The sequence below is a fragment of the Moschus berezovskii genome, chromosome 6 (genome assembly GCF_049115385.1).
Source record: "Moschus berezovskii isolate FMDL1 chromosome 6, NW_MosBer_1.0, whole genome shotgun sequence".
Lineage (NCBI taxonomy): Eukaryota > Metazoa > Chordata > Mammalia > Artiodactyla > Moschidae > Moschus > Moschus berezovskii.
The window spans coordinates 60,634,416-60,695,363 of record NC_142465.1 but is presented as its reverse complement, the minus strand read 5'-3'; the positions used below and the strand labels follow the sequence as shown (position 1 = coordinate 60,695,363).

Sequence of the window (60,948 nt, the reverse complement as noted above, 5' to 3'; positions counted from 1 at the left end):
CTCTGTGGACATGAGTTTGAGTAAACTCCGGGAGTTGGTGATGGACAGGGAGGCCTGGTGTGCTGCAGTCCATGGGGCTGTAAAGAGTTGGACAGGATTGAGCGACTAAACTGAACTGAATATATCTTTGGGCTTCCCAGGTGGCACCAGTGGCAAAAAACCTGCCTGCCAATGCAGGAGTTCGATCCCTGGTTTGGGAAGATCCCCTGGAAGAGGGCATGGCAACCCACTCCAGTATTCTTGTCTGGGGAATCCCATGGACCAAGTTACTTGGCAGACTATGGTACATAGGGTTGCAAAGAGTCAGACACGACTGATGTGACTCAGCACACACATGTACACAGTACATCTTTTTGACAGATTTTTGTTATTTTGCCAATTTTCAATAGTTTTAAAATTACTATTATCCATTCCCACTTTGACATCCTCCTTCCTAGTTCTGTCTCCTATCTATGTACCTGATCTATGGATCTCCGTTCCGTTCCGTCGCTCAGTCGTGTCCGACTCTATGCGACCCCTTGGACTGTAGCCTACCAGGCTTCTCCGTCCATGGGATTCTCCAGGCAAGAATACTGGAGTGGGTTACCGTTTCCTTCTCCACGGGATCTTCCCGACCCAGAGATCGAACCCGGGTCTCCCGCATTGGAGGCAGACGCTTTAACCTCTGAGCCACCAGGGAAGCCCTCTATGGATCTCATTCCCTTCTATTTCTTTAGGGAATCATTCAATCAGTTATCCTCTTACTACTCTTTAATCTTATACTATTAACATCACCAAGTCTCTTTTCCTTACAGAGAAACTCTAATGTCTTTCTTTCACTTGCCATTCTGCTTTGACTACTGACCTTTCTTCTTTACCTTGCAGCCAAACTTCTTGGAAGAATTGTCTTCACATGCTTCGTCCACTTCATCTGTTTCAACTCACTACAAACAGATTTACATTTTCAGTGCTGTCTTTATTCTTAAGATTTTAATAACAGAAGTATTTTATATACATGTGAAAAAAGCAGGACATAAAATGGTTTCTCCAAATACACTCAACTATTCAAAAAATATTTATGTAGAGAAAAAAACTTACATGGAATACATGAAAATTTTAAGTTACTTATGACTGGTGAGTTTTATTCCTTTTTTAAAAAAAGTTAATTATTTATTTATTATTTCAGTGGCCACTCATTTATTTCATTTTAATTCACATTCCTTTAGACTCCAGTTAACATAGTTCACATTTATCCAGCAAATATCTGTTGAGAACCAAATGAGCCAGAGCATCAAAGCAATTGAGATGAATATAAAATATGCCCTGCCCACAGGAAGGTCTCTAAAGCTGGAAGACCAGATGTGTCTAAATGAATCACAATTACTATGATATTCAAAAAGTTCATAAAGAAGAGTATTTTCTATCTTGAATGAGAGCTGGACAAATGTCCCAGGGAAGGACATAATAACTAAATGATGATTGGAACAAAGAAAATCAAGGCAAGGAAGATCATTTTTACCATTTGCAAAGGGAGGAGACTTGAAAAAGCACAGTATTGCAGAAGTTTGCCTGGTGGGCTTCCGTCTATGGGGTCACCCAGAGTTGGACACGACTGAAGTGACTTAGCAGCAGCAGCAGAAGTTTAAAGTTAGCTGGAACATAAAGGGCGGAGTTGAGCATAGAAGAGGAGGAGGGTGGTAATTAATATCCCTTTGTGGCCAGGATTACACTCTGATCATTAACACAAGTGATTAATCCCACACTTTTCTATTTTCTGCACAATGCATGGGAAAAAATATTCATATTACTTTCCTAATGGAATTAAAAAATTCCATTTGAAAAAAGTAACATTTCTCTTGATCTAAAATCCTTATGTCCTTACCATATCTCAATGGGCAGTCTCCAGTTTGTGTGTGAATTTTAAGTTCTCAATTTGTGGTCCCCCCAAATGTCCTCAATTTTATAAACAAGATTTAATGTTGATATTAGAACACATTACAGTGTTAATTGCAAATTCTCAACTTACATTTTCTAAGAAGGGGCAGAAAAGTAAAGAAATGATAGTCAAGAGCCGCAGGCCCACTTCATCTGGCCGAAAGGCTCAAAGAACAAGCGGTCGTGACCCGGATTCCCAGAGCAGGCGCTCAGCCTGCCCGCACGACTAGATAACCTGGCAGGACAACTGCCTCTTCAAAGGGCCCTCCTTCCCTCTTTCCTAGTGATCATTGAGCGTCTCAGACTCTCCCACTAAAGGCGCCCAGCCATTGGTGACCGTCAGCGCATCCGGTTTCCCTGGTAACAGCTAGCCACACCAACCAGGCTCGCATAAGTCTTCCCAGAATGCCGCGCGCCTTCTCTAATTCACTTCCGGGTGCGGAGGCCTGACTCCTCCAGTCGGTCGGTTTGCGTGTCTTAGCGGTGTGTGGTTTCTGGGTACGGGTGTGTCATATTCCTGAAGTGGGTGGTGGAGACTGTTTTGTTCTTTCTCTGCCTTAAAACGGATCTCTAAGGAAAGGCGAATTTCATCGAATTTTTGGTGGCCCTCGATAAGTGAATTATTAGTTGCAAAAAAAGCTAGAAAGTGCTTTAAAGTTATGTGCAACTTCATTTGTTGCTGTGATATTTTAAGCAGCTTTACACAACTTCCTATAAAACAACTATTTTTGCTTTAGAAAATGAAGGCAAACAAAGGCGCAAACAAAACCAAACCGCCAAATTTCCTCTTCACAGTGAGCCCAAACCAAAATGTGGAAGTTTGAAGCAGAGAAAAGTGTCTTGGCGCGCCCAGCAAGGAGAAGGGAGCTGGGGCTCATATACCCCAAATTCCCTGAAGGATTTCAGCACAGGATTTCTTGCTTTAGATTTACTACTTTATTTTATTTTTTGGCTGTGGCGGGTCTTCGTTGCTGCTCAGGGGCTTTCTCTAGTGTCAGTGGGCCGGTGCTACTCTCCTTGTGGAGCATAGGCTCTAGGCGTAAAGGCTTCAGTAGTTGCAACTGGAGGGCTTAGTTGCTCCCCTGCGTGTGGGATCTTCCCGGGACTGAACCTGTGGCCCTTGCAGTGTAAGACAGATTCTTTAGCACTGGACCACCAGGGAAGCCTACAGTAAAGGCTTTTTAAAAGCTGGGTGAGGGAGGCTGTTTGCAGGGTACTGATTAGCTCATGCACAATTCTCTGGTTGATGTTGGGATAATAGGGCATTTAACAGTGTCAGTCCTAAGATGTCTGTAGGGTCTGGGGGCTCATGATCGTCAGATAGTTTCTCCCATTTGGTGGTGGTTTTAGTATCTGTAATTCAGGAAGTGTGTAACAGATACTATTATCTTGGTATTTCAGAGAGGAGCTACAGCAAAGGTTATGGGACAAAGGGGGTCTGTCCTGGAAAGGCCCTATAGAGTCCTGCTTGGTTAAACATTCACCGGTAAACAACCACAGAAAACACTTTGGAGCAATCTTCCAGATCCTCTCTATGCATATAATGTTTCAAGCTCTAATTACATTGTACATGCAATTTTGTAATCTAAAAAATTTTTATAAACATATTTCATTTAAAAACCAACATGGTCATATGTTTTCCATTGTATTTTTTGTTAAAACAGTTTCTATCCTTAAAAAAATTTTTTTTAAAATTTTGTTTGGCTGTGTTAGGTCTTAGTTGAGGCTGTGTTGGGTCTTAGTTGCAGCATGAAGGATCTCTAGTTGTGGCATGGGCTCCAGAGTATGCCAGCTTCAGTAGTTGCAGTGCGCAGGCTCAGTGGTTGCTCCAAGGCATGTAGGATCTTAGTTCCCTGACCAGGGATCAAACCCAGGTCCCTTGAGCCCATGCCCCCTGCACTTCAAGGTGGATTCTTTCCCTCTGGGCCACCAGAGAAATCCCTTCTTTCTGTTCTTAATTAGTACTGCAATGGAGAAATGAAAGTCCTTATAGCTAAATCTCTGCCTAAGTTCTCATTTCTCTGCGGTAATTATTTTTCTCTTTTTAACTTAGTAATTTGTATTTGTACTTCCCCATCTCTTTCAAATGCCTTCCCATTCCACTCATGTCTTTATAGTATAAATGGATGAAATTACACATATGACATCCAAAGCCTACTCAATTTTAAAAAGTTTGTCTTTCTGATTATAAAAGTAATACGTACTTACTGTAGAACATTAGGAAAATGTGGATGAATGTAATAAAAATATTCTGATATGTAGACAAGTACTGATCATATTTTGGTATACAGTTTTCTAGTTTTCTCTCTGTTGCCTTCAGCAATGAGCATCAAAAAAATGGTAATATAGTGGGGTGAATGACACCTTTTAATTTGTATTTCTTTCTTATTCATGTAGCTGAATATCATTTCAGAAGTTCACATTTTATAGTCCATTTCAGGCCCCATCTTCTCTATCTAGCCTTCCCTGAGAATTCCAGACTAATTACACTAACTTATAATGGTCTAGGTTCTCACGGCAAGCATACTGGGGTGGTTTGCCATTCCCTCCTCCAGAGTGAAAAAGCCATCTTAAAACTAAATATTAAAAAAACTAAGATCATGGCATCTGGCCCCATGACTTCAAGGCAAATGGAAGGGGAAAAGGTGGAAGCAGTGACAGATTTTCTCTTCTTGGGCTCTAAAATCACTGTGGATGGTGACTGCAGCCATGAAATCAGAAGACAATTGCTTCTTGGCAGGAAAGCTATGATAAAACTAGACAATGTGTTGAAAAGTAGAGACGTCACTCTGCTGACAAAGATCCATGTAGTCAAAGCTATGGTCTTCCCAGTGGTCACATACAGTTGTGAGAGCTGGACCGTAAAGAAGGCAGAATGCCAAGGAATTGATACCTTTGAACTGTGGTGCTAGAGAAGACTCCTGAGAGTCTCTTAGACAGCAAGGAGTTCAAACCAGTCAATCTTAAAGGAAATCAATCCTGAATACTTATTGGAAGGACTGATGCTGAAGCTGAAGCTACAGTATTTTGGTCACCTGATACGAACAGCTGACTCTCTGGAAAAGACCCTGATGCTGAGAAAGATTGAGGGAAGAAGGAAAAGAGGCATCAGAGGATGACGTGGCTGGATGGCATCACTGATGCAAAGTCCATGAACTTGCGCAAACTCTGGCAGGTGGTAAGGGACTGGGAGGCCTGGCCTGTTGCAATTCACGGGTTCGCAGAGTCTGACACAACTTGGTGACTGAACAACAACAACATAATGGTCTAGTTTTCCATATTTGTATATTTTAGTTCCCTAACTACATTAGAGTTAGTTGTGTGGTCCTGGATAAATTATTCAGTTTTGTTGAGCCCACTTTCTTTATCTGCAAAATATACTGATAATAATATTTATTTTGCAGGGTTGTGGTAGGGATTAGAAATAACATATCTCAGCTTAATAAAAAGTAGCTTTTTTCTGATAGCTTTAGCACTCTATGTACATAGGAGGTGTTCATAGTTTTATGTTTCAAATGAATGAGTAATCTGAGCATCTCAATCAATTTAGTTATTTATTGAGCACCTTCGACACATAGGTACTGTTCATATTCCTCAATATCTCTTGAATCTTTATGATTTAGATTCCTTTCTTACATAAATCATATGCTCCTCTTAACCTCAAAAGTTCTCTTATGTTTCTGCTGCCATGCCTGGCACATCATAGAAGGTGCTGAATAAACGTTAAGCTGAACTAGGTAAATTTAGTGGAAAAAGAGAAACACAAATTAGTTAAAACCTGTCAGGTATTGATGGAGCCATAATAGGTACAAAGCACTTTGTACATTGGGAGATCAGGAGAGATTAATTTTGATTAAGGTATCTGGGTATGCCCTGTGTATTAGGTAGATTCGTTCAGGACCTGGAATTTAAGGACTGAGGGTGTGTGTGTGTGTGTGTGTGTGTGTGTGTGTGTGTGTGTGTGTATTAGGTAGATTTGTTCAGGACCTGGAATTTAAGGACTGAGGGTGGGTGGGTGGGTGTGTGTGTGGCACGCGCGCGTGCGCGCGCATGCTCAGTTGTGTCCAACTCTTTGCGATCCATGGACTGTAGCCCACCAGACACTGTCCATAGGATTTCCCAGGCAGGAATACTGGAGTAGATTGCCATTTCCTTCTCCATAAGGACCGAGGATGAGGGCTTAAGGATGGAAGTATGAGTTAAGGCCTGGAGGTATAAAATTTGTGTTTTGTTATGTTGATGAAAAAATTAATAGTTGATCTAAGAAAGAAATGGAAAATTTAATTTGAGACAACCTGAGGTTTATAACCTGGGAGACAGTCTTTCAGAAAGCTCTCTGAGGACTGCCCCACCCCTTAAAGGTCACAGCACAGTTACAGAAGTCTTTGAGATAAAGGGTTATACATCAAATGAATTATTGACAGAAGGAAGGTTACCTCTCAAGGAGTTATGAAGTAGTGGGTCATCCTGACACTATACAAGATTGAGAAGGACTATAAGCTCTGGTTAATGCAGACGCACAATACACTCTAAGGGGGAGGGAAGAGGCCCGATCTGACAGAGAAAAAATTTATTTTTAAATTATTCTAGTCTTGCTTTAAAATATGAATTTATTTCATCAATTACAGTTATTTTTGGTAGCAAAAAAAATAGGGTGGGCGAATGGCCTAGATGAGGCATAAAAACGGAGTTTGGTCTCATATTCTGAGGACTTTAGCGAGACCAATCGTTATAATTGCAGTTTTCAAACGTTTCCAGGAAACAGTGCTTTCAGTATGACTTGGGGCGTCACGAGAGACGTGGACCTGAGACTGCAGTTAGCCTGCTGGTGAACAAAGCAGGAAGTTGGAAGATGGCAAAAACCTTCAGGGGGAGAAGGGTATTTAATGGCCAGCACTGGTCAGGAGGTAAGGAAGGAGTGTGCACGAGGAAGCGGGGCTGCGGAACAAGGCTTGTGGGGATCGTACAAACACGCCGAGGGGCAGCAGCGAAGCCCACAACAGACCGGCTGCATTCCCCGAGGGTACAGCCCTGCTCAGCCTGGGGCGCCTGGCCCCGCCCCTCTAGCCCCGCCCAGCAACCGTCGCCCCGCCCAGCACTCGGCGCCCCGCCCCGTTACCGTCGCCCCGCCCCGCGCTTCTTGCCCGGCACTCCGTCCGTGTCCCGGGTTGCAGACCCCAGCCACTGAACGTCCTTGGCCCCGCCCAGCGACGGCGGCCGGGCTGGCGCCGGTTCGGCCTGGCAGAGGGAGGGCCTGGGCGTTGGGAGGGAGGTTACCTTTCCCTCTCTTACCCTTCGCCACCCGAAGCGGGAGGAAGAAGCCGCGGCACAGTCCTTGGGCGGCATGGCAGAAGCTCCGGATGAGCGCGAGCCGGGCCCCGTGGCAGGGGAGCAGCTGCAGCAGCAACACGTCGGGTGCCAAGTCTTCTCAGAGCGGCTGGCTCAGGGGAAGCCACAGCAGGGGTTGCTCTCCAGTTTCTTCACCAATAACCAGAAGTGCCAGCTTATGCTCTTAAAGACATTGGCCACAAGTAGGAGCCTTGACCCGGGGGCTGGGCATCTGCAGGGTGGGGTCTGAGACCGGGCTGGCAGGGACGGGCCTCCGCACCTCTCCGCTAGGGGGCTCCGGGTTCGGCTCAGGTGTGGCGAGGGCCGGGTTCTGGCCCCAAGGGCAGAGTTAAGACAGGTTTGGCATCGTGGGGTGGGTGTGGGGGCTGAGCCTCAGTTTCGATGAGAGAAGGCGCTGAGGCCCCCTTCAGGACTACTTCTGCCTGTGGCGTGAATGAGGAGTCGGGTTAGGAGTTAGCCCTTTCCGTCACTCTGACAGATCCTCTCATTTCACAGGTAAATTGTGCAGTAATATGGGGACTGGAGAGTCCAGATGAAGCAGAGTTTTAAAGAGCTACGTTAATTAAAGCATACTTGCTGAAACCGCGCAACTCAGATGGGATTTGAACCCAGCTAAAACTCAGATTGGGACTTGAGTCTTGTAGCCTGGGAATAGAACCTGCTGTCTTTTAATTGAAATCGCACCCCTGGTCTCAGGAAGTTCAGGTTCTTTATGTCTCACTGCAGTAGGAATTGAGCGGGAGGCAAAATGATAGGTAAGAAGTAGATTTATTGAGAGAGATACAAACTGCATAGACAGTGTGGGCTGTCTCAGAAGGTGGGAGGCTCTGAGAAATCCACGTACCATAGACAGAAGGCGGTCTGTCTCAGGTGGTGAGGGTGGCCTGGATATTTGGGCTGGTTAGTTTTTATGGGCTGGATAATTTCATAGGCTAATGAGTGGGAGGATTATTCCAAGTCTTTTGGAGACCGGGTGGGGATTTCCAGGATTGGGGCCAGAGCCCACTGTTTGGCCTTTTATGGTTAGACTCGGAACTGCTGTGCGATGTATCATTTAGCATGCTGATAAATTAAAATGAGCATATAATAAGGCTCAAGATCTACTGAAAGTTGGATCTTCTGCTGTCTTGGGCCTAATTGGTTCTAACCATTTTGTGTCATGTCCAAAACAGCTCTGTCATTCTTTAAGTGTTGTGCCCTGCCCTGTTCATACTAGTTCACTGCTGCTGGCGGTGCAAAGACAGTTTTGCTGTCCTACTCTTTGTTGAAAAGGGTTCTTAACCGTCACACACTGATGGACTTCAGAGTGTGGAAACTTCTGACATGGACTGCGAAATCTCTGTTTGTATGCTCCTAAGGGCATTTTTCTGGGGAGAGAGTTCATAGCCCCATGACGTTCTGAGATGCCCATGACCCTGAAAAGGTTAAGAACCATTGCTATGGGTTACATAGGGACACTGTCTGCTGACCAGTTTCTGAATCCAGGGACATTGCACTAGAGGTTTCTTAACTTTTTTTACAAGGTCCTAGATTTCCCAAGTTTACTTTAGATACATTAAGAAAATCAAAGACAAACTTGTTTGTCCCAAAATAAGATTACCGTTTCATAGCTGGCCAGTGACAGTTCAAAAGTCAACCTCTCAGTGAGTTTTCCATCCTTCTTGAGATTACCTGCATCTTCAGGAATCAGGGGAGGAGAAAGGGGAGTAGAGGGGAATGATCACATTGTATTTACTTTACAAATATGTATCGAATGTCCCCTAGACTCTGCTTTGGGCAAATACAGAAATTAGTTGGGACCCTGCCTTTGTAATGTTCCAAAGTGGAATGCAGTGTAAAAGACATGGGCTGCAGATTTAGACGTGGGTTTAAATTTTGATCCCTTTCCTTGTTACATATGGAAGAGTGATTTAACTCTGATCCTGTGTGTCTTTATCAGGGAAAGGAAAGGGGAGTTGGGAAGGGGTGAAAGTACCTCTTTTAGGGTTGTTGTGAGGCATAGGTTTTATAAGTGTTAAGTGCCAGTGTATTCAGTTCAGTTCAGTCGCTCAGTCGTGTCCGACTCTTTGCGACCCCATGAATCGCAGCACGCCAGGCCTCCCTGTCCATCACCAACTCCCAGAGTTCACCCAAACTCATGTCCATCGACTCGGTGATGCCATCCAGCCATCTCATCTTCTGTCATCCTCTTCTCCTCCTGCCCCCAGTCCCTCCCAGCATCAGGGTCTTTTCCAGTGAGTCAACTCGTCGCATCAGGTGGCCAAAGTATTGGAGTTTCAGCTTCAGCATTGGTCCTTCCAGTGAACACCCAGGACTGATCTCCTTTAGGATGGACCAGTGTATTAGGAGCTGAATAAAGAAACTGTAGCTGTTCTTATAGTGGAAGAGCCAAAAAGTGGAGGAAGAGTTGAGATAGGAAGTGAGAAGGACCAGGTGCTGAACTTGAGTCCCAGCAGGAATTAACCTGCTTCAACCTTCCAAGGGGAAAGCTGCTGGAGAACCTGTTAGTGTATTAAAGCATCAACCTGCAGTTTTAAAATCCTATCCCTGGGATGGGTGTGATGAAAGAGATCAGGCCTCAAGGGAGACATTTGTTTTATTTTTCTCCAAAGCACATCCATTCTAAATACTGCAGGTCCTTCTTTGAAGAACCAAACCAACGTGCTCCCAACATTTTTTTTTTTAAAAGAGGACACTAGATTTTTGAACCCATTTCAGCTCTATAAAACTCTCAGTTGCTTCAGTAATAATGCACTTAGTATGGTGCCTGATACTTGATATACACTAAGTAGTATTTATTAATAATAATTGTTTTACCGTTAACACTCTTTAAGAGGGGTCAGGTTAGAAAAGCAGTAACCAGTACCTAATGCTCTTATCCAACAATATTTTTACTCACCTGTTTTTGCTTTCAGCATTTGAAAACCTTAATATCTTTTTTTTTTTTTGCTTATGTCATGTAATTTGCTGTGCATTTATATTCTCAGACAGGACATCTATGTGAAAAGTTGATGTTAGAGTCACTTGGGTTCCTTATATTTTCCTGTAATTTTAACAGGCTCATAGATTCTTAGAAGTGGTGGTGGGTGGCTCTGGAGTTGTTTAGGCCTTTTCACCCCCTTAACTGACCAGAAACCTCTGTGCCATCAATTGACCAGAGTGTTTTAGACCTCTGTTGGAACAGGTTATCTTTGAAGCCCTTTGAGGCTATCAGGCTCTTGTATAGACTGCTGTAATTGTTGGAAAAACCCTTTCTCATGCTGAGTTTAAATGTGCCCCATGTAACTTCTGCCCTTTGGTCCTTGTTCTGCTCTCGGAAGAAATGTTGGCAGAACCTATTCCCATACGACACCCCTTCAGATACTTGAAATTATTGTGGCCTTAGTTAAATCTTTTTTTTTTTTTTAACTTTAAACTTTTTATTTTGTATTGAGGTATAGCCAATTAACAATGTTGTGATAATTTCAGGTGGACAGCATAGGGACTCAGCCATACATATACATGTATCTATTCTCCTCCAAACTCCCCTCCCATATAAGCTGGCAAGTAACAGTGAGCAGAGTTCCATGTGCTATACAATAGGTTTTTGTTGGTTATCCATTTTAAATATAGCAGTGTGTACATGACCTTCTCAAAGTCCCTAACTATCCTTTACCACACCCCCACTCTGCCCCACAACCATAAGTTTGTTTTCTGTCTGTGAGTCTCTGTTTTTAAGTTCATTTGTATCGTTTCTTTTTAGATTCCATATATAAGGGATGTCATATGATATTTCTCCTTCTCTGATTGACATTACTCAGTATGACGCTCTCTAGGTCCATCCGTGTTGCTGCAGATGGCATTATTTCATTCTTTTTAGTGGCCAAGTAATGTTCCACTGTGTATATGTACCACATCTTCTTTATCCATTCCTCTGTCAATGGACGTTTAGGTTGCTTCCAGTCTTGGCTCTTGTAAACAGAGCTACAGTGAACATTGGGGTGCATGTGTCCTTTCAGAACATGGTTTTCTCCAGATGTATGCCCTGGAGTGGGATTGCAGGGTCATATGGTAGCTCTATTTTTAGTTTTTTAAGGAATGTCTGTTCTCCATAGCGGCGATAGCTATATTCATTCCCATCAACACTGCAGGAGGGTTCCCTTTTCTCCACACCCTCTCCACCATCTGTTGTTTGTGGATTTTTTGATGATAGCCATTCTGACCAGTGTGAGGTGATATCTCATTGTAGTTTTGGTTTGCATTTCTTTAATAATTAGAGGTGGCAAGAATACACAGAAGAACTGTACAAAAAAGATCTTCACGACCCAGATAATCATGACAGTGTGATCATTCACCTAGAGCCAGACATCCTGGAATGTCAAGTCAAGTGGGCCTTAGGAAGCATTACTGCGAACAAAGCTAGTGGAGGTGATGGAATTCCAGTTGAGCTACTTGAAATCCTAAAAGATGATGCTGTGAAAGTGCTGTATTCAATATGCCAGCGAATTTGGCAAACTCAGCAATGGCCACAGGACTGGAAAAGGTCAGTTTTCATTCCAATTCCTAAGAAAGGCCATGCCAAAGAATGCTCAAACTACTGCACAATTGCACTCATCTGTGGGGTCGCACAGAGTCGGACACGACTGAAGCGACTTAGCAGCAGCAGCAGCACATGCTAGTAAAGTAATGCTCAAAATTCTCCAAGCCAGGCTTCAGCAATACGTGAACCGTGAATTTCTAGATGTTCAAACTGGTTTTAGAAAAGGCAGAGATCAAATTGCCAACATCCGCTGGATCATCGAAAAAGCAAGAGAGTTCCAGAAAAACATCTTTTCTGCTTTATTGACTTTGCCAAAGCCTTTGACTGTGTGGATCACAATAAACTGTGGAAAATTTTGAAAGAGGTGGTAAAACCAGACCACCTGACCTGCCTCTTGAGAAATCTGTATGCAGGTCAGGAAGCAACAGTTAGAACTGGACATGGAACAACAGACTGGTTCTAAATAGGAAAATGAGTACGTCAAGGCTGTATATCATCACCCTGCTTATTTAACATATATGCAGAGTACATCATGAGAAACACTGGGCTGGAGGAAGCACAAGCTGTTATCAAGATTGCCGGGAGAAATATCAATAACCTCAGATATGCAGATGACACCACCTTTACGGCAAAAAGTGAAGAGGAACTAAAAAGCCTCTTGATGAAAGTGAAAGAGGAGAGTGAAAAGTTTGGCTTGAAGCTCAACAGTCAGAAAACTAAGATCATGGCATCTGGTCCCATCACTTCATGGCAAATAGATGGGGAAACAGTGGAAACAGTGTCAGACTATTTTTTTGGGCCCCAAAATCACTGTGGATGCTGATTGCAGCCATGAAATTAAAAGACGCTTACTCCTTGGAAGGAAAGTTATGACCAACCTAGATAACATATTAAAAAGCAGAGACATTACTTTGCCAACCAAGGTCCATCTAGTCAAGGCTATGGTTTTTCCAGTGGTCATGTATGGATGTGAGAGTTGGACGTGGAGAAAGCTGAGCGCCAAGGAATTGATGCTTTTGAACTATGGTGTTGGAGAAGACTCTTGAGAGTCCCTTGGACTGCAAGGAGATCCAACCAGTTCATCCTAAAGGAGATCAATCCTGGGTGTTCATTGGAAGGACTGATGCTGAAGCTGAAACTCCAATACTTTGGCCACCTCATGTGAAGAGTTGACTCATTGGAAAAGACCCTGATGCTGGGAGGGATTGGGGGCAGGAGGAGAAGGGGACGACAGATAATGAGATGGCTGGATGGCATCACCGACTCGATGGACATGAGTTTGGGTATACTCTGGGAGTTGGTGATGGACAGGGAGGCCTGGTGTGCTGCGATTCATAGGGTTGCAAAGAGTCGGACATGACTGAGCGACTGAACTGAACTGAATAACTAGAGATGTTGAACATCTTTGCATGTGCCTGTTGGCCATCTGTATATCTTCTTTCTCCTTTCCAAATCTACAAATCCCTTTCTTGCTTCCTGTGGAACATAGCCCTGAACTATTCTAGTCACCTCTTGTGGAACAGCTTTGGTTGGCAGGTCCTGTTTAGAGTGTGGTACTCAGAATGGGATGCTGTGTACAGATGAGGGCAGATCACAGTGGGGCCACTTACTGCCTTTCTCTAATCTGGATACTATTTCTGTGGCTCTGACCACAGTCATGTTGGTATATTTTCTACATATACATTCCTTCAGTCTTTTGGTATATATTTTAACACATTGTGTTTGATCATTTAACTGAGAAACATATTTGATATTATCTAAGATGTTTGGTGAAGGCAATGGCAACCCACTCCAGTACTCTTGCCTGGAAAATCCCATGGACGGAGGAGCCTGGTAGGCTGCAGTCCATGGGGTCGCGAAGAGTCGGACACGACTGAGCGACTACACTTTCACTTTTCACTTCATCCTTTGGAGAAGGAAATGGCAACCTACTCCAGTGTTCTTGCTTGGAGAATCCCAGGGACGGGGGAGCCTGGTGGGCTGCCGTCTATGGGGTCCCACCGAGCTGGACACGACTGAGCGACTGAACTGAACTGAACTGAAGATGTTTGGTGGTACACACTTTGGTATTTCTGTCAGTGTTTCATTTCATTAAAGACTTGCTTTTGTGTTAATTTAAGCTTATCTTTTTGTATTCATTTTTAAATCAATTTTAAGATAATAGTATTACTTAAATTATTACTAATTACTAATTAGTATTACTTAAAATTAGGTGTTAGTATTACTTCACTAAGATTTGAGAGATATTTTTTCTTTTATAATATTTGGATAATTTAATTGCTGCTCTTTTTTTTCCAATTACCATATGTAATTGAATCAATATCTTTCTAGATCCGTATGTCAAACTTCTACTTGATGCCATGAAGCATTCAGGTTGGTAAGTAAATCTTTTTAAAGTGCTACTGTATATTCTGACTGCTGAAAACAAACCACCCCTTTCTCCCCCATCCCCCACAAACTGGAACTACTTCAGATTTTCCACTTCAGGCCACAAAGCCCTTTCCATATGGCAGGTGGTGGTGGTGGTGGTGGTTGGCCGCATTCTCTCCAGGCAGGCCTTGTTCTCTCCGGACCTCTTCTGCCCTAACTCCACATCTCTGGCTTCACCATTCACTTCAGGTATTTAGTAAAGACAATACTTAAAATCTTTATCATAACTAATTACCAAACCTGGTTTTTCCACTATGCCAGTCTCAGCATTATCCTTAATGGAGAAGGTCTCAGTTTGTTAGGCATGCAGTAGCCTTCCAGGTGTTGTTCAACTTTGAGGGGATCAGAAAAAGTGACTTCTGAGCTCCCCTTCGTAACATTCTGGCCCAAGGGCAGAAACTCCAGCATAATTTCCTATGCGGTCTTCATTAGTTGAGCTAATGCTTTATGGACTCATGGCATAGCATTTGAACTGGGATCAATTTTGCAAAGACAGTTTCCTTATTTTACAGATGAGCGAACTAAGTGCTGAAGATGTTCAGTTGCTCTCCCAAGGTGTTCTGTGTGGCAGTGGTGGAGATATGGGTGATCCGGGTCTCCTGGCCCAGGGCTGTGCCCCATGGACACTGCTCCTGAACATTGTCTCTTTAATCCGTTCTTGCCTTCTAGTGCTGTTAACAAAGACAGACACTTCTCTTGTGAAGATTGTAATGGAAATGTCAGTGGAGGTTTTGACGCTTCAGTGTCTCAGGTAGGCATTTTACCAAGTTGTTTTCTTTCCTCCAGCTCTCCTCATGTTTGCTGAGTGCCTTCCACATGCCAGGCATTCTACTTGGTAGACTTTGTGTAGGATTAAAAAAAATGAGTTAGTTGTGATTCTGACCCTTAAGGTCCTTATATCTCACAGAGGAGACAAGATGTGAATGCAGACAATGATAGAATTTGAGTCAGGTTAAATTCTTGGAGGTGGGTTTGGTTACCATAGGGGATGCTGTGTAGTTCAACTGCTATGTGGTGGGAGGCTTTGAATGTCAGGATAGGGAGTTTCATCTTTACACAGTGGCAAGTGATGCATCTTTGAGAATTTCTGATGAGGAGAGTGAGTTTTCTCATCTGTAATATATGGGTAGTGATTGTATTTATTTCATAGAATGGTTCTAAGAATTAAATGAGATTTCTCTTGTAAAGTACACTGAAGTCAACACATGTTAGTTTTAAGTCAGTGGGGGGTTCTGACAGTCTTGAGGTGGTAGATGGATATGTCATGTGATGAGGATAGATATAAGTGTTCTATGTCACTGATTCCATCATGAGTATATAACACACATTTAACTACATTTAATTGTTTCCTCCTAGGGGACGTTATGTATATTTTGGTTATTTATAGCTGTTTCAGGGAAATCATGGGAAAGAGCAACATAGCAGAGGGGTGAGGTGTCTGAGTTTTGGAGTCAGATAGACTTTGAGTTCAAATCCTTATTCCCCTGCTTATTAGCTGTGGGGCTTGGGCAAGTTATTTATTTTATTCTCAGTTTCCTCATTTGTAAATTAAAAAAAATTAATTAATTTTAATTGGAGGCTAATTACTTTACAGTATTGTATTGGTTTTGCCATACGCTGACATGAATCTGCCCCGGCTGTACATGTGCTCCCCATCTTGAACCCCCCTCCCACTTCCCTCCCCATCCCATCCCTCAGGGTCATCCCAGTGCATCAGCCCCGAGCATCCTATATCATGTATCGAAGCTGGGCTGGCGATCTGTTTCACATATGATAATATACATGTTTCAATGCTATTATCTCAAATCATCCCACCCTCACCCTCTCCCACAGAGTCCAGAAGACTGTTCTTTACATCTGTGTCTCTTTTGCTGTCTCATATACAGGGTTATCGTTATCATCTTTCTAAATTCCATATATATGCGCCAGTATACTGTATTGGTGTTTTTCTTTCTGACTTACTCTGTATAATAGACTCCAGTTTCATCCACTTCTTTAGAACTGATTCAAATGCATTCTTTTTAATGGCTGAGTAATATTCCACTGTGTATGTGTACCACAGTTTTCTTATCCATTCCTCATTTGTAAATTGATAGCTGTAACACCTATAGCTCTCCAGGTGGGTCCTGGTGAGTTCATTCCCTTTTGGGGTTAAATAGAGTGCACATTTTGAATCTTCATCTTATTTCTCAGCAGTGTTATACACAGTTGGGAACTCTTTTCTTTTTAGTTAAAATTTTTGTTGTGAAGTATCTCATTCATACAGAAGAATAACAAACCTATATGTATGCTTTCAGTCATAATAGTAAAATGAACATCTATATAACTACCATGCAGATTTGAGAAAGAAAACCCTGCTGGGACTTTAGAAGCCTGTGTGCTCCTTCTTGGATCATAGCCCTCCTTCCTTATTTTTGACTTTCGTAATAATCATTCCCTGCTTGTCTGAATGGTTTTAACATCTATGTATACAGTCAAACAGTGTGTTATGTAGTTGCCTGCTTTTAAAAAAGTTTTTAAAAAATTTATTGATTTGGCTGCCCCAGGTCTTAGTTGTGGTAAGTGAGACCTTTCATCTTCATTGCAAAATGTGGGATCTTTAGTTATGGCATGTAAAACCTTTGGTTGCGGGATGTGGGATCTAGTTCCCTGACCAGGGATTGAACCCCGGACCCCTGCACTGGGAGCGTGGAGTCTTAGCCACTGAACCACCAGGAAAGTCCTTTGTTGCCTGCTTTTAAGTTTTATATATACTTGGGGTCATATGTAATGACCCCTGTCATTTTATGAAATTATGCAGGATATAGTCCTTTGTAACTTAATTCTTTTGTACGACATTGTGAGATTCTTCTGTCTTGTATGCATCCCTGGTTTATTTAGTGTCACTGTTGTATATATTATTCCATTGTATGTCTATAGTAGAGTTTACTCTCTCTAATGTCACTTCCAACGTTATTATTGTAAGCAATGCTGCTGTGAATTCTTTACCTTCTCTCCTGAAGCACACACAGGCAGGAGTTACTACTACAGGGTCTCTGCCTAGAGTGGATTGCTGGCTCATATCTCATGCATTCACTTGACTTGAACAGCTAATACCACTTTCTTGCCGTGGTTTCCAGTATGCAGCACTCCTGCAGTTGCTCCTTTGGTAGCTCAGCTTCCTGTACCAGCTTGTAAATGTTGAAGTCCCTTAATCCAGAGTGTTACAGCCCCTTCTTTGCTTTCTGGCACTCTGCCAAGGCGATCTAATTTGTTTTGCTAGGTCAGAACTCTGTCTTGAACTCCACATCCATAGAGCCAAGTGTTCACTGCACACCTACACTTGGAAGTTTTAAAGGCATCTCAGACCTGACATGTCCAAATCCAAATCGATGATTTTTACCATCCTCCATCTCCACCCAACCTGGTCTTTTAGTTTTGCATATCTCAGTGAATGGTACCACCATCCATCCTATTACCCAAGCTAGAACTTTAGGGATCATCCTTGATACCTCTGATTCCCTTCTCATTTTTTATCCAGCACCAAATTTTGTGCAGTCTACCTCCTAAATACCTTTTAGGCTTCCACCACCCTAGCTCGGGCACTATTATCTCTTGCCTAGAATACTTGTTCTCATTCAGTTAGTCTCTCTGCATCCAGTTTGGATCATCTTATGCCTGTTTTTCCAACTGTGGTCAAAAGGATAAAAGCAAAATAAAACACCTCCTGTTTCACTGTTCCCTTTCAGTGACTTCCCATTGTTGTCAGGATAAAGAGTGACTTGGCCCTGATGACCTCACCAACCCTACCTCATGCCTACTGCCTCCAACTTTGTGCTTCAGTCCTAAAGGCCTACCTTCACCTTCTCAAACATTCTTGTCCTTCACCACTCCCCCTACCCTTTGCATGTATTATTCTCTCTCTGGAATGCCCCCTTCCTCTCTCCTCAAATTTAACTCCTGTTCATCCATCCATTAGATCCCAGTTTTAACATTCCTTCTGCAGAGAACCATTTCCCACCTCTGCAGATCAGGTCAGGTACTCCATTGTATGTACTCATAACAACTGTTATTGCATGTGCTCAAACATTTTGGTAAATATTTGATTAATTTCCATCTCTATTTGTAGACTGTAAATCTAATAGGTCTTGATAAATATTAGTTGACTAAATGAATGTTGAATGAATGTATATAAAATACCTGGGCCATGTCCCAGTGTCTGGCACATAGTCAGTAGAAACTTTTATTATTAGGACCCCTCATGTCTTTGTTATTCGTATAGGGTCCTCTTGTTCAGTGTGCTGTTGGCTTTTTGCACTTCTTTCTGAAGGTCTTTCTGAGGACTTTTCCTGGCAATTCTAGTAGAATGGGACAGTGTGGTCATGCATTGTTGCTTCACTGCTCATTCAGAAACTTGATTAAGAAGCATTTTACATATATTCTCATTTAATTCTCACAGTTCTATTAGGTAGGTAATGTAAGTCATCTCCTTTTAATAGTTGAGGAAACTGAGGCACAGAAAGCTTAAGAAACTTGCCCAAGGTCACTGACTTAGTAAGGAGTGGGGCTGGAATTTGAATCTCTGCTTCATTCCATGGTCCGTGGTTAAATATTATTAAGAGTCCCAGACGGGCTGGTGCAGTCCACCCAGCGAGGATGGTATGTGAGTAAATGTCCTTAAACTAAGTGCTGTGCCGTCGTCCAAGGAGAGGAGAGCCCTTGGGAAGGCTTCCTGGCATGTATGGAGAAGGCTGGGCCTTGATGGTGGGGCGGGTGTGGGCTCGATAGAGAAGAGTAGGTGAGGCTTTCCATGCAGTGAGCCCCCTCAGGTGAGAGTGAAGGTGGAATCTTATGAAGTGAGAGTAGCTCTTAGAAATAACTGAACTTCTCTCATTTTGGTGCCTCTTAGATTGTTCTGTGCCAGAATAATATCCGTAATCAGGCCCATATGAACAGAGTGGTCACCCATGAGCTCATTCATGCGTTCGATCATTGTCGTGCTCACGTCAATTGGTTCACCAGTGTCAGACATTTGGCCTGCTCTGAGGTAAGTTTTATTGTAGAAGATACTTCCCCCCCTACCCTGAACATTGTGTGTTTGAACATTTTATTCAAGTATGATTTATTCAAACATATTTCTTTTCTTGTCATAATTCCATGTTAGTCTTCAATTTCCATTTTTAACTATTGAATACAATTTTTGTCTTAAATATAACCTTTAAATCCTAATAATAGTGATTTGACTATTATATGATTATGACTAATTATAATACAAAAAATATTTTTCCTATGGAATAAACATTTCCTATATCATAAAATTTATATAAACATTTACTGAGGGCTGTGTGCCTAACACTGTTCTGTTTGTGGATTCTTATTTAATCTTCACAAAAATCCCTTGAGGTGTAGATACTGTTATTACCATTTTATTTATGTGAAAAGTGAGGCAGTTGTTTAGATACCATAGTTAGCAAGTGGCAGAGGCAAGATTACAGTCAAGGTTCTTGATGGGTTTGCTGTGCTGCCTTCCACAGGTAAAGTTGCTAGCTTTCCCTAGAATAAAACAGTTCATTTCAAAAATACAACATCAGTTCAGTTTAGTCACTCAGTCGTGTCTGATTCTTTGTGACCCCATGGACTGCAGCACGCCAAGCTTCCCTGTCCATTACCAACTCCGGGAGCTTACTCAAACTCATGTCCGTCGAGTTGGTGATGCCATCCAACTATCTCATCCTCTGTCGTCCCCTTCTCCTCCCGCCTTCAATCTTTCCCATTATCAGGGTCTTTCCCAACGAGTCAGTTCTTCGCATCAGGTGGCTATTAAGTACTGGAGCTTCAGCTTCAGCATCAGTACTTCGAATGAATATTCAGGACTGATTTCCTTTACGATAGACTGGTTGGATCTCCTTGAAGTCCAAGGGGCTCTCAAGAGTTTTCTCCAACACCACAGTTCAAAAGCATCAATTCTTTGGCACTCTGCTTTCTTTATAGTTCAAGTCTCACATCCATACATGACTGTTGGAAAAATCATGGCTTTGACTAGAGGGACCTTTGTTGGCAAAAGTAATGTCTCTGCTTTTTAATATGCTGTCTAGATTAGTCATAGCTTTTCTTCCAAGGAGCAAGCGTCTTTTAATTTTATGGCTGCAGTCACCATCTGTAGTGATTTCGGAGCCCCTCAAAATAAAGTCTCTCACTATTTCCATTGTTGCCCCATCTATTTGCCATGAAGTGATGGGACCAGATGCCATGATCTTAGGTTTCTGAATGTTGAATTCTAAGCCAACTTTTTCACTCTCCTCTTTCACTTTCATCAAGAGGCTCTTTAGTTCTTCTCTTTCTGCCATAAGGTGGTGTCATCTGCATATCTGAGGTTACTGCTATTTCTCACAGCAATCTTGATTCCGGGTTGTGCTTCATCCAGTCCAGCATTTCGCATGATGTACTCTGCATATAAGTTAAATAAACAAGGTGACAATATATAGCCTTTAAGTACTCCTTTCCCAATTTGGAACCAGTCTGTTGTTCTATGTCCAGTTCTCAGTGTTGCTTCTTGACCTGCATACAGATTTCTCAGGAGGCAGGTCAGGTGGTCTGGTATTCCCATCTCTTTAAGAATTTTCCACAGTTTGTTGTGATCTACACAGTCAAAGGTTTTGGCGTAGTCAGTAAAGCAGAAGTAGATGTTTTTCTGGAACTCTCTTGCTTCTTCTATGATCCAGCGGATGTTGACAATTTCATCTCTGGTTCTTGTCCCTTTTCTGAATCCAGCTTGAACATCTGGAAGTTCAGGGTTCATGTTCTTTTGAAGCCTGGCTTGGAGGATTTTGAGCATTACTTTGCTAGTGTGTGAGATGAGTGCAATTGTGCAGTAGTTTGAGCATTCTTTGGCATTGCCTTTCTTTGCAATTGGAATGAAAACTGACCTTTTCCAGTCTTGTGACCACTGCTGAGTTTTCCAAATTTGCTGACATATTGAGTGCAGCACTTTCACAGCATCGTCTTTTAGGATTTGAAATAGCTCAACAGGAATTCCATCACCTCCACTAGTTTTGTTCGTAGTGATGCTTCCTAAGGCCCACTTGACTTCATATTCCAGGATGTCTGGCTCTAGGTGACTGATCACACCATTGTGGTTATCTTGGTCATGAAGATTTTTTTTGTATAGTTCTTCTGTGTATTCTTGTAACTTTTTCATAATATCTTCTTCTTCTGTTAGGTGTCCATACCATTTCTGTCCTTTATTGATCCCATCTTTGCATGAAATGTTCCCTTGTTATCTCTAACTTTCTTGAAGAGATCTCTAGTCTTTCCCATTCTGTTGTTTTCCTCTGTTTTTTTGCATTGAACACCGAGGAAGGTGTTCTTATTTCTCCTTGCTATTTTTTGGAACTCTGCATTCAAATGGGTTTATCTTTCCTTTTCTCCTTTGCCTTTCGCTTCTCTTTCTTTCACAGCTATTTGTAAGACCTCAGACAAACATTTTGCCTTTTTGCATTTCTTTTTCTTGGGGATGGTCTTGATCACCGCCTTCTGCACAATGTCACAAACCTCTGGCCATAATTCTTCAGGCACTCTATCAGATCCAATCCCTTGAATCTGTTTGTCACTTCCACTGTATAGGGATTTGATTTAGGTCATATGTGAATGGTCTAGTGGTTTTCCCTACTTTCTTCAATTTAAGTCTGAATTTGACAATAAGGAGTTTAAGATCTGAGCCACAGTCAGCTCCCGGTCCTGTGTTTGCTGACTGTACAGAGCTTCTCCATCTTTGGCTGCAAAGAATATAATCAATCTGATTTTGGTATTGATTATCTGGTGATGTCCATGTGTAGAGTCTTCTCTTGTGTTGTTGGAAGAGGGTGCGTTCTCTTGCCTAAACTCTGTTAGCCTTTGCTCTGCTTCATTCTGTACTCCAAGGGCAAATTTGCCTGTTACTCCAGGTATCTCTTGACTTCCTACTTTTGCGTTTCAGTCCCCTATAATGAAAAGGACATTTTTTGGGGGTGTTAGTTCTAGAAGGTCTTGTAGATATTCATAGAACTGTTCAATTTCAGCTTCTTTGGCATTACTGGTTGGGGCATAGGCTTGGATTACTGTGATAATGAATGGTTTGCCTTGGAAATGAACAGAGATCATTCTGTCGTTTTTGAGATTGCACCAAAATACTGCATTTTGGACTCTTGTTGGCTATAAAGGCTACTCCATTTCTTCTAAGGGATTCTTGCCCACAGTAGTAGATATAATCGTCATCTGTGTTAAATTTACCCATTCCAGTCCATTTTAGTTCACTGATTCCTAAAATGTCAGTGTTCACTCTTGCCATCTCCTGTTTGACCACTTCCAATTTACCTTGATTCATGGAACTAACATTCCAGGTTCCTATGCAATATTGTTCTTTACAGCATTAGACTTTACTTCCATCACCAATCACTTCCACAGCTGGGTGTTGTTTTTCTTTGACTCCGTCTCTTCATTCTTTCTGGAGTTATTTCTCCACTATTCTCCAGTAGCATATGGGCACCTTCCGACCTGGGGAGTTCATCTTTCAGTGTCCTATCTTTGCCTGTCTTTGATGGCAGAGTAGAAGGACATGCGCTCATCTTCTGTGAGAACTCCTGAATTACAACTCGCTGCTGAACAACTGTTGACAGGAGAATGCCCACAAAAAAAATATACCCCATGTCCAATGGCAAAGGAGAAGCCCCAGTAAGACAGTAGGAGGGGCAAAATTGCATTTATAATCAAACCCCATACCTGCCAGAGACACTTGGAGGGCTCAAGCAAAACCTTGTGCACACCAGGAGGCTCCACAGAGACTGAGCCAGACCTGCCCCTGAGTGTTTGAATGTCTTTACTTGGAAACCTGCCTTTCTTCAAGATTCATGTCAGTCGTTTTATGGCCCAGGAGAACTCATCTTGTGCCAATATTATCTCAAAAAGCATGCTGTGGGTGAGGGGCCTGGTGCCAGTCTCTGAGTTTTGAAACATTTCCTTTGTCTCATCTGCAGCCTGCTAGTAGCTATATAGATCATTTAAGATGATATTAAATGTTTGAGTGTGTCCTGTGGTGTTTGAGTGCCTCCTGTGGAGGTACAGGTCAGCAGTGGCCTGCTGCTGGGGCAGGGGCTCTGGGTGCAGCAGACCTGGGTATGGCTTAAGCCCTCTTGGAGGAGGTTGCCATTAACCTCACCATAGAGCCACCGGAACTTACACAGGACTGGGGAAACAGACTCTTGGAGGGCACAAACAAAACTGTGCACACCAGGACCCAGGAGAAAGGAGCAGTGACCCCACACGAGACTGACCCAGACTTGCCCATGAGTGTCCAGGAGTCTTGGCAGAGGTGTGGGTTGGTGGTGGCCTGGTGCAAGGTCCGGGCACTGAGTGTGGTAGTGTGTGCACGGGACCTTTTGAAGGAGGTTGCCATTAACTTCATTACCGCCACCATACTTTGGTCTCAGGTCAAACAAGAGGGAGGGAACAGAGCGCCGCCCATCAACAGAAAACTAGATGAAAGATTTACTGAGCATGGCCCCGCCCATCAGAACAAGACCCAGTTTCCCCCTCAGTCAGTCTCTCCCATCAGGAAGCTTCCATAAGCCTCTTATCCTTCTCCATCAGAGGGCAGACAGAATGAAAACCACAGCCACAGAAAACTAACCAAACTGGTGACATAGACGAGAGCCTTCTCTAATTCAGTGAAACCATGAGCCGTGCCGTGTTAGGCCACCCAAGGCGGTTGGGTCATGGTGGAGAGTTCTGACAAAACATGGTTCACTGGAGAAGGGAATGGCAAACCACTTCAGTATTTTTGCCTTGAGAACCCCGTGAACAGTATGACAAATACAACATAGGAAGATATTTATTATTATCTTCTTATGTTGATTGGATTGCTTTCAGAAATACACATGTATATGCTCCTAGAAAGACATTTGTATTTCATACTTGCATTTCATTAATTGAAAAGTGCAATGTACTAAGATGCTAAAAAAAACTAATATGAATTTCAAGCTTATATTTCATAACTTAGATTATTTTCTCTTTCCCTTGAAATTAATAAGCAGCCTCACTGTGTCTGATTATAACTCATATGATTTGGAAAAAAGACTGAAACCTGAGCTATTGAATATTTCTCTCTCTTGGGTATTATAAGAATTAATGCCTGTTAGCTAGTTAAAGTGTGTTAAGTGCTTTGAGCTCCTCAGAGGAATGAAGCTCTGTTATTATAGGAGTAACAAGAAGTGGGCCATCTGATTGCAGTGGATGAGCAAAATTGTGGCCAGACTGGCTGTAGAATGTGGGTAGTTCCACAACTATTTCACATATTAAAGCTGCTTTTCAGAGTAGGAAATGGCAACCCACTCCAGTATTCTTGCCTGGAAAATTCCATGGACAGAGGAGCCTGGCAGACTACAGTCCATGGGGTTGCAAAGAGTTGGACATGACTGAGTACATACACAAAGCTGCTTCTTACCTTAAAGATACAGCATATTAGAAAATATGTACTAACTTCAGGCTGTCATATTCATAGCATGACTACTTTGAATGTTCTTGATTCTTGTACCCATTAATTTTTCATAGGCCAATTGAGGTCTTAGAGGAAGGTCATGAACTTACATGGGTTTAAGGGAAGGTCCAAGAGCATTTCAGTGGTTTGGGCTAGGAGGACTGGGAGGTTTGTGTGCCTGAGTGTCTTAGGTATTGATGTGTTCTGTTTTATGCTCACATTGAAAATCAGTTTGTAGGTCTTTGAAAGAATGCTTTCTTGAAGTCCTTTTGGTCATTTCTAGAAGTGAGAACAGAACCTCTGTAAAGATTGTAGAGAGCATAATCTTTAACTCAGAAGTCCAACTCTGACTTTTGGTTCGAACAGAAATTAGTCCTGTCATTAAGGCTCCAGAGAAACATATTGAAAATTCCTTTTGAATAGGTGATTCCCCTCAGTATGTTTGGTGTTTTGTAGTGTAGCTCATAGATGTCTGATCTTTTTAAATTAAAATGCTTTTCTGAATTCAGTAATTCTTTGTTTATTTATTGGTTGTGCTGGATCTTCGTTGCCATGCCATCTTTTCTCTAGCTGCAGCCAGCAGGGGCTAAACTCTACTTGCGGTGTACCAGCTTCTCATTGCAGTGGCCTCTCTTGTTGCAGAGCATGGGCCTCAGTAGTTATTGCACAAAGGCTTGGTAGTTACGGTTCCTGGGCTCTAGAGCACAGGCTCAGTAATTGTGGTGCATGGGATTAGTTGCTCCGAGGCATGTGGAATCTTCTTGGACAAGGTATCGAACCGATGTTTCCTGTATTGGCAGCAGAGTCTTTAGCACTCAGTCACCAGGGAAGCCCTCTGCTCCTTTTCTGAACTTAAGAACTTCTTAAGTCAAGAGAGTTTAAAAAATCTTACAGATACTCTGTCCTCAGAAAAATAGGCCAATTTTATATTCTTTTATAATAAAATCAGTTGATGTAAAGGTATAGATACTAGTGCTTACTTTCTTTTTGTCTGCCTTCTGTCTTTGTGATAGGTTCGAGCTGCTAACCTTAGTGGAGACTGCTCACTTTTAAATGAAATATTCAGGTTGCATTTTGGATTAAAGCAACACCATCAGGTAAAAACTAACATATGAAATCGCTTAACTGTCAAGAGTGCTATGAGTGGAAATAATGAGTAGAGAAATGAGAAGTACATTTTGTATTTGAAATGTGAAAGAACTATTATTTGAAAAGAATACAACATGTATATCACTTAAGCCAATAGAGGGAATTCAGTTATGTTTTATAATTATGGGCAAGCTCTGTGACTGGGAGATTTTCACAGTGAAAAGAGCTATGGTATCTCGCATGGGATCATTTTGGATGGGGGTAGATAATGAGTGGAAATGAAATCACAGCCTGTCCTACTTCTGTTCTAACAGTCCTGGACTTCTGTTTTCAAACTATTATTGTTCTTGAGACAAAAAAGTAAGCCTGTCAGAACAGAGACTGCTGTGTCTTAGTGAACCTTTACAAAGGCTGTGTGATGTGACAGCAAAGCTTTGGATTGGCACAGACTTAATTATGAAGAACTGAGCTGAGAGATTTTGTAAACAAAACAAAATGAAAACTATAGGCAATATCAGTCCTGCTGGAAAGCTTTCAAGGTCACCGATAGATGGACCCGGGGAGAGGAGATTTAGAACTGATGGAGTGGTGAAGGGTGTGAGCAGTTCTTCCCACAGCAACCAAGGGGCTCTGTGTCCACACTGAGGAGAAAGGCTGGTCAGAGCTCTTCTATGGGAAGAGGTTGCTGGGCCAATTTGTGACATACATGGGCATCAGGATAGAAGTTTCAACCAGATGTAGAAAGGACGGGCTTGGAACAACCACAGGAAGGTCCTTGGTGGAGTAACTCAAATCAGCTCTGGGGAGGAAGGTGGAATGTCATAGTGAACTAAGAGAAATTGTGAACTCCGAATGGGATTTAGAAGGCAAACCTGGGGCCTGGGAAGGGTGACTGCTCAGGTAAGGCTGTTATGCTTTCAACCTGTGCCAAGTTCACTTGGTGATGTGCCACTGACTTGTCCTGAGCCACATGTCTTCTGTGCCCTCCAATCCCGGCTCTTCTGGTGTAGTCAGCTCAGGCAGCATTTGAATGGGCGGTGTGTTCTGGCTCTCAGTGGAAAGAGTGGAAGCAGGGTACACTCAGCACATCCCCAAGAAGAGGCTAATGCACATAAGGCATGTGATCCAGGGCCGAGAGTCTTTGAAAGAAATCTCTCCTCTTTTTACCTTGGGTTGGAAGTAGCGGTGGATGAATACAGCTGGCAGTAGGATGGAAGATAGGTGAAGGCAGTGGAAGAAGAGTCCTAGCTTTTGTGTAGCATGTGCCCAAGAAAAAAGTTGTTTGATTTTTTTTCCCCCTGAAAAATTAGAAAACCTTCAAATTTTGTGTGGTTCCTGTTGCCTCCAGGGGAGATGCCCCTCTCAAAGGAAAAGTTATCCAGCAATGGTCAGCTATGAAAAATTGAGAGAGAGAGAGGCACAGCAGTATATTTCAGATTTATTCAAGTTAAAAGAATTCAACCAGAACCTTATTTATAGACTTTTTTAAAATGATTTTTCAAATTGGGAGTTACTGTTTAGCAGATATTGCCTAGAACTTATCATCATTGGGAAAGATAAGAAGAAGGGAGGAGAGGAAGAGAGATCTTTCTTATACCTAAATAATTTTAGATTGAGCTAAACATGCTCCATAATTGCATCTTTATTTTTTGGACTGATAGAAATGGATAAAATAACATGACAGAAAATTAATTTTGACCGTGGTTCAGACCTTATGTGAAGTGTTACTATTTCATGTGTAAATTTTCATATAAGATTAATGCTATATACTTTCTTACTCCTTAGACTTGTGTGAGAGACAGAGCCATTCGTTCTATTCTGGCTGTTAGGAACATTAGCAAAGAAGTAGCTCAGAAAGCTGTTGATGAAGTTTTTGAGTCTTGTTTCAATGACCATGAACCTTTTGGAAGGATCCCTCATAATAAGACCTATGCAAGATATGCTCATAGAGACTTTCAAAACCGGGATCGATACTACTCGAATATATGAAGACAATGATATTTTATACTATAGAGCTTCAGTGATCATGAAGAAAGTATGGTTCCTAAGTGGACGAACATAACGATCAAGTAAATACAGGGAAGACACAGAAGATGCTGATTCTAACATCAGAAAAAGTAACTGTGGTGAGAAATGAAATTGCCTTAAACGCAAAGGCAAACATTGTATCTTTGTAGCTTTGGATATTTATTTACCAGTTGGTAAATAAAGCAAATAAATTGTTCATTTAAAATTTTCTACAATATACTTGTTATTACTTGTGTTTTGTTTTTATGATAATGATTTGTTTTTATTATATGTGATTATTTTAATACTTGATTATGAAATCTGTGAAGTATGCCCTTGTGTGATGTGTATGTCTTCTTTGGAAAAATGTCTAATCAGATCCTCCGCCCATTTTTAAATCAGGTTGTTTGTTTTTGATGTTGAGTTGTATGAGTTTTTGTATATTTTTAAAGTACCGCTTATCAGATATTATTTGCAGTTATCTTCTCCCATTTAGTAGGTGACCTTTTCATGTTGTTGATGGTTTACATAGCAAAGGCTTTTTAGTTTGACGTCCCTTTTGTTTATTTTTGCTGTTCTTTTGCTTGCCCAAAGAAACATATGAAAACAAAAATTACTAAGGGTGATGACAAAGAGTTTACTGCCTATGTTTTCTTCTAGAAGTTTTGTGGTTTCAGGTCTTAGTTTTAAGTCTTTAATGCATTTTGAATTTACTTTTGTGCATTGTGTGAGAAAATAGTCCAAGTTGATTTTTTTTTTTTTTTGTATGTGGTTGTTCAGTTTTCCTAGTACTGTTTATTGCAGAGACTGTCTTTTCCTCAATGTATATTCTTGCTTCCTTTGTCATAGGTTAGTTGCCCGTATAAGTGTGGGTTTGTTTCTGGGCTCTATTCTGTTCCATTAATCTGTGTGTCTGTTTTTGTGCCAGTACCATTACCGTTCAGATTAGTATAGCTTTTGTAGTATAGTTTGAAATCAGGCAGCATAACTCTAGCTCTGTTCTTCTTTTTCAAGATTGTTTTGGCTATTGTTTCTTGTGTTTCTGTACAAATTTTAGGATTATTTGCTTTTCTTCTGCTGCTGCTGCTAAGTCGCGTCAGTTGTGTCTGACTCTGCGCGACCCCACAGACGGCAGCCCACCAGGCTCTTGTGTCCCTGGGATTCTCCAGGCAAGAATACTGTTCTAGTTGTGTGAAAAATACTATTGGTATTTTGATAGGGATTGTATTGAATCTGTAGATTGCCTTGGATAATATGGTCATTTTAACTGGTGGGCTTCCGTCTATAGGGTCACACAGAGTCGGACACGACTGAAGTGACTTAGCAGCAGCAGCAGCAACAATATTGATTCTTCTTATCCATGAGCATGGTATTTCTTTCCCTCTGTGTCATCTTCAGTTTCTTTAATTAGCATCTTATAGTTTTCCAAGTACAAGTCTTTTACTTCCTTAGATATATTCCTAGGTATTTAGTTCCTTTTGATGTAGTTATAAATGGTATTATTTTCCTATTTTCTCTTTCTGATAGTTCATTGTTAGTGTATAGAAACACAACAGATTCAACAGCATATTAATAGGATCACACACCATAACCAAGTGGGATTATTGCTGGGTACAAGGATAGTTCAACATATGAAAACATTATTATAACACATTAACAGAGTGAAGGAAAAAAAATCACATGGTTATCTCAATCGATGCAGAAAAAGCATTTGACAAAATTCACCACCCATTTATGATAAAAACTCTCCAGAAAGTGAGCACAGAGGGAACCTACCTCAAAATAATAAAGGCTCTATATGACAAACCCACAGCTAGCATTGTACTCAACAGTGAACAAGACAAGGATGCACACTCTTGCTACTTTTATTCAACATAGTTTTGAAAGTACTAGCCATGGCAATCAGATGAAAAATAAATAAAAAGGAATCCAAATTGGAAAAGGACTAAAACTGTCACTGTTTGCAGAAGGCATGAACTATATATAGAAAATACTAAAGATGCTACCAGAAGACTACTAGAGCTCATCAATGAGTTAAGTGAAGTTGCAGGATATAAAATTAATACACAGAAATCTTTTTCATTTCTATAAAATAACAATGAAAAGTCAGAGAAATTATGGACACAATCCCATTTACCATCACATCAAAAAGAATAAAATGCCCAGGAATAAACTTACCCAGGGCTCAGACAGTAATCTTCCTGCAATGCGGGAGACCCAGGTTCTATCCCCTGGGTTGGGAAGGAATGGCAACCCACTCCAGTATTCTTTCCTGGAGAATTCCATGGATAGAGAAGTCTGGGGGACTACAGACTATCCCTAGGGTTGTAACTTACCAAGGAGACAAAAGAACTGTACTCTGAAAAGACACTGATGAAAGAAATTAAACATAATACAAATGAAAGATAAATCATATTTTTGGATTGAAAGAATCAATATTGTCAGAATGATTATACTACCCAAAGCAATCTACAGACTCAGTACAATCCCTATCAAATTACCATTTGCATTTTTCACAAAACCAGAACAAAAAAAAAATTAAAATTTGTATAGAAACACAAAAGATCCCAAATAGCCAGGGCATTCCTAAGAAAGAAAAACAGCTGGAAGAATCAGGCTCCCTGACTGGAGACTATACTACAAAACTGTAGTCATTGAAACAGTACTGGCACAAAAACAGAAGTGTAGGCTAATGGAACAGGATAGAAAACCCAGAAATAACCCATGCACCTATGATGAATTAATCTACAACAAAGGAAGCAAGAATATATAATAGAGAAAAGACAGTCTCAAATTAAGTAGTGCTGGGAAAACTGGACAGCCACATGTGAAATAACGAAATTAGAACATTCTCTAACACCATACACAAAAATTAACTCAAAATAGATTAACGACCTAAATATAAGACTGGATACTATAAAACTCTTAGAGGAAAATAGGCAGAACACTCTTTGATGTAAATTGCAGCAGTATCTTTTTGGAGCACATCCTAGAGTTATGCAAATAAAAGCAAACAGATGGGGCCTAATTAAACTTAAAAACTTTTGTACATCCAAGGAAACCATAAACAAAATGAAAAGATAACCACAGAATGGGGGAAAATATTTACAAATGAAGTGACTGACAAGGGATTAATCTCCAAAATACACAAACAGCTCATGCAGCTCAATATCAAGAAAACATGTAACCCTGGGCAGAAGATCGAAATAGATGTTTCTTCAAAGAAGACAGAGATGGCCAAAAAGCACATGAAAAGATGCTTAACATCGCTAATTATTATAGAAATGCAAATCAAAACTACCATGAGGTATCACCTCACATGGTCACAATGGCCATCATCAAAAAAAATCTACAAACAATAAATGCTAAGAGAGGGTGTGGAGAAAAGGCAACCCACCTATACTGTTGGTGGGAATGTATATTGGTGCAGCCATTATGGTAAACAGTATGAAATTTCCTTAAACTAAAAAAAGTTGCAATGTGACCCAGCAATCCTATTCCTATCCAGGGAAAGCTATAATTTGAGAAGACACATGCACTCCATGTTCATAGCAGCACTATTCACAATAGCCAACACATGGAAGCAACTTAAATATCCATCGACAGAGGAATGGATAACAAAGATGTGGTACATATATACAATGGAAAATTACTCAGCCATAAAAAATAATGAAATAACGCTATTTGCAGTAATATGGATGGACTGAGAAATTATCATATTCAGTGAAAGACAAACTTCATATGATAATCACTTGTATGTGGAATCTAAAAAATGATACAAATGAACTTATTTACAAACAAACAGACTCATAGACTTTGAAAACCAACATGGTTACCAAAGGGGAAAGTTAGAAGGGAGGGATAAATTAGGAGTTTGGGATTAACATATACACACTATTATATATAAAATAGATAATAAACAATGTCTTACTGTATGGCACAGGGAACTCTTTATTCTGTAATAACTAAGGTCTTACTGTATAGCACAGGGAACTCTTTATTCTGTAATAACTTACATATACAGAAAAAGAATCTGGAAAAGACTGGATAAATGTGTATTTATAAGTGAATCACATTGCTCTGTGTTGCTGTTCAGTTGCTAAGTCATGTCTGACTCTCTGCAACCCCCCGGACTGCAGCATGCCAGACTTCCCTGTCCTCTACTGTCTCCTGGAGTTTGCTCATGTCCATTGAGTTGGTGATGCTATGTTGCTATACCTGAAGCTAATACAACATTGTACATCAACTATAATATAAAATAAAAATTTAAAGAGAATAACTCTGAAAATCAGGCAAACCATGGATTGGAAGAAAATATTCATTTATCTGACAACTCTAATGTGAAAATATAGAGTTTCTATGACTCAAGATAGGGGTGGCTCAAATGGTAAAGAATCTGCCTGCAGTGTGGGAGACCTGGGTTTGATCACTGGGTTGGGAAGATCCCTGGGGAAGGGAATGGCAACACTTCTGTATTCTTGCCTGGAGAATTCCATGGACAGAAGAGCCTGGTGAGCTACAGGCCATGGGGGTTGAAAAGAGTCAGACACGACTGAGTGACTAATATACACACACATACATGACTTAAGAATAAAAAAACAACCCATTTTAAAAATTGGCAAAAACACTTAATGGACACTTTACAAAGAAAGCTACATAATTAACCAATAAACACTGCAATGAGAAACTACATACTACACACCCACTAGGAAAGCAAAAATTTAATAGACTGCTGACAATATTTGTTAAGGTGTGCAAACAGAACTCTCATACATTACTGGTAGGAATGTAAAATAATATCACTTCAAACAAAAGTTTGGCAGTTTCATATAAAGTTAAACATTCACCTATCCCTTGACTGTGCTGTCCTGAACTTGGTATTTTATTTAAGAGAAATGAAAACAAATTCACAAAAAGACTTGTGTGAGAATGTCTACAACATAATAAGTTAACTTATTTGTAATACCTAAAACCTGGAGGGGCTTCCCTGGTGGCTCAGAGGTTAAAGCGTCTGCCTCCAAAGCGGGAGACTCGGGTTCGATCCCTCGGTCGGGAAGATCCCCTGGAGAAGGAAACGGTAACCCACTTCAGTATTCTTGCCTGGAGAATCCCATGGACGGAGAAGCCTGGTAGGCTACAGTCCACAGGGTCGCGAAGAGTCGGAGACGACTGAGCAACGGAACGGAACGGAAAACCTGGAAACAATGAAATGTCTGTCAACAGGAGAATGAGTAAACAAATTATGATATATTTTTACCCTGGAATACTGCTCAGCAATAAAAAAGAATCAACCACTGATATATACAATAAGCTAGATGAAGCTCAGACATTATGCTAATTAAAGGCATGAGACAAGAGAGAACATACTTAATGATTCCATGTATATGAAGTTATTGTATGGGTAAAAGTAATCTGTGTTGAAAAAAAATCAGAACAGTGGTTGCCTGGAGTGAGGGAGAGGACAAAGAATTGACTGGGATTAGAGGGAAGGAAATTTCTGGGCTGATGGATGTGTTCTGTATCTTCATTGTGATATGGGTTACACAGATGTATCCACTGTCAAAATTGTTCAGTTAATAGACATCTCAACATATGTAACATTTACCTTAAAAAATAATTGAGGGCCTCCCTGATGGTCCAGTGGTTAAGAATCCACTTTGTGATGCAGGGAACACCAGTTTGATCCCTAGTCTGGGAAGATCCCACATGCCATGGAGCATCTAACCCCAAGGCCACAACTCTATCAAGCCTGTGCTCTAGGGCCTGCGGGCCTCACCTACGGAGCCCATGAGCCACAATTAGTGAAGCCCAGGTGCCCTAGAGCCTGTGCTCCGCAACAAGCCACTGCAATGAAAAACCTGCGCATTACAACTGGAGAAAGTCCCCGCACAGCAACAAAGACCCAGCACAGCGGTGGGAGGGGGGTTCAAGAGGGGGAACACATGTACACCCAGGGCGGATTCGTGTCAATGTATGGCAGAACCAACCAATATGTTAATGTAAAGTAATTTGCCTCCAATAAAAAAAAAAATCCATATATGCGTTAAAAAAAAAGCCAATGGACAGTGGGTGGAGGTATAGATTAAACAACACGGCAGAATGTTGATAAGTGTCGAAACTGATTGAGACAGAGAATTCATTTTACAATTCTATATACTTTGTAAATAAAATTTTCCACTATTTTTTTAAACTGGAGGAAATGAATTAAAGATTAATATGCACTGAATTCTAACTACTATATATATTTTTTTAAAGAAAATGAGAACTGGTATAACTCCACAGTCTTTGCTAGGCAGAAAACTGAGTGCTAAACAATTAGAAAATCATTGTTTTGTTCATTCCTGCCCTTGGGAAAGAGAAGGAAGGGCAGACTGAAGAATGAAACAGGATAATCTTAGTCTGCAGCAATCAGACCACACTATGCAGCGATTCAACTTCCTCTTCTCAAGGGGACAGAGATATCCAGGCAAGATATTACCAAACCTAGATATTTGTTAATTAAACTCACTTCAGAGCAATACCCTGAGTGAATAATTAATTAAATGTTAATTTATGTTGATGATAATATTGCACTTGAATTTTGGAACTTTTCCCCTGAATTTTAAATATTTGAGAAGCAAGAGCTAAGTATTCTGCTAATAACCTGCATTTTTCCCCTCACATTTTCTTTTCCCTGCTGATTTCTACTGCTAACTTTGATAATGCAAGTGGTAGAGTTCCCAAGCCGAATGAATTTGGTTCTATAGAAATTAGCAAGTAGAGTATCTGGGATTTTATAAGGATGATAATGTTTTTTCAACAGGTATTAAGGCTAAGTTGAGAAAAACAATTGGGTGGTTCAGTGGGTAAGAATCTGTCTTGTAGTGCAGGGGTCGTGGGTTTGATCCCTTGTCAGAGAACTAAGATTCCACATGTTGTAGGGGCAACTAAACCCCAAGCCGGCATGCCACAACAGAGATCCTGAATGCTGCAACTAAGACCCCAGGCAGCCAAATAAGTAAATAAATGGAAAAAATTAATCCTTAGTGACATCCTGAGTGGTAACTGGCAGCTTCTGAGTGCTATCTGCATTTATATTGCCTCACATCGAAGGTGGTAAGATGATGTGGAAAAAGTCAAACTGGGTCTAGAAGACTCTACCATAATGCTTCCTTTTCTGAAATTAGTAAATCCCAGAGTTCCAGAGCAAAGGCCAAATCTGGATCGGCAGGGTCAAAGTCAGATGTGTCTGGAGGGGCCAGGCTGGTCACTGGAGTGGCCAGTTATTGGTAGGAGGCCCTGAGGAGTTTGTGTCAAGAGGCTGGACTCAGGACTCACTAAGGGAAGCACAGTGCCCCTCCCCTCCATTTTCCCAGTCACGGCATGAGGAGGAGAGTCAATCTGAGGGAAAAGATAGATATTGCATTAATTCAGTAAATTCTTATTTTAGTTTTTGCTTTTTGGCCATGCTGCATGGCATGTGGGATCTTAGTTCCCCGACCAGGGATCAAACTCATGCCTTGTGCATTGGAAGCATGGAGTCTCAACCACTGGACCACCAGGGAAGGCCCAGTAAATATTTACTAAGTACTGACTGTCTACTATATACTGATGCAGGCACTGCTGCTGCTGCTGCTAAGTCGCTTCAGTCTTGTCCAACTCTGTGTGACCCCATAGACGGCAGCCCACCAGGCTCCCTCGTCCCTGGGACTCTCCAGGCAAGAACACTGGAGTGGGTTGCCATTTCCTTCTCCAATGCATGAAAGTGAAAAGTGAAAGTGAAGTCGCTCAGTCGTGTCCGACTCTTCGCGACCCCATGGACTGTAGCCCACCAGGCTCCTCCGTCCATGGGATTTTCCAGGCAAGAGTGCTGGAGTGGGGTGCCATTGCCTTCTCAGGATGCAGACACTAGGGATACCGAAATGTCCAGCTTGGATAGGATCTTTGTTATCATGGGGAATAGCTGAACCGAAGAGGAAGAAGTGTGGGGTGGTTTGGGGCTATAAAATTTGGTACCTAACCTAGAGGAAGTGACATTTAAACTGAGACCTGAGTTTGAGGAGGAGTTAGCAAATCCAGGGGGTGTGGAAGGGGACTTCCAAGCAAGAGGAAACGCTGTGTGAAGGCCTTAGAAGGGGGCAGGGACAGGGAGAGAAAGGTTGCGGGAAGGGATAATGTGGAGAATAGTATCTGGTTCTCAAGGAAACTGGTACCCAGTTCCCAGGGAGATGAGAAGCCCTGTAACCTGAGTGTCAAAAAAGGTAAACAGTGGGAAAGAATGACATATTCCGTAAATGGTTTGGAGAAAACTGGACATCTGGAAAAAAGTTAAATGCTTAAGTTATTTCTATACCAAAATAAGTTCCAGAGATATCAAAGATGTTCATAGAAAAGAAAGCCATAAAAATACCAGAACATGGGAGAATTTTAAACATAATCTTAGATTCAGTTCAGTTCAGTTCAGTTCAGTCTCTCAGTTGTGTCCGACTCTCCGCGACCCCATGAATCACGCACGCCAATGTGACACAAAAATTACAAAACCATAAAAAGTGCTATCGATACTCTTAACAGCATTTTTAATCTTCACAAAAAGAAGATAAAAAATATTTTCAACCCAGTAGCATGAAAGATGTTACAGTAAAGTGATGACTGTTTCAGTTCAGTTCAGTCGCTCAGTCGTGTCCGACTCCTTGCGACCCCATGAATCACAGCACGCCAGGCCTCCCTGTCCATCACCAACTCCCGGAGTTCACTCAAACTCATGTCCATCGAGTCGGTGATGCCATCCAGCCATCTCATTCTCTGTCGTCCTCTTCTCCTCCCACCCCCATAAAAAACAACAGAAAAACGAGCAAATAACATGAACAGAGAATACAAATAGGTACCTCTTTAAGCATAAGATTTATGTGACCTTATTCGTAATAAGAGATGTACAAGCTATGACATACTGTTTTCACCTAAGAGGTTTACAAGTGTCAAACATATAATATACATCAAACTAAAGTACTTCTTCATAACAAAGGGAACCATTAACAAAATGAAAGGCAACTTACTGAATAGTAGAAAATATTTGCAAATTGTGTATCTGATAAGTGGTTAATATCCAAGATATAGCAAGAACTCCTATAACTCAATAGTACCTCCCCCCCAAAAACCTGATTAAAAAAATAGGCAGAGGATCTGAATAGACAGTTTTCCAAAGAAGACATATAGATGGCTAACAGGTACTTGAAAAGATGTTCCACATCATTTATCATCAAGGAAATGCAAATCAAAACTACAGTGAAATTATCACCTCCCGCCTGTTGGAATGACTTTTTAAAAAAAACAAGAAATAATGTGTTGGTGAGGATGTGGAGAAAAAGGAACCCTTGTGCACTATTGGTGGAACTGTAAATTGGTGCAGCCACTGTGGAAAACTCTGTGTGTGTGTGTTAGTCACTCGGTAGTGTCTGACTCTTTGCGACCCCATGAACTATAGCCCACCAAGATCCTCTGTCCATGGAATTCTCCAGGCAAGAATACTGGAGTGGGTTGCCATTTCCTTCTCCAGGGGATCTTCCCAACCTCGTGATTGAACACATATACATACAGGTGTCTAGAATATTCCTATAAGTAAATATAATGGGCTATCTCAGGTGGCTCAGTGGTAAAGAATCTGCCTGCAAATATAGGAGACACAGAAGACATGGGTTTGATCCCTGGGTTGGGAAGATCCCCTGGAGAAGGAAATGGCAGCCCACGAGTGTTCTTGCCTAGAGAATTCTTGCCATGGAGACTGGTGGGCTACAGTACATGGGGCTGCAAAGATTTGGACACAACTGAGCATGCACACAATGAATAAAAGTCTCCATCAAGGAAAGTGAGCTAGATGTTGGAGAGGGAGGAAATGTGACTATTTGCTGTGTACGATTTTGATCCTTTTGAATTTTGTACATGTGCATCAAGTACCTAAAAAATTAAATGCGCATTTACTTATTCATAATTTTTTCAAAACTGTTATGTCAGTATAACCAATACCTTTGTTCTAAGTGTGAGCAAATCATTGCAATGTAAACCTTAATGTTAAATATAAATTTATTTTCATCATATTAGTTTCATTTTTCAAGCTATAATCCCAAGCACACCTTTTTTTGAAAATGGCAACCATAAAATTCCCATTTTAATTGAATTCTCTTTCAGGAGTATTATTGCTGGCATTAGTTATCTTTGATAATGAGGAGTCCCAAATTCCCGTTTCCAAAGCTACAGTGCATACTAATTTCACCATAATCTTAACAGTACTTAGCACAAACCTTGTTTGTTTGTTGTCATTGCGCTACCATACACATAAAATGTACCATCATAACCATTTTTAAGTGTACAGTTCAGTGGTATTAAGTACATTCATATTGTACAGCCAATAGCATCCTCCATCTCCAGCACTATTTCATCTTGCAAAATGGAAACTCAAAGTCTTTTAAATAATTCCCCAATCTTTACTCCCTGACCCCCCAGTAACCAGTGTTCTACTTTTTGTCTCTGTGATTTGGACTACTGTTAAGTACCTGAGAAATTTGTGAGGATTAAATTTGTTTACATATAAAAGAATTAGAAGGATGACTGTATTACTAGCTGTTGTTATCTATCATAACAACATATGTATCATGTATTACTATGTATCATATGATATCATGTATTATATGTATTACTATCATACAGTATCATATGTATTACTAACTGTTGTTATCTAAGTCCAATAGAACTTTCTGTGATGATGAAATGGTTTTCACCTGAAACTATCCATGTGGCATACATGCAATGTATGTGGTTATTCAGTATTGAACTGTGGCTGATGAGATTGAGGAATGGCGGTCCAGTGGTAGGGACTGCATGCTTCCAATACAGGGTGTGTGGGTTTGATCACTGAACAGGGGGACTATGATCCCACATGCTAAGTGATGCAGCCAACATAAATAAAATCATTGAGTTTTTTTTTTTTTTAAAGAATGACATTTTACGTTTTATTTAATGTTAATTAACTAAAATTTTTTAGTCACATGTGATTAATAACTGCCCTATTGAACAGCAAGAATCTAGAGCTTAGAGGAGAGGCCAGGCCTGGAGTTACAGATGGAGTTGTCACCTTATGACTGATAGCTGAAGTTGTAAGAATGAAGGGAGATAAATGAAATGGGAAGGGCAGAAGGCTGAGGATTAGAAGCTAGGGAATGCCAGCATTTCAGGTTTTTTCAGAGAAAGAAGACATGGAGACATGGGAAAAAGACCAAAAGTAGACGAGGTACCCTGTAAAAAAAATGGAAGACAATTTCAAGAGAGGGAGTGGTCACCAGGTTACATATCATGAATTGAGTTAATACAATAAAACTGAAAGTATTGTTGACCATATCTGTGTGCTCGAGGTAGGTTTTGTAACTTTGCAGGTGGTGGTGGGGGACATTGGCTGTGCAGTGAGTTTGAGGCACCATTTGTAATGCCTCTGCCTTCTCTGGTGAATATGTGCAAAAGACCTTATGAAGGCATTGGCTTTGAGTGCTTGCAGAAGAAATATTTCAATACTAATTTCCATGACTAGATCTGGAGACATTTCAAAGACAACACTGTATGCACTGCTTTCTACAACATAACCCTGTTGGGCTGCACCCCACAGGCTTACAAGGTCTGCACCTGCCCAGCTTTAAGGCCAAAGAAAGAGCCTGGAATCAGCAACAGAGCATTGGTGGTTTAATGGATGAGAGAGCCAACATGTCTCAAGCAGGGTCCTGGAGCTGGACCTGACTGTGTGTGGCAGACAGATGGTGGGCAGGACCTGGCGGCAGGCTTCCTCCTGCTGGATGGGGAGGGGAAGTTGCCAGTTATTGGGAGAATTGATGTCAGGTTGGCTCATTAGTTCCCAGGGAAACCAGCAGAGGGGCATGCCCCTCACAGCCCCTTTGATAAGAATAGTCACTAGGTGGGGCCTTGGGCAAGTAGGTAGGAAGGTCAGTCATGTGAGTTGGGAAAGCAGGCATAGTTCGAGCAGGGGATATACAGAGAGTGAAAGAACAGTCCTCTTGAGTGGCCTCACCATACACCCCATGGAACTCTGTTATAAGGCATCGGAAGATTATGGTGGCTGTTTCCTTATTAAAATGTTAACGTGTGAGTCAAATTGATGGTTTTCGAACCAGAAGGATCAGTTTCATTTAATTATATTGACCAAATTGATTTTTAAACCAGCAGAATTCTTTGTAGTGTTCAAGAAGTCATTATGCTCTATCTAAGCAAGAAGAATGGGTCACCTTGGGATTCGCTGCTGGAATTTTCCTTTATGACAATACACTGGGAACTAAATCATTTGTCCTAGAGAGACTCTCTCATCAAGGTTCACCAAACCTGTCTCAATTAATTTTTCGAAAGCTCATGAGGAGGTTTACCAATTATACTTTCAAGGGTTCATTTGATCAGCTTCACTTGGTTGCACAGTCTGCTCCAATAGACGAAAATGGTTAAAAAAGGTCTGATGGAACTCAACTATGAACTAAATTCTAATATGACTTAAACTTGTGTGCTTTCAATTACTGCATAGCAAATTCTCATACCATTTCTGCAAAAGTAGGGAGCAAATATTAAGTCCTTTTGGGCCCTCCGCCTTTTGTTTCTACAGCAGTTATCATTATGGTGTTGTGGTTGTAAATAATCTGCATTTTCAACTCACACATTCTGTCGTTCCATACTGAAACAAATTCCCTTTTCTTCTGTGGCCTCTCTTAAAATTTTGCTCCTCAAAGTGTGGTCCTTGGCCCAGCAGCAACTTCATCAACTGGAAGCTAATGAGAAATGCCCAGATTCTACTAAATCAATCTGCATTGATTCACATGCAAGTCAAAGGCAAGAAGCCCTCTCTGAAGGGACTTGATAGGTTCAAGACAGTGGTTGGCCACCCTGGCTGCATATTAAAATTGCCAGAGCTGCTTTTAGCCATGCGGTTCCTGGGGATTCCAACCTCAAGAGTTCTCATTTAATTGATTTGCAGGTGGGCCCTGGGTATGCTTCAGTTTTAAACCTTTCACATGTGATTCTACTGTGTAGGCTTGAGATTTCCTGCTTTAGAATCATGTTGCATCTAGGTGCCCTTATTTTCAAATTCATTATTCTGAAAACAAAGCAAAACAAAATATTCTATATATTTCATATAGTATTTTTTGTTGCTGCATAAAAGAAATCCAGGAATTCAGAATTTTTATCATTCAATCCATTTACTAATTAAATAACTTAAAAAAAAAAGAACAAATGTTTTCAGTCATGCCTAGCAGACCCTGCTAATGCAATCTTTTGCTTTAGGCTTTGATATGTTAAAACCTATTCAGTGTCTCAGAAAATGCAAGGGAAGAAATAGAAGACAAAGAGCGATGTTTTGCTTTTATCCATTATTATGGTAGGATAAGCACTGTGTATCACAATAGAAAAGAATTTCAATTATGAAATTCAGAGCACATGTGAAAATAGGTAAGGTCTTTGGATAAATACAGGCAACCCAATTAAATTTGAATTTCAGATAAACAATGAATTCTTTTCTACTCAGTAATTTAGTATCTTTTAGTGTAAGTATTCAGTATGAGTATATGTCATGCAGGTACATGGGATATATTTTTATTTACCAGATTTGGCAGCCAAAGCAATAGGCCATGTAAAATGAGGCAAAAATTGCATCTATAATTAATAAAAATTAGAATCTGTAGATGTGCTAAGAGGATGCCTACACAAATTCTTTATGGAATACGTTACAATTTAAACAGCAGTAATATATACTCCATGATTACAGCTCAACAGGAAATCTCTAAGTGTTTTTCATTAAGATACCTCTTTAGGTGAGGATTGTAATGTTAAGAGATAATAATTTTAAATAATTCCATGTATTTCGATTCTACAATAAGTACCATTTTACTAACACTTTTTACTAATTTATGAGTAAAAAAAATTTAATCAAAATGAAACATCGCATGTTCTTAAGAAAAAACAAAACAAAGCAAAACACAAAAAAGCCGCCCTGAGTAATCTGAGCTGTTGGAAAATATAGCCAGCAGAGGGCGCTAGAGTATCACGGATGAATTTCGACTCATTAAAAAAGCTCGTTTTTTGCAATGCTTTGTGCTACTTTGATTTTATTTAAATATTTCAGTCCACTTTGCCATGCAGTGTTGCTAACACAGATTAAAAACTAAAGGCAGTAGGAGTGTACTGTTCAGCCATAAATGATACATTTCTTTTGCCCAAGATCCTTGACAGCAATACACTTTAGCCCATGTTGGCAATTGAAAGTACTGAGCTTTCTGTTTAGGCTTGAATGCCTGTGTCTCTGCAAGTGTGTGTGATTTTGTGAGTAATAATGGGTTTAATTAATAAAGGCAGTGGCAGGTGGAGGTTTATCAGGTGAAGGATGTGAAAATCCCAGTTGGGGTGGGAGATGGCCATGGCTGGCCCAACTTGGCTCCTGAACCAGAGAATGTGTACACACCTAAAAGGTGTACGGAGGTCTAGTTAAATTCAAGGCAATTTCCGTACTGTCTGTGCGACAGAGAAGGAGCATTCATTATGTGTCTGCTTTGGGCTAGGCTTGACCTTTTGTAAGGTGGCTTTCCTGGTGGCTCAGACGGTAAAGTGTCTGCCTGCAATGTGGGAGACCCAGGTTAGATCCCTGGGTTGGGAAGATCCCCTGGAGAAGGAAATGGCAACCTACTCCAGTACTCTTTCCTGGAAAATTCCATGGACAGAAGAGCCTGGTAGGCTACAGTCCATGGGGTTGCAAAGAGTTGGACATGACTGAGCCACTTCACTTCACTTGACCTTTTATAGATTTTATTTTATTTTCATGACAACCCTGTGTGGTGGATGTTATTATCATCTCTTTACAGATAAAACAACAACTGAGGCTAAGAGAAAGAATGGATTTCCATGGACACTATTCTTGCATATAGTGAGTACTCGTTGAACATTAGTCTAAGGCAGCATTTCCCAAACTTTGTTCTGAAAGATATTGGTGCCCTTCAAAGTTTCATAAGGTTTCCTTCTTAAACAGTTTTGGAAAATATTGCTAACTTTGACCCTCTCAGAGTTTCACAATGCACAAATGTGTTATAAAGTTTCTTAAGAAATTCTGTGGCAGGAAAACATCTTTAACTTTGTGAAAGCTCAGGTTTCATAATCTTTTTTTTTTTTTGATAGGACCATTTTTTAAAGTCTTTGTTGAATTTGTTACCATATTGCTTCTGTTTTATATTTTGGTGTTTTGGCCCTGAGGCATGTGAGATCTTAGTTTTCCGGGGAGGCATCAAACTCGCACCCCATGAATTGGAAGACAAAGTCTTAACCACTGGATCACCAGGGATGCCCCAGGTTTCACAATCTTCATTGATCTAAGGAGCCCTTTTTGTTTCTCCATTTTTAGAACCATCAATATTACAAGGCAGGTGGAACATGTTTTGAGAAGTATGGATCAAAGGAGTAAATATGTGGAATATTATTCATGGCAGGAATGAAGGGGAGTTAGTTCATCATTGCTATTATCATCATCAGAAAACATACTCAGGCTTCCCGAGTGGCCCAGTGGTTAAGAATCCGCCTGCCAATGCAGGGGACACGGTTCCATCCCTGGTCTGGGAAGATCCCAGATACCTCAGGGCAACTAAGCCCATGTACCGCAACTACTGAGCCCACGTGCTGCAACTACTGAAGCCTGGATGTGCTCCACAATAAAAGCAGCCACGCAAGGAGAAGCCCCTGCACTGCAACTAGAGAAAGCCTGCATGCAGCAGTGAAGACACACCACAGCCAATAATAAATTTAAGAAATATATTAAAGAAACATGTATTCAGCCCCTTCTGTTTGTAGGGCATTCAGTTAGAACCCAGAGACATGACTCAGACCCTATTGTAGAGGACTTTACAATTTAGGGGCTTCCCCTGACAGTAAAGCATCTGCCTGCTGCAGAGACTCGAGTTTGATCCCTGGGTTGGGAAGATCCCCTGGAGAAGGAAATGGCAATCCACTCCAGTATCCTTGCCTCGAGAATTCCATGGAGAGAGGAGCCTGACGGGCTATGGCCCATGGGGTCGCAAAGAGTCGGATGCGACTGAGTGACTAACAATTTCATACTTTACAGTTTAGACAAGGAGGTAAAATGTCTTTAGTTTGAATGAAAGTATAGCTTGAATTCCTATGATATTATTTTGCCAACTTTTGGAGTTAGGATAGTGTTAATGGATAACAGGGTTTCCAATGATTTCTTAATGTGGCATTCTGTTTCATTCCCCTAGCGAACAATTACCATCTTCTTTCATTAATTTAGTATGGCTCAGATGTTTGGAGGATGAGACATTTAAACATTTGATTATGAGTAGATCCTAGCAGAAGTTGTTAAGAATCATACATCTTTGACACACCCTGGGAAAACAGATGTTCCCCTTTTCACATGCAAGCGCACACTCAATTTCAGCTCATCAGTGCGTCTCATCTTCATATCATTTGTGAGATGAACCAAAGCAAATGAAGGATGTAGACGTCTATATCAGGGGGTTGGTCAAATGATTTGGAGTTTACAAAATACAGAAATGTTAATTTTGATGGCTGGCAAGTTGTCAGTAGCCTTTTTTCTCCAGAGATGTGATAGTTCATGGGATTCTGGCATCTTTTCTCTAAGACTCTTTTAAAGCCTTCTCAAGCAATGTGGTATTCTATGAGCAGGGAAGAAATTCATTCATGGTTGCACCATTCATAGAGGAGCTGGAAAGGAAATATTCAGTTGTCGTTAAGATGTACAAAGGGAAATGTGAAATGATGAAAAATGACCTGGAAACTGTCCTGAGGTATACAGATGCCTATAACAAAAAATGGTTTTTTTCTTTCAAATCACCTTTAGTTAAGCCAGCCCCATTACTTCACCATGACGTCCCTTGAAGTAGGGCTCTATGTGAAAAGGCTTCCGGTGGACAGCCATGCTTTTGGAAGTACCATGACTTACATTTCCATCGAATCAAGTTCATCATGTTGGAGAGAAAAGGCAAGAGTTTTATCTTTGCCTCTACCTATCTTAGCAGGCTTCTCATCCTATTAAATCACCAGGACTTATTTATTCAGGTCACAAATGACTGAGCAATGTAGAAATAATAGGATACTGGAGGCAAATTGTGTTTTTCCACATCATGACTGTAAATAAGTTACCTGAGACAACTTTTCAGAAGCCAATTTCAGTATAACGGTTTAAACCAAAATCCGATGAAAGGAAGTAATTTTTTCACATAATGCAGTCATGATTAAGAATGATTGTTTTTTCTTTACATTGATAACCCCTAATCCTTAATCCTCCTTATGAGATTTGCTTTAATATCTAAAAATAGTGGACACTTCTGAAAATGGAAATGGAACTTGCAATGGAGCTAGGAATTGCAGAGAATATCCATGTGGGTATTTTTCATATGATATCTGGTGTGTCTCATGACATAACTTTGTATCATATCCTAGGGAAACATGACACGTATATGACAATATAGATGGAATAATTCATATATTAGTCCAAATTGGCGCATGAGCAGGCTGTCTGCCTTGGTGACTTTGAGTTTCATGTAAGTACACTGTGGGGGCTGGAAAGAAACAGACTGGTTTATCATGTAAACTTTGTTTCCTACATTGAGAAACTGAGAATGCAAAAGAGAAGGAGCTAATCTGGAGTCAATGGTTGCAATCTCTCCCAGCATCACTCTTGTAGTCCCAGATTTCATGTAAACTTGTTAGAACAAGTTGGGCAACTCGGGACTCTGTAATCACTTGTTTATAACAGAGGTTCATGTTTTTAACCCCTGTAACTCCAGTTGTAGCATGAAATCATCACTTAACCAAAACCTTTCAGTTAATCTCAAACCTCTCTTCAATATTTATATTCATTTCTCTAATGAATATCTACTGAGCACATATTATATGGCAGGCGGCATTCTGGATGCTGGGATACTGGTGAAAATGATGGATGAAGTCCTAGGTATCTTATTTATTTACTTGTTAATTTTTGGCTGTGCTGGGCCTTCTTTGCTGTGGATGGGCTTTCTCTAGCTGTGTGGAGCAGGGGCTGCTTTCTAGTTGTAGTGCATGGGCTTCTCATTGCCGTGGCTTCTCGTTGTGGAGCACAGGCTCTAGAGTGCACGGGCTTCAGTAGTCACTCTGTCTACTATTGCTGAGAGAGAGATGAGAACAGAGATGAGCATTAGATTCGTCTCTTAAAGGTTATGAGTGACCTAGACAAGAGTGAGGCCCTTGCCCAGGATGACAAAGAGGACGAGACTCAATCTTTGTGTTTGAGAAAATGACAACGTAGTGATGGAGACAAAGCAGCACTTCGTTCCGTGGCTACACTTACCTTCTCAAAGAACCTGTGTCATTGTGGAAACCCAGAGTTGCTCTAGAAATAACATTCTATCTAGATTTAAGGGCCCCTAAAGGTCCAGTAGTCTGAATTGTCACCTTATGCCTTCTTGACGGGGAGCCACATGTCAACATTTGCACAAACTTTTCTAGAGACACAAGTCCATTTATAAGAGAGTCCCGTCCGGAGTTGCATGGCTTTGAACATGGTGATTTATTGTGCCAGGATTTTAAATGTGATTTGTTTCAGGTGTGCAACATTATAATTTGCCATCTGCATACATTACTAAGTGATCACTTTGTAGTTACAAGTCTGGTACCATCCATCACTGTGCAGTTGATCCCATTCACCTGCTTCCCCTGTGTAAGGATGTTTTAATGTACGTCTGCACATTGTCTGTACTTACCATTCCTACCTTTTCTCCTCCTGCTGTGTGTGTGTGTGTTGAGGGGGAATGGGGAGTGGGATGAGCATCTCCTGAGTTGCTAGCTTGGCTCTGGCACCTGCTAACTGTCCAGTTCTAGGTGAGTTGTTTTCCTTTTTGCTATCAGTCTCTTGATTCGTGAAGTAGGGGTAACACCACTTATTTCCCGGGGGTTAGAGTGAGATGAGCCGTGTAGAATACTCACCAGGCGCCTTGTTAAAGGCAGCTGTCAGCAGGTGTGTGTCACTCTCCCCTCCTTTAGCTCCATGGTGAGACAGCCTTTGGCTGGGCTGGGGTCTTCCTCAGCAAAACCTTCCTCGACTCTCCCCACCCCTTCCCACCACACCCAGTCAAGTTTTCGTCCTTTTTAAATTTGTGTGTATCTTTATCCTATCATTTATCACATAGTATTGTGATGGGTTCCTTCATTTCTCCCCAACTAGATTGTAAGTCCCTCAAGTTCAGTAAGTGTTTTCATTTTTAGGGCGGTAACAGAGTGTAGTGATTAGGGATGTGGCTTGAAGCCATATTACTTGGGTCTGAGTTTCAGCTCCATCCTTGTTGGCTTAATAGTCTCAGGTAATTTCTTAATGTGGGCTTCCGTGGTAGCTCAGAGGTTAAAGTGTCTGCCTGCAATGCAGGAGACCTGGGTTCGATCCCTGGGTCAGGAAGATCCCCTGGAGAAGGAAATGGCAACCCACTCCAGTATTCTTGCCTGGAGACTCCCATGAACGGAGGAGCCTGGTGGGCTACAGTCCATGGGGTCGCAAAGAGTCGGACACGACTAAGCAACTTCACTTCACTATTTTGTTAATCTCTCTGGGCCTTGCTTCTTCCTTTGAGAGGATGTACATCCTAGGACTGACATACATGGGTGAGGATTAAATGAAATAGTTCTGATGAAGTTCTTGAGACAATACCTGGCGCATCATCAGTGCTCTGTGAATGTTTGCATATTATGAGGACAGTTTGTGAAGCCCTTGCAATGCCTGGTCTGGGGACAGTTGACCTAAGGCTCTGGTGTGTGGGATGACTGAACAAAAGGGACCAGTTAGGGAAGGTAGGCTATTACCTAGACAGGTAAGCAGATCACAGATAACAATTTTAGATGACCCTTTAAAATATAAAATTTCAGAAGTTATACATAAAAACATTTTTATTTTTCAAATTCTTTACATTTTCAAAAAATATAGAATTATATCAAGTAAGGAGAAAAAGCCTCCATTCATAGTCTTTCTCCTCCCCAGTTCCTCACCTTCTCAAGATTTTCTAAATTTCCAGTTTACTCTTTATGGTTCAGGTGTGTGTCCTCAGGCTCAGAGATTGAAAAACAAAATCTACTACCCATTCACCAAAAATGTCAGAGATGAATTAAGCAATTAGAATTAGAAATCAATTCTAAATTAGAAAGTTATTAGGAACCACTCATTTTAAAAATAATTGCTTTATGACTGAATCCAACCTTTGTCTCCTTTTCAAGATGATAATGTGTGCAGAGTAAAGAGACTGCCCTTGAAGGAGTGTTTGGAGACAATGAGAAGAGGGGTTTTGTTCAAAAATTCTCTCCCACAACTTTGTCCAATGCTATTTTCTTATTGGAGCTGAATTAGGGGCTGCCTCGGTGGCTCATCAGTAAAGAATCTGCCTGCAATGCAGGAGATGCGGGAAACGCAGCTTCGATCCCTGAGTTGGGAAGATCCCAGCACACTCCAGTATTCTTGTCGGGAAAAATCTCAGAGACAGAGGAGCCTGGCAGGCTACAGTCCATAGCGTCTCAGTCGGACATGACTGAGCATGTACACACATTCTTGGAGTTAAGGGAGGGTTGCTGGAAAACCCCTGTAAAGTTGCAGGTGAGCACAGTTTCTCAACAAAGCAGCTTATGGGGAGGGAGAGCCCTGAGGAACATGGGGAGCTCCATCTTTGGCCTCTGGCTTGTTCTGCTTGAGGAGTCGGAGACCTAGCTCTGACTTAGAAGCTTGAACTCTCTTGCTTGCTACTCGATTTTGTCATGTTCTGGTTCTTTAGTGAATGTTCCTCTCTTTGACTCCTTTCATATTTTGAAAAAAACAGTAGGAGGAGCTCTTTGGATGGGCTAAGGATGTAGCCATCCTTTAGATAATAAATTTTTATTTCTAAGGTGCTATGCATGGACCTAGAGGCATTTTACTGTGGTCGGTTTTTTATCTTTTTTTTTTTTTTAATAGAAAGGGACACATGAATTTTTATCAAATCATCGATCTAAAAACAAAGCCCATGGTAACAGAATGCTATTCTATATTTTCTAGTAATGCTTTATTGCTAACATTTTCTTATTATCCTAAAAAGTACTTACTTCTGATTTTATGATAACATAAAATCATTGGTTGGAACAGTATTATGGCTGTTTCACAGTTGATTTATTTTGGGACTGGAGTCACATCTTTTAGAAAAACATGATTTTATATTCATAGATGTTGTTGATTTCTTAACTAAATCTTTTGATTTTTTAAAATAATATTTTAATTCTTTCATTTGCCTGAATGTTGGAATCACTGATAAGCCAATGCTTAGTGCTTAGACATCATTGTATTTAAGATAATAAATTTCATATTAATAATTCAGGGATCCCCATCTAATTGGTCCTAATAGACTGTAAAATCTCACTGATTGAAGTCTGGGTGGATGCTGTGTTATGATTCCCTCTCTCTCTGTGGCCAGTATTTTATTTTTAATTTTTGGAAGTAAAGTTGAAAGATTTCTTACAGATCCCAGAAACCAGGAACAGGGAAAGGGAGGCAGTGAGCCAGGGCAAGGGCAGCCCTCTGACCCAGTTCACATGTGAACAGGATGCATGCATGCATGCTAAGTTGCTTCAGTTGTGTCTGACTCTTTGTGACCCCATGCTAGGCTCCTCTGTCCATGGGAATCTCCAGGCAAGAATACTAGAGAGGGTAGCCATGCCCTTCTCCAGGGGATCTTCTGCACTGCGGGATCGAACCTGTGTCTCTTACATCGGCAGGCAGGTTCTTTACCACTAGTGCCACCTGGGAAGCCCGTGAACAGGACAGTGAGAAACTATTCTGTATAAGGCGGTTGGGGTGCAGGTCACTAATTTTATGTGGGTTTCACTCTAAGTCATTTTAAAAGGTGCCTCAGGAAAAGCAAGTGGGAATTTAGCTCAGGAGTTCTAAACTCAGGTCCTTATCTAAATGTCCAGACTCTGGGTCATTAATACTGTAAAATGCCTAAGCAGCAACTCAAAATAGTTGTTTTCTCATTTAGCTCAGGAATTGAGGGCATGACATTTGGATGAAAATTGATCAGGGTGTGGCCAGTATTTTATATGGAAGTTAGCCGCTATTAAACTCCATTCCCTATGAGCACTTCTATCCTTTCAAGTGATTATAATCTTTTGATGAATTAAAAAACAGTTCTCACAAAGATGTGTAACTGGAAAAGAAATTAATTCATTCAGTTATGGATTAGTGAACAGATCCTTGTTCAGAATGGGGCACCACACTAAGTCATAGCTGTCTTAGCTGAGGTTGCTCTCCCGCAAGGCACAGACTTATTGGTAGGGAGTTTTATTCCAGGGAATAAGAGTGGGAACTGAAAACAATGAAATAGGAAGGAAGAAAAATGTTCCTGAGCTGACTCACCACTGTGGTCAAGGAGGATTCAATCCCACTGTGCACCCACCAAGAAGCTGTATAGGGTACCCCTCAGAATTACCCACCTTCAGGAACCCTCCTACACTGTTGGTGGGAATGTAAATAGATACATCCACTATGGAGAACAGTATGGAGTTTCCTTAAAAAACTAAACATAGAACTACCACATGACCCAGCAATCCCACTCTTGGACATATATCCTGAGAAAACCATAATTCAAAAAGACACATGTAGCCCAATGTTCGTAGCAGCACTATTTGTAATACCAGGATATAGCAACCTAAATGTCCATTGACAGATGAGTGAATAAAGAAGATGTGGTATATATCCATAATGGAATATTACTCAGCCATAGAAAGGAACAAAATTGGGTCATTTGTAGTGATGTGGACGGACCTAAAGTCTGTCATACAGAGTGAAGTTAAGTCAGAAAGAGAAAAACAAATATTGTGTGCTAATGCATATACGTGGGATCTAGAAAAAGGGTATAGACAAACCTATCTGAAGGGCAGGACCAGAGAGGTAGAAAACAGACATACAGACACAGTGGGGAGGAGGAGGGTGGGACAAATTGAGACAGTAGCACTGACATATATGCGTTCAGTTCAGTTTTCTCGCTCAGTCGTGTCTGGCTCTTTGTGACCCCATGGACTGCAGCACACCAGGCTTCCCTGTCCTTCACCAACTCCCAGAATTTACTCAAACTCATGTCCATTGAGTCAGTGATGCCATCCAACCATCTCATCCTCTGTCACCCCTTCTCCTCCTGTCTTTAATCTTTCCCAGCATCAGTTTCTTTTCCAGTGAGTCAGTTCTTCACATCAAGTGGCCAAAGTATTGGAGTTTCAGCTTCAGCATCAATCCAATGAATATTCAGGACTGATTTCCTTTAGGATGGACTGGTTGGATCTCCTTGCTGTCCAAGGGACTCTCAAGAGTCTTCTCCAACACCACAGTTTAAAAGCATCAATTCTTTGGTGCTCGGCTTTCTTTATAGTCCAACTCTCACATCCATACATGATTACTGGAAAAACCATAGCTTTGATTAGACAGACCTTTGTTGGCAAAGTAATGTCTCTGCTTTTTAATATGCTATCTAGGTTGGTCATAACTTTTCTTCCAAGGAGCAAGCATCTTTTAATTTCATGGCTGTAGTCACTATCTGCAGTGATTTTGGAGTGCCCCAAAAATAAAGTCAGGCACTGTTTCCCCATCTATTTGTTACCATAGGCAAAATAGATAGCTAGTGGGCAGCTGCTGTATGGCACAGGGAGCTCAGCTTGGGGCTTTGTGATGACCTAGAGGTGTGGGAAGAAGGAGAGGGAGGGAGGCTCAAGAGGGAAGGGATATATGTATACAAATAGCTGATCCACTTTGTTGTACCGCAGAAACTAATACAACACTGTAAAGCAATTATACTCCAATAAAAATAAAGAATTTCCCCCTTAAGATATGGAAGTGGGCACTAGTCAATCTCTTGAATAAGAATTATCCTCCACTTCCAAGTCTGTGTAAGAATCAGAACAGCCAAGTGACTCTTTGAGTTCCCTAGCAGAGGCAGAGGGCTCCCGATAGAAAACAAGAGAAACTGGATGCAGCTGAGAGAATAGCCTGTTAGTTTTCTCCTGTTGGTTGCCGTGGCCCGGCCTGATCTAAAAAGTGGGCCAAGAGATGTGAGATAAAGCAGAAGAGGAGTATGATAAAAGCTGCCCGTGTGTTCATGAACCTTATTGTCTAGTGGTAGACTCAGACAGTAGGCAACTACAATTAATACAATGTGATAAGTGATAAAAGGGAGAGTTAATCAGCTAGAACTGTGTTGGGCTACATTTAGCAGAAACTCAACAGTAGTAGCTTAATCCAATGGAAGGGTATTGCCCTCCTGTAATGAGAAGTCCAGAGGAAGGCAGTCCAGGGCTAGTGCAAATGCTCAGGGATCATAGAGCACCAGCCTTCATCTAACTTCCTGCTCTTCCATCCTCAGTGCTGGGCTTCCATTCTCATAGATGCAAGATGGTTGTTCCATTCCTGGGTACCCTGTGTTCTAGGTAGGAGGTCAGGGAAATGGTAAATGGCAAGGGCATGTGCCAGCTAAGTCTGTTTTTAATCAGGGAAACCATAGCTTTCTGGAAGCCCCACTCAATAAAATTCTACTTCCATATTGTTGACCAAAGTAGGTCACATGTTCACTCTTGTCTCAGAGGAGTCCGTGTGATGAGTATTTTTACATGGACACCTTGTACACTGCACAGAATTGGAGTCTGATTAGTAGGGAGAAAGGGTATTGATTAGGCAGATTATAGTCTCTGCTTCAGAAGTCTAGAGTGCTATGGGACCATGAAGGAGAGACCCTAAACTTGGACTGGGGTTGTGGAGAGGGTGGTCAAAGAAAGGTCCTTGCAGATGACTCTTGAGCTAGATCTTGAAAGATGACTTGGGATTAACCAAGTAGAGGATATCTGAGCTTGTGTTGGTGTATGGTGGCAGAGGGGCAGGGGCGGGGGTGAGTGGAAGGACAATCTACACATTATGTAGAAGAATAAGGAAATATGAAAGATTATAAGCACTTAGGCATTTTAGAGAGATATAACATAGCTATAAAATTGAGGGCAAATGGGTAGTGGTGAGGTACAATTCTGACAGAAATTCTAGAATCAGTCTAGACTATAAAGGGCCTTGTAGGCCACAATAAGGAATTTGGATTTTATCTGAAAAGTTATGTGAAGTCGTTAGTGTTTTAAACAGGCAGGTAATATGAGAAAATCTACTAAAAAATCAATCTGGAAAAGTTTCAGAGGATGAATTGGAGGACTCAAGGCTGCAATAATCAAGTACTTGCCATAATCTAAGGAAAAAATAATGTGGACTTGAATTAACAAGAATAAAGAGAAAGGGGCAGATTCAAGAACTATTTTGGAGACAGAATTGATAGGACTTAGTGGACATCTGTGTGATACAGATTCTCTAATCCAGCAACATGGGAGGAGGGTAAGATGATGGATGGACTTGCTGAGGTGGAGGTTTCTGTGAGAGAGTCAAGAGGTGACGTCCGGTTCAGTTCAGTCGCTCCGTCATGTCCGACTCTTTGTGACCCCATAGACTGCAGCGCGCCAGGCCTCCCTGTCCATCACCAACTCCCAGAGCTTACTCAAACTCATGTCCATTGAGTTGGTGATGCCATCCAACCATCTCATCCTCTGTCGTCCCCTTCTCCTCCCGCTTTCAATCTTTCCCAGCATCAGGGTCTTTTCCAATGAGTCAGTTCTTCGCATCAGGTGGGCAAAGTATTGGAGTTGCAGCATCGGTTCTTCCAGTGAATATTCAGGACTGATTACCTTTAGGATGAACTGGTTGGATCTCCTTGCAGTCCAAGGGACTCTCAAGAGTCTTCTCCAACACCACAGTTCAAAAGCATCAATTCTTCGGTGCTCAGCTTTCTTTATAATCCAACTCTCACATCCACACGTGACTACTGGAAAAACCAAAGCTTTGACTAGACGGACCTTTGTTGGCGAAGTAATGTCTCTGCTTTTTAATATGCTGTCTGCTGCTGCTGCTAAGTCACTTCACTCGTGTCCGACTCTGTGTGACCCCATAGACGGAAGCCCACCAGGCTCCCCTGTCCCTGGGATTCTCCAGGCAAGAACACTGGAGTGGGTTGCCATTTCCTTCTCCAATGTGTGAAAGTAAAAAGTGAAAGTGAAGTCGCTCAGTCGTGTCCGACCCTTAGCGATCCCATGGACTACAGCCTACCAGGCTCCTCCATCCATGGGATTTTCTAGGCAATAGTACTGGAGTGGCTTGCCATTGCCTTCTCCGAATATGCTGTCTAGGTTGGTCATAACTTTTCTTCCAAGGAGCAAGTGTCTTTTAATTTCATGGCTGCAGTCACCATCTGCAGAGATTTTGGAGCTCCCCAAAATAAAGTCTGTCACTGTTTCCATTGTTTCCCCATCTTTTTGCGATGTCCAATAAGTAGTGAGAATGTTGGGACTGGAATCTTTGCAAGATATTTGAGCTAGAATCATAGATTGAAAGTCACTGGCATATGGGTGGCACTTGCATGAATGAGGTCCTTCAGATCACAGAATATAAGAGAGAAGTAAGGAAGAAGAGCTTGACGGTGCCATAGGGCGCACTAACATTTCAAAGATGGAAAGAAGATAAGCCCATAGAGGAGGAGACAGTAAAGGAAGATGAGAGTGATACAAAGAGCCCCAGGAGACAGTGATACCTATAGCCAGGAAGGGGAGAGTTTCAGGCTCTAGTGGAATGGTATGAAACAATATGGACTTCAGAGTCAGACAGCCCTCATTTCCAGTCCATGTTCTAATCATTACTAATTGTGTGATCCTGAAACCAAGCAGGACCCTGCTCTTGGGCATGAAAGCCTATTTGTCTCTCATTTCTTGTAGGTAAGACTCCAGCCTCTATGACATTTTCCCGAGTTCCAAAGGGCAGATTCAAACAATTACTAATCAAGGGAGAAACAGCCAAAAAACCATCTGAGGCAAGATTAAAGGAACTGGAGAAACTCATCAAGATTAGACCAAACTCCTCAGTCTCTCAGGAGACTGAGATTAGGGAATGCGGGCCCTGCGCACACCCTAATCCTTATCAGCAACCCATCCTTGTTATTCAATCCTCATTAAATCCTTCTGGGTTGGAACACAATTTTGTGAGGCATGAGCCTGCTGTGTCCCCCTTTGCCTGGCAAAGCAATAAAGCTATTCTTTTCTACTTCACCCAAAACTGTCTCTGAGATTCAACTGGGCACCAGTGCTGAGCTTTTGGCAATCTCAGTCAATTTATTTGGCCTTCCTGTGGCTCACTTTATTTCCTCAAAGTGAGGAACATTTACCAGTCTGTTTCCTTCTTTTGAAAATGGAGACTATACTAGTACCTACCTCAATACTGTTTTGAAGATTAAATGATGTGTAAAAGTGCTGGGCACAGATAAATTTCTCAAGTGTGTTAGGTATCATATTAATATATATTAGAAGTATTTTCTCAAGGGTGTCTGGAGATTCAGATAAATCAGAAGGATGACACTGAAAAAGTTTGGAAAACATCCGTTGGATTGCAATTCAAGGAAGTCTTTGGGAACCTTGATGAGTTTCCTCAGTGTGGTGCAGGCAGAAGCCAGAATGGAAAAAAAAAGAGAAAAAAAAAGCCATAATGAGTGGGGAAGGGGACTGGAGGGGGAAAAATGGATTGTGAAGAGGTAGGCATACAGGAGTTCACTGTACTCTTCCTCTAGTTTTCTGGATATTTGAAGAGCTCATAATAAAGATTTTTAAAAAGACCATTTACAGTAAAAAATATTTTACTTTTCCTCCAAAATATACACTTGACAGAAATAGCAGGAATAGTAGAGGACTCAGCCTTTGCCTGAGTGAGAGAAGCTGTCTGTATCTAGAGTAGAATGATTTCCAGAGTTAAGATGTTACCAAAGGGAAACTCAATTGTTTGTTCCTATCAATCAAACTCAAGGTACATATGTACCAATCTTCACACCAGCGTGGGCTTTGGAGTTAGATCGTTCTGTTCAAATCCTGGCTCCACCAGTTGGCAAACCGTGAGATCTTGGTGACATACTTTACCACTCCATGCCTCGGTTTTAGAAATTTATAAAATAATGGTAAGAGCTCATACCTCACGTGGTTGTTATTAGCTAATCCATCAGCTAATGCATAGAAGGTGCTTAGAATAGTGTCAGAAACACACTAAGTGCTCAAAAATGTTTTATTTCTTTCTATATATAATTCTGTCTTTAGCTATGTAAGCTAACACTTTTCCACTTAAAAAAATCTTATATGAATTTTTTTCCCTAAGGGAATTCAGAAGTGATGCAATCTTTCTCACCATCGTCCCTGTCAGGACAGTGGCAAGTATCACAGTGACATTTCTCATGACACATACACTCACACCCACCACCACATACACATACATCACAAACACACATTTCCTCCACCCCAACCATTACTGAAGCTGTCAACCTTCGAAAGTTTCTATTCCACCTCCAAAACTGTCAGATAGCTTTGTGGTAGATGCCCAGGGATAGGTCCATTCAAGTGGGAAACAGATCTTTTTGGTCTAATCCAAGTCCCTTTTTGGGGGTAGGCATTCACACAAACCCTCAAAACCTGGCTGGCTGGAGTCAAGTGTGGAAAGGAAGAAATTCTTTCTAATGAGTAATTCCATGAAGCACCTATGCTCATGGTTTGTGACTATTCACATCCCAACCCCTTTGCCCCCAACTGTGAAGGGAGGATTAAGCTGAAATTGAGTACCTTTTATTTTCATCAAAGAAATGTGCTTATTGAGTCATACTATTTCTCATGATGGTCAGCCTGTTTCTCTGGTGTGGAATGCTTACTTGCTTTTCTTCACCTTACAAACCCTATCTATCCTTTAAACTCAAGACTTAAATGTGAAGAAATAAGTCAAGGAAACTTTTTTCCCATTGATGTAGGAATCACACTAAGAAGTTCCCCTGAGACAGACGTCCCCTTATTGATAAAGTTCTCAAGTGTGGTAACTATCATATTAACAGCTAGGGAGGATTGAACTGAAATTGAGCAACTTTTATTTTAGCACCCTATTAGTCAGGATAGGCCATGCTGTGCTGCAGTGACATGTTAGTTCCCAATTCTCAGCGCCCAGCCCAGAAGGCTTTATTTCTTGCTCAAGGAGCACATCCAGCATGAGTAGGCAGTGGTGGGTACAGGGTGTGGGGTAGGGTGGTGGTGGAGCTCTGCCTCGTACAGTGGCTCAGGGACCAGTCTGACAAGCTCAGCTTGTCACCGCAGCACAGGAGAGAGAGCAGAGTGGCAGAAGGATTGCTGAGTCTTGTCACTCCCTGCTTAAGCCTTCAAGGGACACAAGTTATTTCTTACATTTTATTGGCCAGAACTACTCACACAGCCCCGTCTAACTGCAAGAGGACTGGGAGGTGTGAGCTTCTGAATGTCCGGGAAGAACAACAAATTTGTATGTGGGTGAGAAAGGGCAGAGTCTATCAAAGCACATACACATTCAGGCCGCTGGGTTTGCTGCTCAAAAGTGGAGGAGTGACGTGAAGGTTTGTGGGTTTTGTTCTCAGAAACAACAGAGATGCCATTGAGTCTTTTGGGGGGCTGGCAAAGTATACCCAGACATATCTGGCCTTTGGATAGCCAGTCTTACAATCCATGGAAGCCTGAACCCTCAAACAGATGGCTGAGAATGGGCTGTGCTACCATATAGGTTTATTAGGGCTTGCAGCAGAGGAAAGCCAGGATCACCCAGTCCTCAGTCATGGGCCACAGGAAGAGTTCCGAGCTCCAAAACCAGGGCACTTTTTTGGTTAGTAGTTTGTCCTTTACCATAACATTTGGCTTCTGTTGGCAAACAGTGACTCTGAGCAAAATAATAAATCAATTGGAGTCAGCTGTCCAGTAGTTCAGATGATGAAATTTAAATGTAGGCAAATGCTAATTTATTCATTTATGCTTGTCTAACTGCTAAGACATGGAAATATACCCTTTCTTGAAAACAGAAAATAGCAAACAAAGTGCCCTTGGCCAAGAAGTAGCTCCTCCCCTCCCTAAGAAGTAACTTCCAAATAGGAATTGAATTGGCTTTGAATATTTACATTAAAAGTTTTTTTTTTTTTTTAAAAAAAGACAGAAGTTAAAAATATTATTAAAAGATGAATCAGGAATGAAGGAATTCTGATCAGGGTGGCTGGTGTTAGTAGAAAGCATCTGGATAATTTCATTACCTAACTGAGTCAAGAATTCTAGTGGTGTGGAATCTTTAGAGGCAGTGTCCTTTCTGAGCAGAATTTTCTGTTTTTTAATGACATGAATCCTTTCTTTTTTGCTATTAAAGAATGTTAGTGAGGAGCACATGCCCTGCCCAGTAGGAAACCTACCTGGAGTGATGTGCGGGCCCCTTCCAGTGTGTCAATAAATGATAACACATCCATCTGATTTTTTTTCTTTTAAATTACCTAGAGCCTGGGACCCTAGGGGTCTCAAGAGGGTGTTAAGGGGGTCTATAGACCATTTGCTGCTGAAATGACTAGGAATGTAATTTCTTTCTTTCTTCACTTTTAAACGTGAATTTGAAGCAGTCTATTCTAGATGAGACTCTGAAGTTGATCCCATGCAAAAAATGAGCTGTAACCCCAGCTGACTGCATTTTATGTTTTCACCAGAGCTTTTCTTTTCCATGTGGCTGGCAGAAAGAATACATTTAACTGAGGCTTATTATTTGTGAATTATCCATGTCAGTATTCTTGCAGACCTAAAAATAAAACCTCAGCAACTACTTGAGCTGCAGACATCTGAGCTGGAGGGGTTGACCTTGGGCCTAATCAGACGGAAACCTTGGCCAGTGGAGAGAGATCAAAGTTATGATCTGATGGGAAGGAATGGCCCCAATGGTGAGGAAAGTTTGAACTGGGGACGGAATTCACAGGTGGCCAATTCATTCATAGATTATTCCTAGTTCTAACTACTTTTGCTCCCTTTGTAACTGAGGTCTAGAATAAATTCTCTGAAAGCAAAGACTGTAGTAGTTCATGATACATCTGCTTATGTTCCATTCCAAGGCAAGTCACAGGGCTGTTTCCAAGGTACATTCCAACAACGGAGATGGTGGGGGAGGGAGGGAGGGGTTCTGAGCAGTGATCTAAACCAGCATAGAAAGCCACAGGTGAGGTGCACAGAAACTGCCCCTCCACCCGCTCTGCAGCTCATAATGTGAATACGGGCAAGTCCTGGGGTAGTGGGGAGGGATGGAGAAAGAGTTTTAGGGGTCCCATGTGGACCAGCTGTTCTGTTGAGCTGGAACTCTACACTGCATATTGTAGACATGAAGAGCACTTGGGGGACCAAACATTTTTAGTCTATATAATAACTATTAATATGCCAAGTCTATATTTATATCACAGAGTGTCATTTATTGAGTTCCTACTATTGTGCCCTGTGCTAAATGAGTTTCATGCTCATTTTAGAGGTCAATCAACTTCTTCTGTGGAGGGTCACACAGTGACTATTTCAGGCTCTGCAGGCCATGAGGCCTCAGCTGCAAATATGTGACTCTACTGTTGTTGTGTGGACACAGCAGAGACAATACGAAATGAACGAGAGGTTCTGTGCTCCAATATCATCTCATGTGTTGAACTCTGAAATTTAAATTTTATACAAATTTTTGCATCATGAAATACTGTTATTCTTTTGATAAAAACATTTTAAAATTTAAAAACTGAGCTGGGAGGGAAGCTCAACAAGGAGGGGATATATGTATACATATAGTTGATTCACTGTTGTACAGCAGAAACTAACAACATTGTAAAGCAATTATACTCCAATTAAAAACAATATAAAAACCATTCTTATGTTGTGGGCTGTTAAAAAAAAAAAAGATGGTGGGCCAGATTGGACTCACTTTACAGACTCAGGTTCCATACTGTGCTCATGAAGCCTTGCTTTATCTCATTAAATCATCACAGTAAACCTCATGAGGTGGAGAAGGAAATGGCAACCCACTCTAGTATTCTTGTCTGGAGAATCTCCAAGGACAGAGGAGCCTGGCGGGCTACAGCCCATGGGGTCACAAAGAGTTGGACATGGCTGAGTGACTGAGCACAGACCTCATGAGGTAGTTATATTATCCCCGTTATAGATGAATATTTCAGAAGTTTAGTCCTCCAGTCTCTGGCAATCAGATACTATCATACCAAGAAGTTAGTGGGATTTTTTTTTGCTTTTGACTAACAACATGCTTGTAATATGTTACAGAATAATACAAATTTCCAGTGTTTTCTGAGGATATTTTAAATGTCACCTAAACCACAGAAAGAAAATCCATATATCTTTTTGGCCACACCATGTGGCATGTGGGATCTTAGTTCTCCCACCAGGGATTGAAGTGGCACCCCCTGCATTAGAAGCACAGACTGCTAACCACTGGACTGCCAGGAAAGTCCCAAGAAGATACAGTCATCTTATTTTCATGTTGTGTTGTGTTGTGAAAGTTGTGTATTTGTGTTGGACTCTTTGCAACCCCATGGGCTGTAGCCTGCCAGGCTCCTCTGTCCGTGGAATTCTCTAGGCAAGAATACTGAAATGGGTTGCTATTTCCTTCTCCAGGGGATCTTCCTGACTCAGGGATTGAACTCGTGTCTCCTGCATGTCTTGCATTGCAGGAAGATTCTTTACCGTCTGAACTACCAGGGAAGCCCATTGAAGATGCTTAAATTATTTGACTATGGCAGATAGCAAGTCACTTATTTTAGACTTCTCCTCCATTTAATTGTGTTTTGTTTAATGTTAAAATGTACTGATTTCTCCTGAGTACACTCTGAGGAGGAAGGAGGGTGGCTGTGAGGAATGGCCAGTGATGTGCAGACAGATATGAATGCATGTGCATGCACACACACACACACCCCACACACCCCACACACCACACACACACACACCACACATACCACACACACACACACACACACACACACACACCACACACCACACACACCACACACACACACCACACATACCACACACACACCACACATACCACACACACACACACACACACACACCACACACACACACACCCCACACACCACACACACCACACATACCACACACACCCCACACACCACACACACCACACACACACACACCACACATACCACACACACCCCACACA

The 60,948-nt window shown here is 41.4% G+C and overlaps 1 protein-coding gene across 3 annotated transcripts; it reads left to right on the top strand.

The window, feature by feature from the left end:
* Window positions 1-7,051: 7,051 nt before the first annotated feature.
* Window positions 7,052-28,360, top strand: ATP23 (ATP23 metallopeptidase and ATP synthase assembly factor homolog). Of its 3 annotated transcripts, none has more exons than XM_055395993.2 (6): window positions 7,052-7,445; window positions 14,114-14,159; window positions 14,882-14,963; window positions 19,101-19,238; window positions 25,715-25,798; window positions 27,576-28,339. In XM_055395993.2, the coding sequence occupies exons 1-6, from the start codon at window positions 7,259-7,261 to the stop codon at window positions 27,777-27,779; spliced, it is 741 nt and encodes a 246-aa protein (XP_055251968.2). In that variant the 5' UTR covers window positions 7,052-7,258; the 3' UTR covers window positions 27,780-28,339. The 3 variants fall into 3 exon arrangements, with proteins under 3 accessions (XP_055251968.2, XP_055251967.1, XP_088693198.1); XM_088837072.1 differs by lacking the exon at window positions 7,052-7,445 and adding an exon at window positions 14,296-14,401 and having other exon boundaries at window positions 14,137-14,159; window positions 27,576-28,344; XM_055395992.2 differs by lacking the exon at window positions 19,101-19,238 and having other exon boundaries at window positions 7,065-7,445; window positions 27,576-28,360.
* The last annotated feature ends 32,588 nt before the right edge of the window (window positions 28,361-60,948 follow it).

Coding starts and splice junctions, on each gene's coding strand:
- ATP23 (XM_055395993.2), top strand. CDS start 7,259: ATGGCAGAAGCTCCGGATGAGCGCGAGCCGGGCCCCGTGGCAGGGGAG. Junction 7,446..14,113: donor CTTAAAGACATTGGCCACAA/GTAGGAGCCTTG, acceptor ATATCTTTCTAG/ATCCGTATGTCAAACTTCTA. Junction 14,160..14,881: donor GCCATGAAGCATTCAGGTTG/GTAAGTAAATCT, acceptor CTTGCCTTCTAG/TGCTGTTAACAAAGACAGAC.